This window comes from Phaseolus vulgaris, chromosome 3 (genome assembly GCF_000499845.2).
Source record: "Phaseolus vulgaris cultivar G19833 chromosome 3, P. vulgaris v2.0, whole genome shotgun sequence".
Taxonomy (NCBI): Eukaryota; Viridiplantae; Streptophyta; class Magnoliopsida; order Fabales; family Fabaceae; genus Phaseolus; species Phaseolus vulgaris.
Window position 1 is genome coordinate 40,420,795 of NC_023757.2, and position 72,089 is coordinate 40,492,883.

Genomic DNA, 72,089 nt, shown 5'->3' on the forward strand with positions numbered 1-72,089 from the left:
TCTGAAATCTCCTATTTGTATGAATCTCAGAGAGCTTGTACAAGAGAGTATAATAATAATAAACTTTTATTAACTATTATTGATAATTTTTGTGATATAACTATTATTATAGATTTATATTCCATACAGTAAGTATTATTTGTTTTGGTATGAATTATAAATATAGTAAATTAGTTGTAACTATACTAATGTGAAGTTTTTAAAATTTTATATAGTTGTTTGAAAAGAAAATTTGGAATAAGAAAAGATTAGGAATGTGGAAATGAAATGTATGTGCTAAGTTCGAAAACTTAGATTCTTTATGTAATATAAATTATTAATAAATATATATTATTTATGTATCATTTATATTTTTTTCCTTTTAATAATATTTTTACGTGATGTCAAATAATTATTGTTATTTGAAGTCTTGTTATTTGAGTAGGATGATAATAGTCTCGACTTGACTTGTATGTTAACAAAATGTGATGACTTGTATGTTAACAAAATGTGAAGCTGTTTGACTTATGTTAACAAAATGTGAAGGTGTTTTGACGTATGTAAACAAAATGTGAAGTTGTTTTGACGTACCTTATGTTAACAAAATGTGATGGGAAGTTAGATACTTTTGTTTTCAATTTTCAAATTGAAGGACATCAATTACCACATTATAAATGTGACTTCATCAATATAATTTAAAAATTATTCTATTTTATTAAAAAAACTATTTCCTTTTATAATTGTTTAATAGTTGTAATTTAATGTAGACATATCAGCACTTTTTATCTGATTTAATTTTGTATAATTGTAAATTGCTTCAGTAGTCCGAGATTTAATTTTTTTTATAACTAATAAAATAATAATAATCAAATAACCTGTTCGGTTTTATATAATTGTAAATTGGTGGACTGGTCCGAGATTTAAATTTTTTATATAACTAATAAAAGAATAATAATCAAATCACAGTATCTAATAAAAAAACAAGTAACGATATTTGGTAGAAGAAATTTTGATAGCCTTTTAGGATTATGTTAAAGAATTAAAATTTCAGTAAAAATCAGCATTTTAAAAAGAGTTCTGAAATGAATCCAAGATTTGTGTAGATGTGTGTGAAGGGCATAGGTGTCCTTTACTTATTGTATCAGAAGCCTCATAAACAGAGAAATGCTTGGAGTAAATAGAATGCTACTTTGACATGATGAATGGTAGCATTATGTTATGGTATGCAGAACATGATGACATGTGACTTAAGTGGTGCTAGGTAGGAGCTACCTACTGGGTTCCACCATTAATATTTGCGACTGTGTCATTCTAAAGAAGAAGGTTAACCCAAATCATGCACATGCTTTCAAGACAAAGTCGCTTTCCATTTGGATATGAAAAAAACATATCCCCAAAGTAAAATTGCATTTATAAGAGCGTTAGGAACTTTGTTTACACTTTCCAATGTTAAAAAATGAAATTACTAAAACTTTTACTTATTATGTAATACCAAAATATTTTTAAATAAAAATTAATAAATATTTTTTAATTATATTAATTGAAATTATTTTAGAATTCCTTTTTAATGAATTAAACTATAATAAAATAAAATAAAATAAAATAAAATAAAATAATGATTTTCTTTAGCATTACTTTCCCAGACAAACAGGCAAATTTGCTGGCTTCTTTTTTCCCTCACTTTTTGCCGCAGTGAAGCGGCAAAGTGTCACGGAAATGTCACGCGGTCGCATTGCCGTCCACCGCTTGCGCTATGCCTACGCCGCATCATCGTCAATCACCGCATCCTCATCTGCTGTTACACGCTTTCAGTTCCAATGTCCTCAACAATATCTCACGCGCGCATCCCTCCCCTTCCACTTCCACTCTCGTTATTCTTCGTCTGTCCCCAAACAAGCCTTACACGGTGGCGTCGAGAATTATCCGAGTGGAGACTTTGATTTCAAGCCCCTCGCTGGCTGGAAAAAATTCATCGTCAAGCTCAAGATGCTAACGGCCTTACCCTGGCACCGGCTCCGATACGGCACCGTTTTGACAATCAAGTTGCGCGGCCAGGTTTCACTCTCTCACCCTCGCTTTTCGCTTTTCGCTTATTACTTCTCACTCACGCTATTGTTATGTAATAACTACCTTTTCTGTTCGCGTGGTTCTTCACTTTAGATATCGGATCAGCTCAAGAGTAGGTTCTCTCGGGGATTATCTCTGCCTCAAATCTGTGATAATTTCTTGAAGGCAGCCTATGATCCTCGAATTTCCGGTATCTATCTCCACATTGATATTTTAAATTGCGGCTGGGCCAAGGTTGAAGAAATTCGAAGGCACATCTTCAATTTCAGAAAATCAGGTGTGTAAAATTACTGTTCTGGTGGGAAAAAAATGTAGGAACACGTATGATTTACGTATAACTATTTTTTTAGTGCTACTTACTGTTTTACAATCTTATTTTATACGCCAGGGTCAAGTGAATAGGTTATGATGATATACTGATTGCCAGTTTATGTGGCTTTTAATAAACTATTTTATTTGCTTAAGTGTGATTTTTTTTTTCAGTAAGTTGTTAAAGTGGCAACTAGTTACCGTTTTTCTGTTGCCTGGCTCAGTATGTTTTCTCTACTACAATAGAACACTGATGTGTTTGATTTTCTGAAGCTATGCAACTGAAGTTTATGCACCTCGAGTTAGGATGTATTTGAGTAATAAGTATACCTAAGTGCTTATTCAGTAAACTTTTATCATGCGAGGGCTTAATTGTGTTTGTTAAACTAGCTGAAGCTTATAAACTGTGACTTAGGAGCTGAAAAGCTGAAAGTTAGGGCTTAATTGAATTGAAAGTGTTTGGTAAAAAATGACATAAAAGAATATATTTAGTTATTTGAGGTAAAAAGAGATTTCAAATAAATTATTGTGAATAAATTTTTTAAAAAAAGGTTAGTAGCTTATAAGCTAGCTAAATTTCGCGAGCTGCTTGAAGTAGCTTGTGTAATCTAGAAATTACTAAAATAAACTCGTGTACAAGCAAACTTTGGATTGAAGTAGCTTATAATCTAGTCAAAGCAGCTTATAAGTTAGTCAAAGCATTTATAAGTTATTAGAGTGCGTTACCAAACACATCTATTATAAATTTTGACCATGAGACTCATTGGAATAAGCTGAGAAGAGCTTATCTGATAAACTACACATGAAGCTCACTGAACTATTTTCTTAGGCACAAATGTACTCCCTATAAAATCTCTTCCAAATGCTTTGTAAATATGGTTATTGGTGATACTAAATATGTACAGTGTTATGAATCATGTAATATTTTGGTCTATAAGCTCTGATCTTTGCTAGTTACGGGCAGCTTTGATAGTTCATGTTGCTTGTAGGAAAATTTATTGTGGCTTATGTCCCTTCATGTCGAGAAAAAGAATATTATATTGCAAGTGCGTGTGAAGAAATATATGCCCCTCCAAGTGCTTATTTTTCTTTGTTTGGATTGACTGTTCAAGCTCCATTCTTCAGAGGTAAGCTGATTCTGCTTTTCCCTGCATTATTTTTTTGAGCTAATGTTCTCCTTTTAGCTCTTGGTGCACTCTAATAAATTAATTAATGAAAGTTTTAAAACTTTTGGCACGTTAATTATTCAGATGTATGTTTTTCTGACTTCAGCTCATGCTAAATATTCAGATGTATGCACATTTCTCAAATCAAATAGACCCTTAAGTTCTTTGATGACTATAGTTAGCCTAAAACTAATTATTTATGTTAATTATTAATTCTCTTAGGTGTTTTGGAGAATCTTGGAATTGAACCAGAAGTGGAAAGGATTGGCAAGTACAAAAGTGTAGGAGATCAACTTACCCGTAGGACCATGTCTGAAGATCATCATGAGATGCTTACTGCATTGCTTGACAATATCTATACACATTGGCTGGACAATGTCTCTGCTGCTAGAGGTGCAAGTGTATTTAAAGACCTAATTGAAACGTGAATCAATAAATTAACTTTTGAGTTTCTGCATATTCTATACAGGAAAGAAAAGAGAAGATATTGAGAACTTCATAAATAAAGGTGTTTATCAAGTAGAGACACTTAAAGAAGAGGGCTTCATATCAGACATAATCTATGATGACGAGGTATGATGAACTTTGGTGTTGTATGACCGATTACTTGCATCTGTCATGATTAATATAATCATATTGAGAGAGTATGACGGAATCTCATTTAATGGAAACCTTAGAAAAGGGGTTTTGTCCAGCTCCTTTAGAGTCTGTTGGTTTTATTTGCTTCTTCATTCAATTAAGTTGTGAAGCCTACTTCAGTCAATTAAGTTGTGAACCTACTTCAGTCGATTAACTTGTGAAGCCTACGTCATTCATATGTATTGTATTGATAATGAACATTGGTTAACAAAATGTTTTGAAGTATACTATCAAAGTGGACTAAAACTTAAAAGGATAATAAACAATAATTTTTTTGCAGGTTATCACTAGGTTGAAGGAGAGACTTCAAGGAAAAACAAAGAAAAATCTGCCTATGGTTGATTACAGGTATTTTTTCTTCTTCTAGGACCTCAAAAGTCTAATATGGTTTACATTGAAGTATTATATTTATTCAGAATAAAGTTTTCTACAAATCCTTAGTATGATAAAATTCTTTGTCTGACAGTTAAAATTTTTGTTCCTGGTTTCATTTTATTTTCGTTTTCAGGAATTTATATTGTTTGATGGCTGTAATAACTTCCACAATAAAATAATGTTGCCTTAATTTTTGAAAACATAGTTGTTTCTTTATTGTTTCCCTCTTATTGGGGATTAACTTAGAACCGTGCATTCCCCTCTTCCTCTACATCACGGGAAAGGTTTTATTTGATCTTAAGGTTTTGACTATGAGTAGTCAGAATCTGATTCCATTGATTTGAGTAAATAGCTAGGATCCATTGAAACTATTTGTGATGTAGGGGTTTGGCCTTGGGCTCTTCAACTAAGATAGCTAGCTTTTATGATGTGGTTCTCTTAAAGGTTCTTATCAATCGGTATTAGAGTCTTCCACCATGTACTGGTTGCAAATGAGCAGCCCAAGTGGTGATACTTACATTGCAATATAAGACTTACTATATTGCTTCTTGTTTCCCAACAGATTAATAATCTGAATAGATTTTTTTATAAATTAAAATATACCTTAAGACTCACATTAACCATATGTTGATATTTTCTTTCCTCAAATGCAGAAAATACTCTGGAGTTAGGAAATCAACTCTTGGACTATCAGATGGTAAAGACTTAATAGCCGTCATCCGAGCTTCGGGGAGTATTCGTCGTATTGAGAGTCCACTAGGTGCCCGTAGCTCAGGTATCATTGGAGAGAAGTTAATTGAGAAGATACGCAGTATACGAGGTACACTTAATCTTATAAAGTTACCTTCATTAATTTGATAATTTGTGGAATTTTACAAGGCTATTTTCATGGAGTATGGTATTTTTCGTTAGTGCTACATCATAGCTATTTTGGTCTGATTAGTCACATTATTAACAGTTGTCATGTCACTTTAACAAACTGCAACAACTATAGCCTCAAATGTTGTCATTCAGCTTGATTAAAAACCAAATTCTCAGTGATATTATTCTCTTTGATCTAATGATTTCAACGTCTTCCTTTTCCCTTATCCCTTGTCCATACTGCTAAAATCCATGTGATCTATTCTTATCATTGAATCATCTTAACTGGTTTCCTGTCATTTTTCTTTAATAAGTGGCATACTATTTTTTTTTATGTACAATCATTTTTGTATCTTGTGCTTTCTTATATGCATCTTAAGATTTTCATTTTTTGGTACTTCCAATGTATCTTTTTGCTGTGTCCCTTTAAATTTCAATTTACTAAAGTATAATTTATCGGATCATGTAACAATGAAAATTTCCCTTGAGCTTGGTAGACACATTGTGGTCACAAATAATCACTGGTATCTTTCATCAGTGTAATCTCCCAGCTTGTATATTGTGTGGCATTATTTTCTCCATTCATTTTGTAATATTGATATCTGATTCTTAAACATAGAAACTGGTGGTACAACTTCTCGAAATTTTATCTCCCAATAATTTATCTCTCTTTTACTTAGACTGGAATGCATATATTCTCTATCTTGCTCCTAATCAAACGAAAACCTTTCATTTTTATTCTTTTTTCTACAAATCTAAGTTTAGAGTTAACCTCTTTCCTTAATTCTTTAATTCCTTAACCCAAACTATATCATCCAAAAATATCTTATAGTTAGGGATACTATTTTGAATGTTCCTAACAAGCCCATCCAAGACTTTATGAATCGAGTAAAGTCTTGATGTAAATCAATCTTTACAGAATGGCCTTAGTCTTGCTTCTAGGAGCTCTCATACTAGTAGTTACTTAATTATGTGTATCGTGTAGCTTGGATGTTAGCCACACAAACACTTTTCTTTTCTAAACCCTCCACAACACTCATTTGACTCCTGATCATATGCATTTTACTAGTCAATCAAAGCTATATATGTAAGCATCTTTTTTTGTTTTTGTACTTTTCTATTAACACGGTTGAAGATGAATAACTTTTGTTGTAGATCTTCTTGGCATGAATCTAAATTGGTTCCTTGCAATCTTAATCTCTTCTTAGTCTATGTTCACTCACATTTTCTCATAATTTCATAGTGTGACTCTTAAGTTTGATCTCTTTTGTGATTTACAAATTCTGAACAACTTTCTTGTTCCTACTTATAAGAACCTAAGTGCTCTTCTTTTACTTATTTCACATTTTCATAGATCTTAAAATCTCATTAATTAACTTAGTAAGTCAAATGATACCCTATTTTCCTACGCATTTGCAAACTTAATAGGAACACCATTAGGATCAACAACCTCCCTATTTATCCATCCTCTTTAAAGACTTCTTTTACCTCTCCAACTTGAATTTATCAGTAGTAAACCAAAATTTGTTCTTTGTTTTGGATTAGTTATTCTTGCATATTACAAGTCAATCCTTATTTATTATTGAAAAACTGATAAAAGTAGTTTTTCAATCTTGATATTACATATATATATATATTATATTTTTCATTCTTTAACCCTAAATCTCGTAAAACTCTTAAAAAGCGAGTTTGCCTCAGTCACAGTTTTTCTGGTCTCATTTCTGTCTTTCTAATATCTCACCTAATTTCAGCATTATTGCATACATATATGGCCTTAAAACACTCATTTTTGTTTCTTACCTTTTTCTTGAATACTTACATTCCATCACCAAGATTGCTTGTCTTGGTTCAAGACCTGGCCTATTATTCCTTCCTGACTTTTGATTCATCCCAATTGAGGTTAGCACTACCTTATGATTCCCAATTACCTTCCTCCAATAATCCATTCTTAAAAGTAAATGTGGTCCTTTAGAAATATGGTTGTCCCCAAACATTAACAAATGATTGTACAAAAGAAACTGCAAGAACAAGCTCCGGGACTACTGCATTTTTAAGTTTTTCAACTAAATGGGTGTAAGCAATAGGGTTTCTGTCTCTAGACTTTGAAAAATGGTTGTTTAAAAGAATCTGTGAGAACAATCTTAGGGAATACACTTCTTTTAAGTTTTCACAACCAAATATGAGGCTTTAGAAGTATGGTTTCCTTCCTAAGTCTGATGTATTAATTTGACAGAATCCTTTTTGCTGGAGAAATAGTAGATAACAAATAAGATCTTCATCCTTAAGTTACATATGCAATGGGGGTTAATTATATTCATTTAGGTAACTTGAGTATTAAGCGGCAAGGTGCAACTGCCCTATTTGCTTGTAGGACCAAAATACAGGAATAACATTGGCTTTCATTTTTCATATATGATGCTGTTTGCCAAACATGAAACATGTGGATGATGATATTGATCTTTATTCTTTTTTGGTTATATATCTTTCATAGTTTGAGGTCACACTGTGCATTTTTTTTTTTGCTCAGAGTCAAATAAATACAAGGCTGCAATTATCCGAATTGACAGTCCAGGAGGGGATGCCCTTGCTTCTGATTTGTAAGTGCTGGTAGATTCCCCACTGTTCAAAATTCACTCTCTGTTAAACTGACATACAATAAGGTTGGTTGGATACATTTAAGAAAGATTTATACAACATCAGTAATACTTTTTAAAGAACCTGTACTATAATTTTTTCCTGAAGAATTTCTTTCAAATGATACTTTTAGTTTTTAGAGTAATTAAGAGAGCTTTAATGATATAGTGAAAATGGAAATACGTGTGATCTTTGTGATGAAATTATGATGCTAAAGGCAAGTATTTCGGTTTGATTGCTTGTTTACTAATAAATCTTTGGTGTCGTGATCTGCAGGATGTGGAGAGAAATCAGGCTTCTGGCTGCCTCAAAACCAGTCATTGCTTCAATGTCTGATGTTGCAGCAAGTGGAGGGTACTACATGGCAATGGGAGCAGGAGTTATTGTTGCAGAAAATCTTACCTTAACTGGTTCAATTGGAGTGGTCACAGGTGAACCTGGGTGTTTCAGTACGAGAAACAGGGGATGATAAATTTAACTGAAACTATTAATATAAATTTTAAGAATTATTACGAACCAACATATGCATGCTGGTATGTTTGACACTGCTGATCTCTTTGTTAAAAACTTAATTGGTATTCCTTAAATTTAGGAAACTAGTAATCTAGACACATAATCTATCGCTAGATGACTATACTGATTATTCCTATTTTTCCCTTTTAGTCAAATCTACTCAACTCTTGAAAATCAACTTCAAAGAGTATATATGCATCAATTTCTGTTAACTCCATACACAGTTGTCTATATGGCACATATGATAGCATTTTATGGAGAAAAATATAGCAGTTTGTAGTATTATTTGAATGGTAACTAATTTCAACCAAAGGAAATTTGAGCTGAAGCAAAAGTATTTGTTTGAGCTCTGAAGGGAAACATTGTAATTTTATGAACAATCAGCTCTCGAAACATTGTAATCTAGCAATTTGATTGTCAGAACAAATATTTTTGTAGGAAAGCTTAACCTTGGGAAACTCTATGAGAAGATTGGCTTCAACAAAGAAATTATATCAAGGGGTAGATATGCTGAGCTGCGAGCAGCTGAACAGCGTTCGTTTAGGTAATGGTATTTGTTCGTGTTCTGTTATTAAGATTCGAGAGCTGTGGAGAGTATTAACCAGTGCACTGTGCCATCTGATATTTAACTATAAGGCATTGTCTGTTTGAGAATGGAAGACATAATGTATCTGTTTTGAATAGTCTCCAGTGTAGTTCTAATAAGCCGATAATGAAATTCCATATTTGTGGCAGTATTTGAATCCAGCAAAAATCCTTTCATTCAGCCCAGTTTTGGGTTCAATGTACTCATTCTTTTAATTCAGTGATTAGGAAAGTTCCTTAATCAGTTATAGAGTGTGATGAACTATGTATAAAATCTGTCTTAGGATTCCACATGTATCAGTTGATACTGGTATCAATGACTTTAGGGGCGCAAATAGTTTAAATGTATGATGGAAACATGTAGAATTCTTTTTCAAGGACATGTAGTTGCCCTCGTTGTCATCAATGCAGTTGTGCCCCCAGTGTAAGGTTTTTTAATTAGAGCAAGCGGATTATGGCAAAAGAAGATAAATACACAGAACATTCATGCTGCTTCTATCCTCTAGGCACTACAGGTGGTGCTGGAATATAATTTTACTAATAATGATTTTAACATAGGTTTTCGTTTTATATAGCCTGTTTGTCGTCATTATTGCCTTGCTTTTTAGCTGCCACTTATGTTGCTTAATCACTTACTTTTGGTTGATTCGAGGGTTGTACTCATGATCATCCTCTCTCTCTTTCTCTGCTACATACAGACCAGATGAAGCAGAGCTATTTTCCAGGTCTGCTCAGCATGCTTATAAACAATTTCGAGATAAAGCAGCCTTTTCTCGATCTATGACTGTATGCTTTAAATTAAATAATCTACTTTGCTGGCTTTCTGTTCATCTTTGTAAATCCAAGTTACCATAACTACTCTGTTACTAGGTAGACAAGATGGAAGAGGTTGCGCAGGGGAGGGTTTGGACTGGCAAGGATGCAGCTTCTCATGGTTTGATTGATGCTATTGGTGGACTTTCTCGAGCTGTTGCCATAGCAAAATTGAAGGCCGGTATACCTCAAGATAGACAGGTTGGTTTTGATAATGTCTTCGTTTTTAGATGGGGTATGCTTTACACTTCATTTCAAGACAATTTTATTTTTATGCTTGATCTATGTTAGGTTACTGTTGTGGAGCTCTCAAGACCCAGCCCTTCTCTACCCGAGATTTTGAGTGGTCTAGGTAATTCTCTCGTTGGAGTTGACAGAACTTTAAACGAATTACTAGAGGACTTGACATTTTCTCATGGAGTCCAAGCACGGATGGACGGAATCATGTTTGAGAAATTGGAAGGATATCCATACGCCAATCCTATTTTGGCATTGATAAAAGATTATCTCAGTTCCCTTTAGTTGTTACGTATAAGTAATACTCCTGTTTGTGTTTTTCATTGTATAGTGAGGTATTCATGGACTTCTCCTGTTATTTACAAGAGAGATAGAAAGAAATGTAGGTATGATACGTAGTACCATGTAATAAAAAGAAATAGAGAGAATAAGTGTGAAATAAGCGTTTGACATGTGTTTTATATATAATCACTTTGAGAAGAATACCTCATTCCGATGATTCATGTACCATGAAAATTTGATTCCAAAAACAAATTACAAATGATTCCAATTTACTCGAGTTAAACTTCAGACGCTGAATTTTATTGAGACATTAGGGCTTGATAAGGAAAAGAAAAGATGATAAAGAAAATAAGATAATTCCTTAACCCAAGAAGTTATTTTTAATTACGATATAGAGTAGGGCAAATGTAGATTCAACTTTTAGTGTCACAGAGCTATCAGATCTAAAAGGTTATTTCCTTTATTGAAACATTATAAGGATAGGTCTAGCGTAGGCAAATCTTTTATATATTATATATATTATATATATATATATATATTTATATTTGTGTGTGTTTTAAAAATATTTTAAATTGTAAATTGATATTTTTTTACATTAGTAGTAAATTGCTCGAGATTTAAACTTTGTTTGGATCTAGTTCTAGCTTGATTGGGTGGATCTTAAATGAATTGAGTTTAGTTCAATCAGTCCTTTTTTTAAGGGATCTGGTACAATTTGTCGTAACCTCTGAGTCAACTCTTTTGAGTCAACTTAATTTGATATTGATTAACTTAAGTTGATTTTAACCTGATTCAATTAAGTTTGATTTGAGCTTGATTCAGTTAGCTTGATTTGAGCTTGATTCAGTTTGTCTTATCTTGACTTAAATAAGTTTAACTTAGCACAACATGGTTCGTTTGGACTCCACTTGACTAAATCCCATCTTGAGTCAAACGTAGTCCATTTCAACTTGACTTGGCCTCAACAAACCCATTCTAATTTATGCCAAACCAAACTAGTTTGGACTTAACTTGAGTTAGGCTAAAATAGGGATGACTTAGGTCAAACCGGACCTTACCTTTCTTGAATGAGCCTTGATCTAACTTGGGCTTTACAATTTGACTTGACTTCGAGCCAACTTGGCTTAACTTTAGTTCAACTTGACATAGGCCGAGTTTATCTCGGTCCAACCTAATATGGGTTGATCCAAATCCAGGTCGACATAGGTTTAACTCAACTTAACATAACATGGATCGGTGACAACTTAGCTTGACGTGCACCTGACCTAGATCCTAGATTGATCAACTTGACATGGTCTTGACTTAACCTACGCTTTCTGTCCACACTAATCTGGGTCTGAATCAACCTAAACTAGGCTTGATCCGACTCAACTTGACTTGGGCCTAACCTATGTTAGGTTAGTCTTAACTTGACCTAACTTAGCTCAAACTGGACTTAGGTTGACCTTGGTCTTACCTAACTTAATTTAACTTAGGTTTGACTCGGGTAACTTAGGCCCATCTCAACTAAACCTAACTTAGATATGACCCGATTAAGCTTGATAGACTAATCTTGACCAATTTAACATGGTCTCAACTCTGTTTATCTGACCCAAACTCATTTTGAATCAACTTTTTGTTTGACCTAACTTGACTGAACTCGACTTGATCTCGAATGTGTTTGAATTTGGATTGAGTAAATGATTTTTATGTGTAAATTTTTTTAATAAATTTCTTTCATTTTATTTTTAAATAAGTTTTTTTACTTAATATCCTTGACCTATGAATTTTTTTGTAGGATTTTTTTTTTTATAAACTTATTTTTGTTAATTTTTTTGATTCTGTAAACTTTTTTGTGTTCACTTTTTTATTCTGTAAACTTTTTTTTCCAACACCAAGCAATTGACATGGACAAGTACATTTATATCTTATACATAGATACATTCTTTATTTTTATAATCATTAATGCAACATCGTTTATGCAATTAATTTATTCTGAGTAGATATGAGAGTAGAATTTTATAAGCATAGAATGATATTAGTTTTATGTTAAGAGTATTTGATTGAGTAATATTATAATACCGTTAAGAATTACATTTGTAGCGTTCAACAACAGCATATGGTCTGTGAACCTAATGGTATGCTTTTCAATATGAAGAGTTATATATTTAATGTTATTAAACAATACACCAAGTTAGTTATTGCATATTCTAAATTATACAGAGAGATGTGAGTGATTAGATGCATGAAAGTTATATCTTTATGTTCCTTGGTCAAGTGATTTTAGTATATGAAGATATTCTACTACTGCCTCTAATATGGTCATGTTTATGAATTTAATTCCCATTTATATTTTGAAATGAAATTTGTCTCAGTACAGTAATATTTAGACATGTGCAAAAATGCAGTTTTTTTTTGGAAAATTAAATCGAACCAAACCAGAACCGTTTTTTTTAAATAGTTGGGTTTAGTTTTTTCAAAGTAGTTTGATTTTTTTTTTGGTTCGGTTTCAATCGATTACTCTTTATCATACTCGAATATAGTTTTAAATTTTGAAAGAAGTTTACTGAATTGTTTTAAAAATCTCATTCAAGTCGAAAGTTTCTCCTTCTCTTAATATGATAACAAATAAAATTGAAAAATAGAATGACTTCATATAGTGTTGGGAGGTGATTAAAAGTCAAATGAAACAAAACAAAAACAGAAGAAGTACGTGTGTAACGAAGCCACACAAGTTGAATGACGAAAACATTTGAAAATCACTACAACTAATTAAACCGAGAAAAATTATAATAAGAGCGACTATAGGTTGAACCAAATTTAGAAGATGATGAGTCTGATTCCTTCTACAATTTATAGGAAAAGAAATTGAAAGAATAAAAGCTCGAATTCAATTTCTAAATCTTATAAAATAAATAATCGTCCTTGAACTTAATAATCTATTATTTAAATGAGTCTATCATTAGGAGCATCTTTGAATAAATTTCCCCCACAAAAACATAGGAAAAAAACTGAGTTATTCATAAATTAAAATTATTCAATGCATAAGTTAATAGAAATATGACATAATAGTTTAATTTTTTTGTCTTTTTAACTTAATACTAACTTTTACTTTTTAAATTTTTCTTTTACAGAAATTCTTAGAGAGAAATTTTCCAAATATAACTTATGTTTTCTATTCTAATTTTAATATTGTAGTTTGACATATGAAATATTCACGTGATTTGTGTATACGGGTAGGAATATGTTCACACCCATTAAATAAAAATAATCATTTTTCACAACTTAAAATAATAATATTTTAACTAAATTTATTTTATATTTTAAATTGAAATTCTAATTTATTAGTATATTGTTAAAATAATTATAAGATGGTTGTAATTTTTTAGGATGTAAAAGCATTATTTTTCTTGTACATATTCACATGATGTACACGAATTATTTTAAAGAGTTTATTTATATTAGATGTGAAAATTTAAAATCATTTAGTGAGGCTCTTATTAAATATTGTTATATTAATCCAAAAATATTACATAAGTCTAAATATTGTTATATTAATTCTAAAATATTATATAAGTCTATAAATTTTGTTAAAGATCTTACATCTATCTTATAATATAAATAGATACAAATCTTATTTTATAAATTAAATTAGATTTAATGTTTATTTCCTAATTTTGATATATTTTCTTTAAATTATCCTTAAATAGCATGTCAAAGTCTGATTTGTTTCCTCATCAAGCAAGCATGTATGAGGTGGCTGCTCCTCATTCTATTATCAAATATGGACATCATTTTTTGTTGCTTCAATCAAACATAAATAACATTTTCCCTTTTCTCACGTTGTCATCTCTCAACAATTTATGCAAATTGTTTGACACTACAAACATGATTTTCATTGTAGTTATATTTTTTATGAGCTTTTGCACATGTAAAAATTGAATGCAGATTTTTTTTTATGATTTATCTTGCAATATATCATCCGGATGTTTAACCACTACATCAATCTATTGCATTCATAGTCATTGTAGATTATATTTAATGTGAATTTGATGAGATCCTTATTATTATAAACAAATCCAGACACAATAATAGGCTTTAACTTTGTAAAAAAATCATAATGATAAATTGTTTTTTACTTTTATTTTTATAAATAATTTTATACTGAATTATTTTAATAAAAAAAGTTTGACAACCCCTTCTGAAATTGCATGCATATTCAACAATTTGTAAGAGTAATCCAATGATTTCTTAAGCAATCATTTCAATTCAATCGGAATTTGACAAATTGTTCATAAAAATAAAAATAAAGAATCTAAATGCTAAAAGAAAAGTAGTTATAGAAAAATCGAAAAACTGAAAGAGAAAAAGAAAGAAAAAAAGGACTTTCTAGACATTTATCTAATGGACAAGTACATGAATACTCCTAATTTTAGGACAGGAAAATTGTGACTTTTCAGTTATTTCCCACTCTTTTTTCAGTAAAAGCTCTCGTGTAATGCATTAAATACCAAACGCTAGTACCAAATTAGAGTATCTTCAATCAATCTGTATTCCCTTGATTTGATGTTTAGAAATAATAAAGAAAACTTCAAATAACATGACATTCACATTCATCAAAACCACATAAAGTTTAGTGAAAACATTTATAATAAAAATAAAAGTATAGTAAAACAACTATCAGATACATCAAGGCATAGGTTTATTATTTTCTTTAGATTTTTACATACAATTGAAAAGTTTTAGTGATTCAGATTGTGTCTCATGTCCTACAACCAGACGGTCTACCCCAGGTTTTTGTATCTTTCTTTTTCTCTCATCTCAGGGAGGTTAAAGAAACAAATCAATGTATCTCATTCTTCTTATGAAACCAAATATCACGCTCTAGCCTCCACCATTCGTGAAATAGTGTGGATAAGCAACTTACTCCATGATTTGCACATCAATTTCAATAATATTGTTGTTCTTTCAATAACATTGTTGTTCTTTCATGTGACAATCAAGTCGTTCGTCATATTGCTTCTAGTCCTACTTTTCATAAGCACATCAAGCATATTAACATATATGTCATGTGATTCAAGAAAAAAATACAATCTAATATGATTCGTCTTATTCCTATTCGCTCAGATGAACAACTTGTCAATGTTTGTACTAAATCCTTAAGACCACCATTATCTAAACTTGGGATAATGAACAAACATTATCTAGTTTGAGGAGGGAATATCGAGTTATATAGCGGTTCTGACCAGACCGTGGTTCTAATGAGACTAGACAATCAAATTTTGTTGAGACTAGATGATCCTATAAGACCGTTTAGTGGTTCTTATGAGACTAGAGGGTCACCGTCTAATGATTCTGTTGAGACTAGTCGGTCCTATAACAAGACTGTCTAGTGGTCTTGTAACTAGACGGTGTAGTGGGTTAGGCTTTGTCGTTTTGTTCTCTTTATAAGTGTTGCAACCTTGAAAACGTGTGTGCATCACACTCTGTTTTTCAGAAATAAATGTTCCTTCATTTGTTTTCTGCTTTTATGAGTTGCACTTTGGTTTTCTTCTTTCTTCTTTGTTTCGTCTTCCTTTCGTCTTTTCATGAAATACTATTTCCTAATGTTTGATCCTCATTCCCAGTGGGTACTATAATTTCATCTATTTCTTTCTTTTGGTTAAAGAGAAGCAAAGTGAATCGGGATCATTAATTAAACAGATATTCAGTATATTATATATGTTACCCATGGTAGAGTATCAAATCAACATTTTATTCAAGGACACACATAGCATTGAATCACAAATATTTTAAAATTTAAACAATATTTACCACTTTTCAACTCCACAAGTCAAACTTCGGATGCTGCATTAGCCAGCTGGGAAGGAGTAACAAACTATTTACCTGTGAGTTAGATTTCTAGATGACTGTATCACTGAAACCAACCAGAACATCAGGCCAAAAAATCTGCATCAGATTCACACTCAAATGCTTATAATTGTTCTTACAGCGCATATGGCTATACTATGGAACTTGCAATTGCTCTAGTTGAAGGCTCAACTAGGAAGCCATTAGGGATGTGGTGTGGTTGCTCGGCACCTCCTTCAGGAACCAACAAGTCAGAGAGTGCTACCTGAAGAGAGGAAACTTTCTCTTTTAGCTGAGCATTCTGTTGGTGGATTTGTTGGTTACATTCCAGCAAGTAAATGATCTTTTCGGAGAGTTGATGGTTTAGTGTCTGCAGATGATCCACATGATACTGCAGGAGTTCAATCTGTTGCTTCTTTCGCATGCGAGACCTGCGAGCAGATTCTCTGTTGGAGAACATCCTCTTCTTCTTTCTGTCATCAAGGAGAGCCTTTGCTTCATCAGAATTGTTATTGTTGTTACTATTTGATGATGTGTTGGGAGAGGATTTATGGAGTGGGACTTGAATTGGGTTGTGGCTGGTGCTTGGAAGGTGCAATTGGGAGTAGAAAAATGGAATATGGTGTAAACTATGAGGTTGATCCAGATGGGTCAAAGTATGGCCTTCATCAGTTTCCATTGTTGAGGTCAGGATAGGTTTCTGGGTTGGAGAAAGATAGCGAAAGCACTGTGTTAAGGAAGCATAAGGGGCTACATGGAGCTCATCATCTTCATTGCATTCCATGTCTCAATTTTTCATTTGAGTATGAGAGACGGAACTAACTGATATACAACTTTTATAGATTGGAATTGGATAGTTAATGCAAATAGAATACAAGTAGCTATGGGAATTTCTTCACATTTAAGTTGGCAGGTGTATTTATAGATGGGTTAAGTTCCGTAGATAATATTGATTCTACATATTAGGAAAGTTAAGATTACATATTTGATAAAGATTAATAACAAATAATGGAGATAAGTTTTGTTCAACAAAATGGTGGGATATAATTGACCTAGACACAAGGAGATTTGAGAAGTAAAGTGGTTTAATGGCTGGGAAGGCAATGCCATTGACTTTTTGATTATAAGTATGCCTAAAAAATTATACAAAAGCAACAAATTCAGTTCTCCATCCTAGATGAGAGCCAGAGGATTAAATTATGCCATATAAGCTCATAACTTTATACCCCATTCAGTAAAATGCTGGCTAAGGACTCTATTTGCAGTTCTTTTTCCTATTTTTAGTCTTGGTTATATACCCTATCCAAGAAAAAATGGCAATGCGCGTTAAATTTTAACCTAAAATTAGGACACAATAAATTAAATTAGTAGAAAAATTCACTCGACCCAATAAATATATTATAACTTTTTATATCGAAGGAGACCTCAAAAATTGAAGGCTGTTAACAGTAGCATTTTAAGCTTTGGATTGAATAAAATGCCACATGTTTTATGAAAAAGCAAACGAAATAATTGGCGAATTTGGCGTCTCCATGGAATCTTCCATCATAAACTATCACTTTTACCTAGTGGACAATGGCAATGAAACATTGCTTACACGGATGACATTTATATGTCAAGGTTAACACGTATAAAAAGTATTATTCTTGCACTTGCAAAGGTATTCTCTATTCATTGCTTATATAGTGCAGATGCTAATTAAAAGTCTAATATATTGCCTATAATAGGTATTCTCATGCATAGTAAAACACCAGCTTTTGATCCCATTGTCACGTCGAGTTTCAAATCACTAACTTCCAAGCATCATATGTGGATCTTTAACCTGCAACCCTGTTTCTTATTGACATCCATTTTACAAGTTTTTGTCTGAGTGAAATTAATTTGAGAGACATTTTAATAAACTATATAAATTCACTCTTTGATCTAGAGGCAAAAGTGTTTATGGTAACCAACAACACCTGACAGAAAAGAATAGGTTTGTTTTTGTTCAATTTAATGGAATAAAACATATTACTAATATTTTACAGATGCAGAAAAAAGGATAATTTACAGATCAATAATAGCAGGAGCCATTGAATGTGAATTGTCACTCTTCATTGTCTATTGCTATTACTGATATCGAGTTTTCACGTGACAAATTATCTTAAAATTTAATTTACGTAGGCGTGCCGTGCGTGGCAATAATCAACCACACTAAAGTGAGAATGACTAACAAATGAATCTTCAGCAAGCAACTCAACTAGAACATCCCCCAAAAACAGGAATGAATACTACGTTTCTAAAACCAAAATAATATTTTCCATAACAAATATCATATTTCAAGCCACACACAAGAATGCAACTTCGTATTCCTCATTATTCCATTTTCAGGCAGTACTGATACGAATCCCAGAAAACACACTCCAATAAAAAAAAAAATCCAGGTAAGAAATTTCGTCCTCAGACAAAGAAAGCTAGCAAGACTTTAGCTACATGAAGAAGGGATGACACACCGGATCAGGAAGCCAACGGTCAAAATTGGTCATTGCCTCTATTAATATATGAAACTAATTGCTAACAGTCAAGGGAAGCTTTTCAACCCTCTGGCGTTTAAGTTTCATGAAATGACGACGTAGCAGAAAAAAAAATTATATGAATATGACTTAAAATTTAATTTGTATAAAAAAATTAGATTATAACAAATTTAAAACATTATAAAAATATAAATTTATAATTATTAAAAATATAATGTATACTTATTTTGAAATTTTACAACTTCAACGAGAAACTAGTTTACTAAGCATTTGAATCTAACTTTTTCAGAATCCAAAATTAAACACATGAACTCCCTAACTTCCCGTGCCAAATAATCTTACTTTTGCATATGCAAAGAAGTTTTTCCCAATTTGAACATCACCAACCAATCAACAAGTTATGATACCACTCGCAGTTAAAGATATGATATTTGAATGTGAATGCAAACAGCAGTAAGAATATGAGAGGATAAAATCCGTCAAAAGGGTCTGCTTACACTTCCAGGGTTCCTCCACCAATCTGCCGGAAACTTCCTCCAATATGCTGGTGACTCAGAACGGCACTGGATCATCAAGAATAAGAACATAAACAAATCACAACAACCACAAATTCCAGGCAAAAATGATTCGTTTATGTGATGTATGCAAAGTACAATTCGAAGAGAAAATCCCTAAACTCAAATCTTCAAAATCAACAAGAACATCACAAGCATTTTTATCAGGAGCAAAAAATCTATACTTGATCAAATACCCTAAAAGTGAAAATTCATCAAGTAAACATATAATATGATCACATAACAGATCTATGAGCCTTCCTCCGCTCATAATCAGCATCATCAGTGGGAAACTCAAAGCGACAAACAGGACACGTGTTCCTTATCCCCAACCATGGCACAATGCAGTCCGCATGGTAACGATGCGAACACGGTAACTGCTTCACCCCTTCCCCAACGCCAAACTCCTCCTTACAGACCGCGCAAACCACGTTTTCGTTCGCCACGTCAGCAGCGCTCACGACCGCCGCCGGAAGGCTCCTCACGGCGGAGATGGAAGCCGGAGGCTTCCCAACGAAGGATTCCTCGTTGAATTGGCCGAACATTTCGTACTCCGCGGCGTATACGAAATCCTCGTTGTCCCCGAAATAAGGCTCGGAATTCGTTCCCTCCACATTGGCGTTCAACAGAACCTGCCATCCCAAATTGTTGGCCTCCAATTCAAATTCTACTTCCTCCTCCCTTTCCTCTTCGATTCCCACAGAGACGGAAACGGAGGTGTCGTCGAGCATGCTCAGAACTTCTCTCTCGTCGACCACTTCCTCCCACTCGAAATCCTCGTAACTGTCTCTGTTGTCTTCTAATTGAAGCGCGTCCAAGCAGAGAGGGATGCTCGAAACGTCGTCGTTCACGTTGTACTCTTCCTCCGAGTGCGTGCACATCCCAAACACGCTGCCGACGTTTCCGGACTGGAAGAGCGATTCGTCGGAGTCAGATCCGACGGAGAGCCGGCGTCCGACGAATAAGTCGTCGGCGGTGGGGAAGCCAAGGTCGTCGAGGGCGTCGATGACACCGAAAAAGGCGTCATTAGAGAGGGGATCGGTGAGTTGCGACTGTTCGACGCGCTGGTGAAAGAGATCCATTACGAAATTGACCTGATTCTCGCGGTCAGTGAGGGAGAAAGGGTTAGGATGGAATTCGGGGTCAAAATCGAAGTCTAAGTCCCAATAAGGGAAAGGAATCAGGGTTTGGTCATCGTCTGGGTGGCGGTGGTGGCGGGGGTAGGTGGTTACATCTGCCATTGTTGTTTGTGGGAGGAAGAAAGTGTGGTGTGAATGGAAAGTGTGGGGGAGTTTTTGGGCCTATAATGGGTTGGAGTGTGAAATGACGAAAAGCCCCTGGCTATTGCATTTCATTGTCCGTGTCTTCTCGCCTCCTGAATATGGGGAAGCATACCGTGTTCCGCTCTCTTTGCGCACACGTTCTGAATGTGTCTCCCTTCCTTTTCCTATGGCACACAATAAATTTATTTTCCACTTTTTCTTCGGTTTATTTATTTATTTATTAGACAATATTTAAATGCTCGATCTACTCCAACATGTTTTAAATTATATAGTAATTGATATTTTTTTTCGGTAAGAATTGTAATTTTTTTAAAGTAAATAGACTTTTTCTGTTTTTAATTTAACCTTAGTTTTGTATTTCCTTCATAAAGAGACTGAACAATTACCGACAGTACTTAGTATATGATATAATTTATACAAAAACAAAACATAATATGCATTAGCACAAAATATTAAACAAAAGTAGTAGCAATAACACTCTTTAATACATATTATTGTTCTTGAACATGATTTGAATCAAGATAAAGATTCGAACTACTATTCGGTTGGTCAGTCTGCACTTCTTCTTTTTCTTTTAGTACGAACTCCTCCTTCTACTATCGTTATTGATAAATTTTTACGTGATCGTGTTGTTATAAGTAATAATTTATTTTTAAGAACGGATATTGATCCCACAAGTAACCGTTGAATTATCAAGTACAATACTCTTTAAATATAAAACAAAACAATAAAAAGTGTGTTGAAAGTGGTTATGTTGGCGATGATCAATAAGAAAAAAGGCAAAGAATTGGTTGCTTCAAGTTGAAAAAATGAGGATTAGATTTTATCTTTCTCACTCTTATGTATTTTGATTAGCATATTAACATTATGTTTTTTTATGCTCGTATAAAATTCATTTATATTGATTACTCGCATATTTATAAAAACAACTTATAAATATAATATTAACATTTCAAGTCTATTCATAACGCTCAAATATGTTAATTATTGTTGTTTAGGTCAGAACCCTAAAAATAGTTTCTAGTCAAATTTAAGATCAAGAATTAGAAACAAAACAACAATATCAATAATCAATCAAGAACATAATATTTTATCATATTTAAATATCACATAAATACATAAGAGTTCGAACATATTACTCCCAATCTCAAAGGGTAAAATTAGCCACACATCTTCTAGCACCTCATATTCTCCCAATTGGGTTACAAGTTACTCAATGGTGTTTTTCTCTCAATCTGACACACTAGGGTTGAGTCTTTAGCCCCCTATTTAACCTAATTTGTTAGGGTTAGATGGCGTCACTCTGATGGGCTTATTGATGAAAACATAAAAATGGTCCAATTTGTCTGACGCATTCTCGCTCAAGCGAGATGAAGCTCGCTCAAGCAAGAAAGGTGTCGATTTTCGAAAACGTCTTTAGAGCATTCTCGCTCAAGCGAGAGTCCTAGTTGCAAAGTTGGCTTTTTGGCGCTTTTATGTGTTCTGGGACCTTTCAGTTTTCACTTTTTAGCTTATATCATTCATCTTTAGCTTAGTCATCTTCATTCTTTCCTAAAAACCTGAAATTAACACCAAATTTGGGAATGAAATGCTCTTATTCAAATTAATATCATAAAATATGTAAGAATGTATAAATTCATAAATTAAGGATCATTTTATATGTATTTTAGCAATTAATATTCATAAGTGTCTGTATTTTAATATGAAATATTACTAAAATTAGACACTTATCAGTCACTCTGCCTCTTGGTCTTCGCAAAGTTCGGGCTTGAATGGTACCGGCAAAAGGCACTTAGACACTCAAATAAAAATATTCGACACTCGGTGTTCTAAGTACTGTGTAATGACGTACCTGATTCTTAGAATCTATGCCTATTTATATTATTATCATGCGCCCTTTGTTATTTGGTCGGATTAGGGAGTTGAGTCATGTTTAGGGATGCATTACCTAGTGTTTGAATGTTGATTAGCCTCATTAATCCTGCTTAAGCGTAAATGGTCTTTGTGGTGTCAATCGGCTTGGATCGGGTGCCGAGTCATAGTCTCGATCGTGCGAACCCTACCCGTACACTTGCCCCCATACAGGATGTTTAATCCAAAGAGTCTTTATCCGAAACCATTATGACAATTGGATTTCCCGAGATTGGACATAATGTTGGTGACGCCAAACGCATGATGTGACACGCATTAATGAAAGAGTTTTTGGGTGTGATCCAATGAGAACTGTTGAATCGAGGAAGATCCAAAACGCTTCATCTCCTAAGCCCCTCAAAAACTATAAAGTCAAAATGATTACCATTTTACATATATAACAATTTAAGAATAATGATAGTCTAACATAATTGGTCTTACTATCAATAGACATTATCCAAATACCACACGACAAACAATAAAGAAGTCATCAAAGACTGGTTAATAAAAAAATATGTATGATTCAATAAAAATTAAATATAACACTAAACGATCATTGGAAAAAAGATTCAACTACTATATCTAGAACAAACATGATATAACATTAACCTCTTGGTTTAGAAAATAGTATTTAGTAAATATAATTATCTTTCTCAATTTAATTTTTAAAAATATTTTAAATTTATACACTTTATTCCAAATTCCCCCTCAAATTATTTCTTTTTAAAACCATTAATATTTTAATTTTCCTACTTTTTCCCATTCTATTATTTTTTTTCAAACAAAGAGAAAAAAAAATGCAAAAACTAGTTCGAAATTCGATTTATCGGAAACCGAATTTCGGTTCCAGCAATCATCCACTCTATCAAATGTCAGAATTCGATACCTTCCAGACCGAATTTTGACCTAAAAAAACATGCTATCTTTGTAAATATTTGCTCCAGTGTGTTATTTGGGAAAAAAAAAAAAAAACCAAGCTATTTGGGTGAAAAGTTCGTGTAGTGGAAGATATAACATGATGTCAGATGGAACATTATTAATGAAAATTTTGTAGGCATGGAATGAAACATCAAAGGATTTAGGTCAGTATCCTCCATTGGGAGTTTAATTTGTCCAAATCTAACAATTCCAACCATTGTTAGAAATTTGGATGATTGGTCTCTGATTACATTAAATTTTAATAAAAAAATATTTACATATTGAAATGTTGGATTTATACGAGGAGAATGAAGAGTGTTATCATTTATATAAAACATATATATATATATATATATATAATCTTAATGACTTTTAAATATCCATAAGTTATAGGTTGAATAAATTGGAAAAAAGTTTTTTCATTATATATATATATATTATATTAAGTATTAATTAAATAATATTGGAAATTCATTTTAAATCCGAATGGATGTCATATAATATTATGAATCATTCCCTATTTAGATTAACTTGATAATTCATTCATAAATGGGTCCACCAGGTTCTTTTCAATCCTATAAGTACATGATAAAAACAACACACACAAAAATGCATTGCATTTATTAGTATTTACCAAGAATTAACTTAGATGTCATGAAGACTTTTTGTAGATATTCCTCTCTTGTTAATGGAAGACAACCAAGTATTTTTAGGAGTCAACAACACCTAGAAAACCAAGAAGTGTACTCCACAACAAAAAGTGAATCATTCCCGACCTGAATGTGACATTTCTGGGCACAATAAAAAATTAAAAAGTTAATGATAAATTTTCATTAATTTTGATGATTTTTGGCCATCTCTCCATCACCAATCAAAGAAGTTCTTACCATGTCCAATTTTTTCAGGATTTCACTTTATTGTCTGGAGTATTGAGTAGGATAAACTTTAAGTAGTCATGCAGTCTCATTATTTTGCAGATTAACAACAGATGAGATCTCTTTCATGTCGCGTGAGATAACATATGGTGAATAGTCTGATAACGGTCCGATAGCGGTAGCCTGATAAGGCTAATAAATATTTACTAGGATAAATTTAAAATGGTTCTGATACCATATTAGAAAGTGAACTTTAAATCTAATTCAATTCCATAGGTGAAGTTTGCACTCACTTATATATCACTTATATATTATGAAAGACTATAATCTATATGCTAATTAAATAAAATTAGCTTTAGAAATTCAGAAAGAAGAAAAAACAACATTTTTTCGTTCTTCCTTGTCATAAGCGGAACTGCCAATATTAAAGGTCAAGAAAAACATTTTCTGTTTTATTGAAAAAAATGTTTTATAAATCAAAATGAGTAGAAGAGCTTCAACTCTCATACACAATTAATAATAGTATATTTTAGTCAGATTTTTCCTATCTAGACTCATCCGATCCCATTTTAGTGATAATTAATATTCATTTCAGCAAGCCTCATTATTTTAATTAGTAATGACATTTTCATGGATGAATTAAATATTCTTAATTATAACATTGTTCCTCGCCAGTCGTAATGGTCAAATGAGAACACTTCTTTCAAAGCACCCTACAATCTTGGTCAAAATGAGAACAGGCTTAAAGCTATATATATGTATTGGTTGCTTCCTACTTAAAACCCCAAGAAGGAGATACAACTTTAAGTCTACACACCAACTACCTTTTATTTTATTTTATTTTATTTAATAATGCACATTCTACACAGTTTACCACAAAGCGTGCCCTAATTTATTTCTCCCATCCCCACTCACTTTTAGGTAATTGTATCAAGCTCAAGCTATGAACATCACTGTTTAATAATAGTATTTTGATATGAACAAACAAACCTCACATATTGGACTCAAGGGTTTGTCTCTAAAAACGGAATCTGAGACCAATCTTTTATAAACATAGGTTCTAGTTAAGAAACAACTCTAGTTCCACATAGTCTGAAATGGAACACTTATTATATATATAGCCACTAATATCTTGTCTCATTTGTATAGAGTTTGTGAGGAGAATCGAAAAAGGTGTATGAAGTTTCATAGGAAATGGAGCGTGGAGTTATGGAAAATGGACCGAACAAGTTCTCCTCGTTGCATGCATGACGGCCGACAAGAGCTGAACAACTCGTATCTTCCATTTCACGCGATCATACACCTTTTTCTTCATTTTGACTTCAACCCTAGTTTCACTCCCACAGACAAAACAAAGCCCTTTTTCAACATTGTTCTCGCTAGACGCTAATTCCTTTTCCAAAGTAACCAGTATAGTAATTAGTATACTACTCTTTAACATTGATATTAATAATAAATAAATCATTGTTTCTTGAAATGAAGCTGGCTAACTTTGACATGCATGGGACCCTATAAGGAAAGACACCCTTCTCTTACGCAGATTCCTCTCCTCTTTTTGTTCAACGACATACCCCTCACCACTCTGTTATTCCATTCGCAATAATGGTGCCTGCAAACTTAAGGTCCACTACCTTTCTCCTAGTTTTCGTTTTGCTTCCTCTAAGATTCTCCAGCGCACACACCCAACACCAAGGTTCATTAACTTTTCACTTTCCCCATATTCTCTTTTTCTGTTGTTGTCATAATGTTGTGTTCATTTCAATCAGTTTTTGCCTTATCTTTATTGTTCAGGTAAGAAGACCCTGGTGGTTTTTACCAACATTGAAACAAGAAGAAGTCTAGTAAACTTAGAGGTAAGAACATTACTTATGTTTGATACTCTATGCTATGAAGTGATTCAAAGCGTGACTGAATTAATGTGGCAACATTTTTTCCACAACAGATTTATCATGGTGTTGCAGCAGTTGCTGAGACAGATCAAGGTACGAGTTTTCCCTCTGGGAGAAAGATGATGTCAAGAGGAGTACTCTCGAAGTTGAAGGTGGAAGAGGCTGAGAATGGAGCTAATGCGGCAACGCTTTGTGTGGTTGGAAACTGCAACCATGGAGAAGTTTTGAATGTGAAACAGCATAAAGTTGGTAAAAGGAGGCATTCTACGAAAGTCAATATGTCTGGTTTGGTGCCTCTGAATGCTGATTATTATGTTCCAAGACCTCACCCGCCCAAGAACAACTGAATCACAAAGTTTGAAACATATATACACGGAATTTTGGCATATATATGTGATGTGTTTTTAGTTTGGTTAGTTTTTACTTACTTCTAACCACATTTGATTTGCTTTGCTCTCAGTTTTGTAATGTTACTGTTTAGGGGAGTCATAACTAAACTATAGGTGATTATTATATTCTTGTATGTAAATTGAGGCTTTAAAAATGTGAACTCAGCTAGTGTTCCCAAAAGGAGTTTTTCACTAATTATATTAAGATTTCGTTTAAATATAATAATATTCTTTGTTTAAATCCGATATTTAATTAGCAAATCCATTACTGAACTCATTTAAAAGAACAAAATTCTCCCAACACTCATTAACTTGTATCCAAGACTTTATATAAGGAAAACTAAGCTTCTTACCACTTGGAACATTTGCTTCATTAATTTTGATTAATTCTTTAACACTTTTAGATCCGAGGGCACAGATATATTAATTCTAACGTTATTAAATAATTTTTAAATGAATTATTAGAATAAAAGTTTAATATTGATTCAAAATAATTTAACAACATTAAGTAAACATACTTAGTTTTTCAAAATTGTCTGATAATTACAAGTTGTTGGACATACTAATCTACTATAATTTTACCCCTTTTTTTAATCAAATAATTTAAGTATATTTTTATTTTTCAAAGTATTTTTTCTAAGAAGTTTTGGGAAAGACATTTGGACTAAGCAACTCTACTAGTTTTTGTTTTGATTATACAAATAAAAAAATAATGATAAAAAAAAACTATTGAGATAAAACACTATGATAGTAACATTAAAAATGTTACTAAATATAAATAAAAAAATGTATTAATATAATTTAATAATATTTTATCAAATGTTAGGTATGTTTTATATTAGTAAAAAAAAAAAAATTAACAAAGAATAACTTAATAGAAAGCACAAATGAGTGTTTTAACTCATTTTAAAACAAAATTCAGACCATTGTACCGACGACAATCTACTTTAAAAAAAAAAGGTATAATTCAATGTACCATATATGCAACCTTCATACCTTCATAAAAGTGAAGCCTGATTGCATTACATTGACTACTCACACACTAGTGGTAGAGTACTAAACTCTATACATATCAGACAATACAATTAAATTAAACTTATCAGACAATACAATTAAGAATAAAGTTTTTTCACCCTATAAATAGTAAAATAACACTGACTTAATTATAATAATATTTTAAATTAAAAAATAAAGTAAATATAATTAAAACATTATTTTATTGAGTTGTTAAGTTGATATTTTTACTGTATGTGAACGTATCACCACCCTATAATTAAATCGATCTGCATTATAAACAATAGAATCCATAATGTATAATGTTGGTTACTGCATAGAACCTTAGGCAATTGTTGATGAATGTTTTTCAAAATCATTGTTTCCATCATAACACAAAGTGATTAAAATGATCAGAAGATTGGACACTACAATTAGGTGCTCATGATTTGTAGGAAAATGCACAACAACCAAGAACTAGAGTTGTCTCGGTGAGAGAGTGACATTGTTTGTTGTGGAAAGATAATATTAATAGTTCCATAAGAATGTAGTGTAAATTATAAAATTATATAAAGCAACCATTTCAACTTAGGATTATTATATATGTTGTTTGTTGTGAGGTTTCTCTTCTTTCAATTTACTCAAGTTAGTCCCATCAAAATCAAATTTGGGTTTACATTCTATTTTTTCTATTTGTTCCCTTGAACAAAATTGATTGTTCTACTTGTGTTAGATAGAATTCATTAATAAATAATTAACATAATAAAACAAAGTAAAGTAAACAAATTAACTATCTAGAATAAACAAATAAATGATGACATATTATAATTTTTATGAATGGAAACTATGATGTAATAACAAATTACACTAATAACCTTTATTTTAATAACTGAAATGTAGTTTTTCTTTGAATTTTATTGTTGTATTAAATAGGGTTTTTCCTCTTTATTTATATCTCATAAATAAAAAGCTAAATTAGTATTAAAAAATTACTTAACAATTAAAAAAACTTAGACTTACTTAATAACTTAATAAGTGAAAGACTTTCATGTTTTAACAACATTTTATGAACTTATTTTTTAAAAGAAATATTAATTAATAAATGAGTTTAAGTAACTAAGCTTTATCAATTTATAGAATTTCAAAAATTTATCTGAATTAATTAACATTTGTTTGTTTATAATTGTTCTAAATTTTTTATTTGTAATATAATGATCATTATTGTCAATAAAATTAAAAAACATACTTTAGAGAACAAAGATTTACAAGAAAATTTTCATAGTAAAAGAACTATCTTTCAATTAGATGGTAATGTACTAGCTAGTAATCCTAAACCACAATAAGTATGCATAGATGCACCATTATGACAAAAGAAATGGAGGAAAAATGATGTCTATATAGAACATATATAATTTTTTAACAAAAAACTTATTTTTTTTATAAACAAAGAAAGAAAGAACTTCATTAAAACTCTTCAACTTCCATCATGAATTAGAGCTAACTAACTATTCACTTTCATAAATTTAAAATTAGAGTATAATGCGTTTAATCAATAAAATATTTTTTTATTTGTAATTTAGGAGGTGAGTGAAATTTGTATAAGGTTGAAACATTTCTAAAATATTTTTAATTTTTATTTATTTTTTAATTTTTTATTTGCATAAGCTATTTTATGTTCTGCAATCATATACATATAGTGTTTATGATAGTGGTAACCCAACCAATTAGACCATACATAATAATGTTTTTCAATTCAGAAAAAGTGTGCTCAGTTGTACAATGAATAATGATAGGAAGTATCAACATGTGTTGATAAGGACCTTACAATAATTTTATATCAACCATTTATAATTTTTTCTACCACAACATGTATGTTTTCCATAATTCTCATATTATCTTTTTGACTCACTTGAGATACACCTGCTTGATTTCCATACTCTAATAAAATTGAAAAATAAGAATTTTATAAATTTGTAAATTACAAAGCAAGCAACATAAGTTTTTTAAATAATATTTTAGTGTGAATCTAAAACTAGGACTCGCAAAATATAAACACATTATGTTAAAAAAAATGTATAGACACGGTTAACAAGCAAAAGAAGAATGTGACGCTGACCAAATAAAATGAATCAAAGTAGAATTAGATACCAAATCATAATCAAAAATTTTACAAACTATTTAACAATGTAAAAAACAAAACAAAACCCTAACTAGTAGTTTATAGTGGAGGATTAACGAGTGTGCAATTGAATCACGAACAAAGACATTGAAAGATTAATGACAATAACTGAGTTGATGCAAAATCCAAATACCTAATGGTTGATGTGCTTGGAACGATTGTTACTATTCTTGCACAACAGTGACTAAAATTGATAAAAATTGTTTAGTAAAAAATATAATTTTAAAATTTACTTCTAAAATTCAATAAAAGAATTTTGTAGATACTTCAGAGATATAAAAATGAAGATTGTATAGATTTAAATAGTGTGTTTTAAAATTTAATTATATAATTTAATAAGAAAATTTTAAATTATGTATTTTTCATTCATATAAATATTTATAGATATTTTGTAGAGAAAAAATTCGTGAAAATAACAGAAAATTAATATTTTTCTAGTAATTTATTTATTTAGTTATTTTATTTTGACTGATTTTAAGAAATAGATTTGATCAAATAATTCTTTTAAGAAAACATTAAAATGTGATTAATAGAAAATTGATATAATTTAAAAAAAAAAATCTTTCAGTGACATCTAAAAAAATGATATATTAAATTAATTTTATTTATAGTATTATTTATCTAAAAAAATGTTATAATGTTATGTTTATATTATTTATAGTGTAAAAAAGTAGACGTGAAATTTATGTATTATAACAGTTTAAATATATAAATATAACTACGATAATGTTATTAAAGATAGTAAATGGTAGTGCAACTAGGTATATTTTTTAAATATATAAAAAATGATTTAACTAAAAATTTATTAATACTGTATAATAAATATTTATAATCGAAGAATTAACAAAAATAATTTTGATCTTTGTTTTTTTCCCGGAAAAGTTCAAACCGGCCACGTCTCATGCATACGGGAAATTGGGCCTTTGGCCCAATCATAAGAGTGTAGACGAGACAAAGATGAGTTGGGCCAGAGCAACAAAGTTTTGTGGCTGTGGAGCTTTCTTCATCGTATGGTTCTGAACAGTGTGTGATTCGGAATCGGAAGGGGAAGAGAGATCCGGCGAGGATGGGATCGTCGTCGGCGTCGTTGAGTTCTCCAAAGAAGAGAGTGAGATCCCAAGTAGAGGAGGATGAGGACGAGGAAGAGAGCGTTTGTTGCGGGATTTGCTACGCGGGGCGAGGGGTTTCCATCGCAGGGGAAATCGATTGCTGCAGCCACTACTTTTGCTTTGTCTGCATCATGGAATGGTCCAAGCACGAGTCTCGATGCCCAATTTGTCGCCAGAGATTTTCCAACGTTCGCAGGCTCTCTATGCCTGGCGTCTTTTCTTTCTCTAGGGACGTGAAGGTCCCTCATCGTGACCAGGTTCTTTTCATCTACCTTTCTTATGTATGATTATTATTTAATTGATCATACCAAGCTTTCGCATTTACTTATTTATCGTCTTCTTAAAAGTGCATATCTTTTAGGGATTATGGAAATTTAAGGCTGATATAACAAGCTTGTAGAGATTGATTAATTAATTCTAAAACACATATATGGACACATAATCCCATAAGAAAGGTGGTGTGGTGAATCCGGGTTAATCAGATGAGCCGATCTCTTCAATGAAGGATTGTCGAGCTTTGATGATGATAGTCCGAGTGGAAGTCCACCTGCAAGATGCTCAAGTCAGTAAGAAAGAATTATAAGATGTTTAAATAGAAGTGAGTAAAAGATATTAAGTTGGTCAAGAACACTCTGTGAGATGATATTTATAGGCTTATGAGTATGAAGTAACCGATTGGTGCCGATTTTCAAGGACACGTAGAGGTAGTTAGTTTCCAGTATTAGCGATTTATATGGTAAATGCAGGTGGTTGGGTGTCAGTAGTGAATGGATATAAACTGCTCCGTGATTCTAAATGTCGGGCAGTATATTGTCAATATGTTATAACACATCATGGCACATGTTTTCTTACTTCTGGTTTTGGCTGTGAATTGCCTTTGATGCAATCAACACAAGTACTGAAGTCAGATAACTAAAGATGATGAAGAATATCTTCCCTAATCGGTGTCTTAATTTAGGGAATAGGGATATGCCTTTAACCCATATTCAGTGGCATAGAGTATGTCTCATCAATCTTGTTGCTCTTACTCCCAACAGCAGAACTACCTAAGAGTAAAATATTTATAGTAAAGAAAGTCACGGCAGTTAGTATAGCATGCATCGATGCTATTGATTTGATACGATTCAGAAGCCTGATGATGCAATATGCGATCTCCAAGTGAATCCCACGACTTTGGAACCACAGCGCTATCATGCAATTGCCTTGCGGGTTTCAACATAAAAATGCAAGTGCAATGTGATGATGTTGTGAAGTCCACAACAAAGGCAATTGCAGTTGCCTTATGCATCACAGGTTTCAACTGTGTCCTAGGCGATGCATCCATGTCAAGGGCATTCTGATGAGATGCAGAGGTTGTATCCAGCGAGTGTATCGAGGATAGAAGGTATTGTTTAGGAAGAAAGGAAAGAAAACTAGTTCAAGTGTGGGCATTGGGTATGGGCCTTGCTGCCTTTAAAATTTATGATTTTTTAAAGAACTTAAGGTAGAAAGTTAAATGCGTCAAATGAGTTTTTAAAATTTCTGTTTTGTTATATTTTATTTTGTTTATTTTAAATAGCTAATTGAGGGACAATTTAAACTTAAAAGCCCATCAGATAGCTTAGACTTGTTTTATTTACTGATGACCTTTTGAATTATGTTAATATATAATTGTTTTTATATCTCATGTTTATTTTTATTAAAATGATCCTAGAGATATGTTTTTAGTTATTTTCTTATATATGCCATGTTTTATTATTGGTAACGAATCTTACAATTCATTCTGGGATTTGATTTTGCAGTCCAAAAAATAGGGTTTCTGATTCATACTTTCTATGCAATTCATCTACCTTGAAAAAAGTATCATCCAGTGTATAAAAATCTAGAAAACCCACCAAAATAACAAGGTTATTAAGTAAATATTTTTCAAAATTGGATAACTTGAACTCTTCAGAATTGGATCTACATGGATTGATCTTCAGAGTTAAATCCAAGAATCAAAATAAATAGTATATTGATCAGATAGAATCTAGCTTTAATCATGAAATGAAAATACCAATATCAAGTAGAAACAAAATATCATATGTAAATATCGCCAAAAAATACATAAGAGTTTGAAAAGATTACATTCAATCCCAAAGAAAGGAGGTTAGCTACTCAAGGTAACCATTACAAACACCAAAAGTTTATGGAAAACAAGAAAAGAGAGTTGAGAGTTTTGCTTCTTCACTTCTAGCTTCAAGGGTTTTTCCAAGACCTTTTTTCCCTCTCTTATTCGTTTATAACCCTTTTCGTTCTTTGGGTTAGTGACATGTCCCTCAAGCTAGCCAATGTCGCTAAGTGAGACCATTGATTTAGAACACCCCTTCTTTGGAACATTCTTGTCTTGGCGCTTCTCGCTTGAGCGAGACATGGCGCTTGGGCGAGCCTTTGTTGGAACAAAGGTAGCCTCTAGATTATTCTCGCTTGGGCGAGCAAAATCTTGCTTGAGCTTGTCGTGGGCGAAGCTCAGGCGAGCCCATCACTGTAGCAAGGCTTGCCTCTAGACAGCTCACCTGAGCGAGGTTTCTTGAATGTTCAAGGCCTTGTTTTCTATCTTCTAAAGCCTGTCTATTCATCCTCTAGTCATTTGCTCCATCTTTTTCTTAATTTCCTGAAAATGTCACAGATTTGGGATTAAATGGTTTCATTAGTCTCATGACTCAAAAATATATTGTTGAATTCAATACTTCTCAAATTAGGGTTGGGTATTAACTTAATCAACAATTAAAACCATAAGTGCTTAGCTTTTTGCATGAAATTTCACTAAATAATGACACTTATCAATATGCCGCAGAATCAGTAGGAAGCTATTTTTGAAGTTAGCAATCAGCTCGCTGTTAAAATTTAAACCCTCGTATTAAACCTAATAAGAAACAATCCTATTCTTGAAATTGATATAATCATAGCTTTATAAAGTGACTTGAATAGGGAAACACAAGCTTAAAAGACACTAAAAAAATATTCATGCAACTCATGCCATATTGCATTGCATAACTGCAATCAAACATTCACACTTTGTTTGCTTCCAGTAATGTTTTTTGAGGAAGTGAAGGAGTGAATTTGCATGGAAAATTGGTGGTTTGAATTGGATGATTTGAGGAGAAATGAAAAGAAAATATGTGGGACAGCCTTGGTTGTATGTCCCATGCTCAAACGATAAAAAATGCAAGGAAAGTCAACGTGGAACTTTCTTTTGGTATAATCACGTGTCATTACACTCTCAGTTACTACACTGGCAACACTCCACACACTGCCATTATTCTAAACATAGCTACCACATATTGGCATTATCCTATGAACTTAGCATCCTGCGAGTGTTGTGGTTTGTGATTTGTGAACTTTGAAGCTCATTTGAGTAGGATGAAGACGCTGTGAAGGCACAAGTGGTTTAGTCCTGTGTCATTATTCAAAGGACAACCAATAACCATATCTTCACTTACCATGATCACAAAATCGATTTTCTTCCATGCACAATCAATTATGTCCCAATCATAATCGATTATGCATGTCCTGGATCACTGCATAGTTGCACCAAAAACCTACATAGTTGATTATGTTTGCGCCATAATCGATTATGTAAGGTAAAACATATTAGAATGCCTATGTTTTCAAGGACATAATCGATTATGCCTAATCATAATTGATTATGTCTATGTTTGTGCCAAAGTAACAATGTTTGGACCACGCCAATGTGCTCTCATGCTTAACCCTTTTTCATTGTCATAGCTAGGGCACTCTGATATTTGTTTAAATTAAGAAATTACCAAATATTTTTATATCTTTCAAATCAATCATACTCACTTACAAACTTTCCACTCTCATTTTCCATTACTTAATCCAAACAAAGTGTAAATTTGGAATTGCTATTGCCTCACCGTCTTATACATCATTCGGCCCCGTTGTACGGGTTTGATTGTAGCTATTCATTGTCCCACCAAAAGTTGGGTGTTTATATACATCATTAGCTAATGTGCTGTCATATCATTTAGTAAGTTTGACATATCAAACTCATTAAACGACAGTCACAAGTGAATGGCAAAATTAGATGTTAGTGTAAAACTTATTTAAACCACTCAAGGTATCACAAAGTTCAAAGAAATCATAATTCTCTTTTCTTCTTTTTTTTCTGAACCAGAAGAAATCATAATCTCCTAATTTATAAATTAATTCTAGCTGGTGATTCAATAGTAGATGCACTAATGTTAATATGCAAATGATCTCTTATGTTTTGTAGGCCTATCATCCTAATGGAAATGTGGCAATTGGCCCTGTAGATTCTTATGCTGAAACCAAATGTGGTGTTTGTCATGCTGGGACAGATGAAAATCTTCTACTACTTTGTGATCTTTGTGATACTGCTTCACACACATACTGTGTTGGCCTGGGATATACTGTTCCTGAAGGTGATTGGTTTTGTCACGATTGTGCTATTTCCCGGGAGACCAATGCCAATGAAGAATCAGAACAACAAAATGTTGTGCCAGAGGGTGAACCCAGTGAAACCGTTGATATCTTTGATATTGTGAGGGAAACAGGCAGTCGGGTGGTTAAAAGACCAAGAACATCTCCGTTACAACAGAACGTGTTATCTCCTTCTGCTATTCCTTTATCAGATAGGTTAAGCAGATTCAAAGGAAAAATTCCTGCCACAGGTTTCCATAGTATGCAGCGTAATGTACAGGCATTTCGTGAAAACTGGAATGCTTTGAGGAGTGGTTCATTAGAGTTCCATTGTAATGCGGATCAACCTAGCAGTAAAGTTAGTCAAAAGCAAGATTCTAGATCCTTATCACATGGCACATTATATGATTCACATTCTAGGGCTTCCACAAGCATGCAACAATCCACTGTCCAAGGTGGTCCTACTAACAAAACGTTGAATGAGAGAGTCTATAAAGATGACGCTGACAAGGCTTGGAAAATGGTGGACAGGGCAAAGATGATGCTACTGACTCGTCAAAGAACTAGCAGCAATCGGCAGGGAGTAGATAGACCCTCATGCAGTGGAGGAGCTTGTAAAACATCAGTTGAACATTGTAATTTCCCAGAACTGAAGGATCAACATTCGAAAGCATTAGACTTGAGGAACACTAAGAAAGAAAAACAGTGTGACTATTCTAGACGTGTCCAGAATTTCAAAAATTGCTCGACCCTAAAGTTGGAAGAGAAAAAGAAAAATAGGGTTAGATGTGAGGAGATGATACACAGTGTGAGGGACCATACTACTCATCCAGAAGGATATTGTGAAAGTTCATTGTCCAGAAAGGTCCCTACTAATATCCAGGGTGGTGTTCCCTGTGGTGAAGAAGAGAGAAATGCTTGCCAGGTAACTTCGGCAGATTTAGCTTCCTCGAGTGGCAAGTTTGTTAGTCTGCTCTCCTCTTGTAGGGACGTGGATCTTGTCAATGGAGAAAAGATATTAGCTAGAAGTTGCGAGGATGGAAGCACAAGAAAAACTGACGATGCAAAAACTGAGATCCAGTCTCTTGTTAAATTGAATCTGAAGCTCTTAACCAGAGATAAAAAATTAGGTAATTGGTTATCGAAATTCAGATTTTTGCCCTAGATTTTCATTATCGTTATTGGCTGGAATATTTATAGGTGCTTAGCGTACACTTTTTACCATCCATATCTGATTTTTAATTAGGTAGCATGTGTGCGTAGTTCAGCTTGTTTTGGATAAATGATCACTTATGTGGCCGAATGCACTTCTATGCCAAACATAAATTCCATTCCTCTTCTTGGTTTCTCAAATTTTCTCAAGCAAAACAAAAATTGTTTAAGAGAAACTTGTTATTTTGCTGTGGTTTTTCTCGAATGCATGTTGTAGAACTGTTAATTAGGTTTTTATGCAAATGATAATTGTTACTTGAATGCATGTTGTAAAACTGTTAAATAGGTTTTTATGCAAATGATAATTGTTACTTGAAATGAAAGTATATCACTTGAAGTTGAAGCTATTGGTGATGCAGGTTTTGATACCTTCAAGGTAGTTGCAAGGCAGGCCACCCATACCATCTTGGCTGCTTGCAGTTCTGAGCAGCAAAAGTGCAGCACATCCTCCTCTTGCTCAGTTTGCTGTCATTCCGACAATACCCCCCAGTTTCAGAAATCTACTTTAATGCCTAACTGTTGCAGGCAATGCTTTTACGCCTTTGTAAACAATGTTGTCAGTTCCACCATGACGGAGAAAGGTTGCGCTTGATCTGCATTATTTTTTTCTTCTCTTTGGGGAATGCATGATGTGCTTCTATCTATTTGGTGTGATTATTGTTCTCCATTGTAAAATTCAAGTCGGAGTTAGGGGATAGCAGTGTAATCTAGTTACTTTCCACCTGGATGGAATAGGAGTTGATTTTTAAATTGAAAACTGGAGTATTCATGTACCGATTCTTCAAGTATGCACAATAAACATGAAAGCAGCATAATTTTTTGCACTATGTAAGTGTATCACTTATTTGGGTACAGTCGTACAGAGAAAAAGCAAAATGTACAGTTGCCTCCAATGAGTGTGTGAACTCCAGTCACATTACGTCACGAATCAAGAAAGCACCATCAGGAGGGTGTAGTATTACAATTGACACAAACTTTCCCTCCACCAAAGCAGCTACTGTTTGCAGCCTCTTCAATGGCATTTTTATGGCTAATTACTGGATCAGTAAATTTTAATGAAGACTTTTAAAAATAAGCAGACACTATTTCGTCACTAATTTTAAATTCTCTAGTACGGTAAAGAGGTACAAAGTTACTCGTTTTATATATTTAAACTCTTTAACGTGTTTAGAACAATATTCAATACACATAAACCTATGTTCAACGAATGACAAAAATTCATTCTCATGGTGATGCATGGAATGTGTGAATGTTCTCGAATCAGATTTTCAAACTTGCTTTTGGTGGATCTGGAGTGTTGGATTATTTTCGAGCTTTAGAGTGTATCTCAACAGGACTGTTTCTTCCTGCACCTCCATATCTTCTTCTGCCACCTCCATATACAATATGAAAATACATTTTTCTCCTTCTTGTGTCACCCATAGAGTAGTTTCCGGATTATGTAATCCGGAAACTCATTTGAATAAAGACTTCCGGATTACATAATTCGGAAGCTAAATAAGACTTCTGGATTATGTAATCCGGAAAGTAATAATGTTTCTGAAAAAAAACTACCGGATTATGTAATCTGGAAGGTAATTACAAATTTAAAAAATGACTTCCGGATTATGTAATCCGGAATATTATAGAGGGGCATTTTCAGAAATTTGAAAATTTATGGAGGTGAGAGAAGAAGGCATGGAGGTGCAGGAAGAAACAGTCTCTCAACAGTAGCATTGATTCATAAATCATGGCCCAGTCCATACAAATTTGAGCATCAGAATTGGCAAAGACGCTGGAAGAGAAAATAAAGCTGATGCAGGTGCGGGTTTACTTTCTATAGTAAAGTATTCTAACTATTTATGAGATTGGATGAAATTACATAAATCATCTCTATTATTTCTATTCTCACATTAATTTCTCTTAATGGTAAGAAATATATTACGTTGCAATCATATATATATATATATATATATATATTAACAAGTTTAAAAATGCTGTAACAAAATTTTCCATATAAAAAATATTGCTCTTAATGTAAAAAAATTATGTAATCTCAACACTTCTAAAGATTTCTGATGTAAAGTTTTTATATTATTTTCCAATAATCTGTTGGTTCATTTTTAAACGCTTTCAAATAGCAATCAAGATGAATATGACGTAAATGGTATTATTATATTCATTTGTAATTATATATTCTGTGTTAATAATATAGATATAAAAAAAGTTAGTCACAGTATAATTGCACAATTCTAGGCGTACAGTTTTCCCGTGACAGCACTGTTTATTTAATGAAAAATGAAATGGGTGGTGTTACATTGTTATTGGTTGTAGTGTAAGTAAATATATTTGTAAATAATGTATTTATTTGATTAGTTTAAGAAAAAATATAATAAAAATATTTGGATAGATATATTGATAGTTTTGGTAGAGGAGAAATGAGAATAGAAAGAATTGTTGTATTAAAAGATGAAAAGTGGAGGGAATAGGAATAGGAATAGGAATAGGAGAGTAATGGAATGTGGGACAGAGTGGGGTGGATGGAGACACTTGTCCTACCGGAAGTGGGTCCTTGGATGGCATGCATGAGGCGTAGGTAAACGACAAAGAAAGAGAAGCACGTGAGGGAGGCACGTGAGTGAGGCACGTCATGTGAAAGAAGTGTCTCTCTTATTGGATCGCTTTCAGATTTGAATCAGCCATAAACGACAGGTCAGTTGAGAAAGGAAAGCACATGCCCCCACTCTCCCCCTTTTCCTACTTTTCCATCCCTCCCTCTGTGGGTCCTCTCCCACCCCCACGTGACACCCACACCCACTCCCACCATCCATACATCTACCATTCATACATGCACCATCCATCCATCCATCATGCATGAGCCTGACATCATAAAAGATAATTGGTCCCCACCGCACGCGGGGTAGACCAACGGCAGGGGATGATCGCACGTGACTTAGTGCTTCTTCACGTGCTCTGTCAACCGTGCTCCCCTATTTCTAACAACAAACTACCTTCCTTCACTTATCTTTCTTCACTCTCTTTTCTTCATTTCACTCTCTCTTTCTTCAACAAACCTACTCCGCTTCCATCACAAAAGCTAAAGTAGAAAGTAGTTCAAGAGTCACTTTATATACATACTTTGCAACATCATGCCACTACCACTCAACTCCACATTTCAACTCCTTTCTCATGCTTCACCAACACAATTACACAATATAATTACCATTTCTACTCCCTTTCAATTCCATTTCTTCATCGTTTTTCAAGAAGTTCAAACACACAATTATGCAATTTTATTATTGGAAAAACATACAAAATTACAAATCAACGGTAGAAAATCAGCAACACATGATTTAACATGGTTAAGTTGTCAATCTGCAACTTATTTACGCGGATAACAATTAAATTTTCATTTTTGTATTGCTACACACCAATAATATTTTTAAATAGAAATTATAAAATGGACACAATGATTAAGCTCACTCACTAAACATTAAACACGGTGTCTAGTTAGTTCAACCCAATTAGTCATGACTTCATCATCTCGAACTTTTATTTCTCTAATTTTAACTATTTTTATTTAACTATTTTTAATTATTGAGAGAAATTACCGTGTACAGCTCTTTTAGGTTTTTTATTATTGAGACTGAAAGGGTCACTTGTGATGTAATTTAGCCTTTAGACAGAGAAAAGTTGTAGGCATTATATGTGTACAACCGAAAAATAAAATTACCCAAAACGTTCTAATGTTAGGAGAGTGAAAATAGGGATGACAATGTATCTTCACTAAAAGAGTAGTTGGTCCGACATGTATAGAGGTGACCCGTGAATTTGCGACTCAATTTACATAAACATTTTTTTTTCACTTCATAAGTTTATCTTTAGATAAAATTTAAATGAGCTAAATAAATGTAAAATTAATATCTTATCAAATAAATAATATGTCAAAATTATAATAAAAAATATAAAAATAAGATATTGTATAAGTTAATACAAAATTACAGTAATTAATCATCATTTTAGGTAGGTTTATCTACTCTGTCTCATAACTAGTTATGTTTATTATAACTTAATAAACCAACGAGTTAATCTAGTTAACTCACTCACTATCTTTTTCCTATGCGGACTTCCTACACAACTGAGACTAATGAAAATAACAAATTATCTATTTAACTTTCATATTGTATGTTGTTATCATACTAACGAACTTTTAAAAACTTAAATAACTTTTTAAATGTTTTTAGAGTTTTATAATATATGTTATTATTTTAATTTAAATCCCATTTAATTTTAGAAATTTAAAAGCAAACTATAAAAAAGTAAAAAAATGTTTATTTTTTTGTTAATTATAGTTTTTGTAACTAAATTGACCTTTCATTATCACAGGAAAACAAAATATTTTGATTGGAGAAGCTTTTGAAGTAGAAATGTGACTAGTATCTAATTAGAATAGACACAAACCATAGCCACTTTTAAATATTTAAAACTTCATGTGACCCGTATGCTCTTTTTCATTTAAATTTAACAGATGAACCATACATACATATATACATATGCATAAGCGATTAAGTTTATAAATTAATAATTAATTAACGTAAATATGGTGGAGCCAGCAACGATGATGGATGAGTTGGCCACGTGAAGAGAGAAAGTATCTATACATTTTAATCACGTGATGGGGTGCGGGTCTTCCGGAGAATTCGACACGTGTCCATTCAATTAAGACGTGCAGGAACCCGATATGGTATTCTATTCCCTATCGGTTGGCTTAACTTAAGGCATAACTCATAGTCACAGCTAATTACAACTTTTTTATTAATTAAATATTCATTTCACTTCTCCTTCAAAACACACACAACATAAATTAAAACAAAAAAGCCTTTAGAACTGTGCTTCGACTCTGTAATTAGATTATTAACAAGAATGTCTCTATTAGGATCATGACTTGTCTCAAGAGTGGGAGGGGTGAGTTCATATTAATTAAATCACCTAAATTAAAATGGATTTGTTAACTGATCCCTAAACTGATTCCTTAACAGAGGAATGTCACCACCTTCTCAGCCACCACATGGCATAATTATAAAATTATTTTTTCACCTTTATATTTGCTTCAAACATTGATAATTCTTATTTACCTTCCCTTCTCATATACTTTTTATATGTTTCAATTTCAAACTGTTAAAAGGTAATATAATTTGTTTCAATAATCAAACCAATCTATTATCTTTTTTTTTTTTCTGGTATACGTTTTGCAGTGTTCATCTATCTTCTGTGTTGTGTGCTTCCGACTCCACTTAAATCTGAAAAACATAACTAATGATTGAGATGGAAATATTATAGAAAAAGTAAATGAATTAGTACTTGAAAAAGTGCACTGCACTACAGAATTAGAGTGTCACGTTCTTGGTTCTATATTTTATTTCTGCTTTCTGTTTTTTTAAGTACGATTGTGCAATTCATTCTCTAAAAAATCTATTATATTGGTAAAGCATAGTGAGATGGTGGTACCTGCATGAAAAAGTTGTGGTTAATTATTGAATAGGCCTCAATCGATTTTTTTTACATTTTGTTTTAATTTGTTAATGAGTTTATTAGAATAACACTGAAACAATTATTGTAACCAAACAGAGTCGATGCCGATAAGGAGCTTTAAGCAATATTTTATGTTGAGGAAGCACAGGGTTGCGACTCCGTGCATGAACCTTGTACGCTGTCTTTACGCATCAGAATCTTTTTATTTTTAACACTCCGTTTCCTTATACGTAATAAATAAATAAAAGTAATAAAAGAAATATGATACATGAGAATGCGTATTCTTAACTCAGAAATTTTTGAAATAGAAAATTGAAATTAAGATAATATTAATATCTGGTGTTATTTTGGTAACCGTAGAGAAGTGATAAAGTGGGGGACCCCATTGCAGAGAGTACAGTTCTGCTGTGTGTGATCTTCTGCAATAGGATTTATGGGAGGTAATACAAGTTGAGTTAGGTTGTGTAAGCTTCTGCTGTGTTTTGCATACTCCTTTTTGTTTTTATGCACGTGAGTTTGGATCAACTCACGTGGCCTCCATCTCTAACCCCACCCACCAAACCATGCCTTACCCACCGCTCATCACTTTTGCAACCTATATTCTTCCATTTTTTTTATATATCATTTTCACATTTTTTAAATATATTAATAAATTTAATTTAGTGTACAGTATTAAATTTCCTCTGTAAATTTTACTATATAAGATTATATAACTAATTTTTGACAATAAAATAATAAATATACTCTTATTACATGGATATGATATGATGTTTAAGTTGATAAGAGTGCATGGTAGTAAACCATGTAAGTAAAAATATATAATATTTTTTTTTTGGAGAATTTATATTTATAAACTCTTCCGATAGACTGTTAGATTGGTTTTAAAATAATTATTACAGTTCATAAGTAACTGTTTAACTATTATGATTATTAAATTGACCATTTGTTTTTCTAATAAGTTATTATTAATTAATTATGATATTAAGAATTTAGTTATCATGTAGATACATATTCTACTGACACTCTCGAATTCTTTTTCAAAATTATATATTTTGATCATGTATAAAAGATCAGAACAACAATAGCCATTTAAATATATCCTAATAATTTATAATTATTATTTTTATTTCTCATGAGATCGAGTTCTCACTGCTGCCTAATATATCCAAAACATATTATAGGAAGAGAGAGTAAAGATGGAATAAAAATTTCAGCAAAATGTACATCTTTTATGAGATTATACAAAAGTCGTTGTTCTATATGTTTTGTTATGTTTTTGTTAGATAAATATGATTTACTATCACGCAAATTTCACTAATATTTATGAGTGAACGACTAAGAAAATAGGTTAAATTTCACAATTTCAGTTGAGTAGATTAAACTTATGAGTTAATATTTTTAAATCATGTTTCACACTTATTTTAAAAAGAGATTATGCGTTGTTAGTCAATTTTTTACAGTAGCATGATAAAATACAGTCATTAAATCACGTTAGCTTTTTAAAACAAAAACAAAAAAAATTATATTTCAACTAAATTTCACAAATGATTTAGAAAAATCATGCATAATCTTATTATACATACAAAGCGGTGTAAGGGAAGAGTTTAAAATAAATTTTAGAAACAAATCAAAGTATACATTTTGCATCGAATATTTAATGACCAAGAATCATTAAAATGTTGATGTAATTTTTGAGAGTAATCTATTAGAGTGGAAAATGTTTTAAAGCTAAGCATGCATCATCAAGAATACCTAGACTTAATGTGTATTTTCTTTGACAAATATTAACAATCAATAGTAGCACAACAACTTCAAATTTAAGAAAGAATGAGGTTGTCAAGATCATTGATCATATAGGTAACATCTTTATTTTAATAAGATGATTTTTAAAGAGTACCATGTCATTACCATTGGACAAATGAATCTGGTAAGTAAAAAAAGCATAATTTGAAAGAGATTGGTGAATACCATTGTCTATCGTCTTATTTGAAACCATAGAATTTTTTTTGCAACCAATACAACTAGTTTGGTTTAGTAGCTTAGTATATATTTCTATTACACATCTTATTCTTGAAAGTCATACAATATCAACTTGTAATATGATATTTGAATCTCTTATATACTATAATTTGAACATATATATAATCGATCAGATCTCTAACATCAATTAAAATATTTATAGAAAAATTATTTAAGTAAAAGGAGTTTAATTAGAAAAATAAAAAAATTCTTTTTCCTTCCAACTTACTTAAACTAAAAAGTTGATTTTAAATTTAAAGAAAAATAATTAACTACACATTTAAAACACCACTAAAACATATGTTTTTTTTTTAAAAAAACACCATATAACCTGTTAATAAATATAAATTTGTATTAGAAATTTAGGGTAAAAAATTCATAAATATACTATTTGAATTAAATATTGTGTTTTAATATTTTGTATAAAATTATTTATGTATTGGTCGTACCAGACGAGTCATGTCACTTAGTTTCAGTGATGGACGATTGAAGACACATTTAAAGCGGTTACAATAATTAGCAGTTAAAGCAATTGCAAAAACTCTCTAAAAATATGGAACACTTCCCACCAAATTTGGATAACGCCCCGAAAAATTAGGGAACTTCCCTAAAAATAAGCTAATACTGATATATGATAGATTCGATCCATTACAACATATGACCCGTGACCAAGGTACGCTTTTAACTAGTTCTTACTATACACTTCGTATACCGAGTACTTATTTGATTGTCGGAGTACCATTTTAAGGTAAACACCGACCGAACACCAGCAATTAAAGAAAAGGATTTAGAGTGAAGAGAAAGAGAAAGAAAATTATCGACAATCAACAATTATACAACCAGTTTCAAGTACTGTATAGGTCTACTTTATCCATTACAATTTATAAATCATTTTCAAGTACTATATAGGTCTACTTTATCCATTACAATTTATAAATCACTGTTTTCGAGTTGAGTGTTCTGATTTTTATAAAAATTTCTCCATAACTCACTATATTCAAATTTTAGTGGTATTTATCTCCCTAACAAAGAATCTAAGAATTTGCGGATGCATGTTCAATAGGTTGTTTGCCAACTAGAAGTTTGAAGTCTTAATAAACCATGACCACTATTTATGATGAATAAAAGGCGTGCAGTTTTATATTTGATGGCAGAAAGCAACGCCATGTGTCCGAAAATTGAGTGTGTGTAGTTTGTTGGAATGGATTAATTAGTGTACTCCGAAGCAAAGATAAGTTGTGTGTGTATTTATATATCCCAAAAGAGAAAGAAGAAAGGTAAAGATGCATGGAAATCGTAACTCCAAGCTGTACCATTGTATCTTTGCATCACAGTGTAAATGCTCGCCATGATTGTCGGAGGGCTAAAGAATCGTTTCATTAATCAATTCATCATATTCTTCTCTTTCTTTAATTAAAACTCATGTAAACAAACAATTATTGTAAAACACTATTAAACAAAACAAAACACAAACACAAAGAAGGTAGAGGGAAGCTGCACCCCGCGGAAAGAGAAAGCCCACGACAAACCTTCAAAACTCACATGTCTCTGCATAATCAACTCGCTAACGTCACAATTTTCTAAATTTTATCTTAATTACAACTAAATACATAAAACAGCATGTATGGAATTTAACTTATAAAATGCAGGAATCAACATAAAGCGTGGATAGGCAGATGATAAAGTTTCTAATTAATTGCCATGATTCGGTGTCAGTTTGCGCTTTTAATTATTTTACTTGCTAATGCGCATCACTGAATAATATTTGCAGTTTAGGGTTTGAATGGATAAACTGTTTATGATTCAAAATTGCTGAGATTGATATATCGATTTCTGTAGCTAGTAAGAAAGTGACATAATAAGTTTTAAAACATTAAAAATATTATGGTAAAAATAGGATATTAGTTTGTAAGTAAAATATAAATAAAAGTTATGTGGGGTGGGTAAGAGAGGGAGAATCTTGAAGGGCATGCACATGGAGGCATAGGTGATGGCATGATATATATGATGGAAAGGAGAGAAGGGTAGATTTAAAAGTAAAACAAAAAAATAAAAAATGGCGCGTTTGACGGCACAGCCAAAAAGATCCATCATAACATCAGGGGATATGAAGAGTGGAGGTGAGGTGGTGCGGCACGTGACTTTTCCTCCCTCACCACCAACATCTTCTGTTCCTTTTCTCTGTCTTCATTCTTTTTTTTTTTCATCTTTTTTGGATAAAAACCAAACAGGGGAAATGTAAATCCATTTCGAGTTACTTAAAAAAATGGAGGAGTTTAATTAGTAACAGGCACATAATATTGCTAGGGATCTGTGCGCTAATCATCACCTCAGGCCTCTATTTAAGCTTTCTTAATTTCATTTAAGCACGTCAACTACCTCCTGTTCCCGTGTCAACGCTCCCGTTACCCTTCTCTCTCTCTCTCTCACCTCAACTCTTTCACACAACTCAAAAAGGCTTCTCGTTTTGCTATTTAATCACGGGTCACATTTAAACTCTTTAATATTAATTTATAATAAATCACTTTTCATAATATCCTTTTGTTAGATTAATTTTCTCTACGGTACTGCTCTGCTTTCGCCCATACAGTTATATATCCAGCCAGCTATTGCAGAGAAGAAATGAGGTGTCCTTCAAAAGTTAGGCTTCCCTCTCCACCCAGATTAACCTATATGTTCGTGATGAAATTGACATTTTTTATTTGTAAAAAAGAAACTAATTCTGCATGTAAAAAGTTAATTTGAACATTTATATCCTGACAGAATAGATGTTGGTTGAAAGGCTTGATTCGGTATTTTAAAAGTAAATAGCGAAGTTGTTTTATAAAAAATGGTAAAGAATGAAGTTTAAAATTGAAGGAGAGTGAAAGAGTTTAATAAACCGAAACATTCCTGAGAGTGGTGGCAGGGGTTTTAACGATAGAGGAAGGATGAGAAGATTAATAAAGCATGTTTGTTGGTACAGGATGAAAAGTTGGAGGGAGTGAGTGGAGGCGGTGGCCGGGGTTATGAAACGAAGGTAGGTGTTTATTGTTGTGTTACACGTGTGAGTTTTGATGCGTTGTAATTAACGGAGTGGAGGTGTGTAATGCTTACGTATTGGGTAGATGTCTATGTAAGTATTTCTCTCCCTTCTTTCTTTCTCCAACCCAAACAACACTCACACTCCACGATACATACCCTTCCCACCCTCTCTCTCATCTCTTCTCTTTCTCTTCTCTTCCCCTTCCACCCACACTGCATGTGCCTGCTTCTCTTTCTCTTCTCCCTCCACCTTCCTCTACTCCTTCCCCTCACTTTCCCCTTTCCTTTCTCCTCTCACCTCCTCGCTTCTCCTCCACCAATTCAGATCCGCTCACGCCCAACCGCCACCGCCGTCGATCTAGATCTCCTTCCGCCGCACGCTGCCGATTTTTCCAGATTTCCTCCCCGCCACCACCGTCATGACTGCCAACGGAGGTTGCGCCATTAATTACTTCTATCTCTTTTTTTAATTACTTAATTCATTGGACCAACTGTTGTGCACTTTTTTTTTTTTTATATTTCTTTCCTTTCATTTTCCAGTTTTGATCTGTATAATCCCTAATTTCATCACAATTTTGTATCAGTTAAGTGAGACATTATAAAACTCAATTTTATCGTTAAGAAAGAACGGGAGTTCTGTTGCGTTGTGATCCTGTGTGAGAGCGGTTTATAATAAGTTTAGTGTGCTGAGAAGTTGCGAGGAACGAATGAATTAGGTTTGTGTTCCGTTGACTTGCATCGATCTTATTGGCGTTTTTGACCTGTGAACATACAGGGAGTTGTCTGAAGACTCATGATTTCCTGCAGCCACTGGAACGGCTAGAGACGAAGGGGAGTGCGAAGGAAGAAGCCACAGATGAAATATCATGGGTGGTTGAGAAGGCAGGACCCTCCGTTGAGCATCTCTTACCTGGAGGAATTGGGACTTACAGCATTAACCACATTTCGTATGTTAATAATAACAATAACAATAATAATCAAAGGCTTCCGAAAGCAGAGACGTCCCTTTTCGTGCGTCCAGCAACTAGTACGGACAGGAACGATGAGAACTCCAACTGCAGTTCATACACTACTTCCAGCGGTTTCACTTTGTGGGAAGACTCATCGGCGGGGAAGAGGGACAAAACAGGAAAGGAGAATAATTCGGGCGACAAACCCTCTATTGGAGGTAAACCATAAATTTTCTCTATCTCTCTCTCTAGAAAAACTTCACCCAATTTGTTTTAATTTATAAAATAATAATAATTAACATTTATAATTCTTTTTTAAGTTATTATTATTGATTATTACTAATTTTTTTCTTTGATAAAATAAAATAATTTTCATCTTATCTCCATAAATTTCATATCATCATAATTTATTGAATAAATGCTTATTGGATATTTTATCCCACTAGATTTCTGGGGGATTTTCCTTAACCTTTATAAACCTAAATTAAAACAAGGTCAAGCAATCACACTTCCTTCCCTATTTCCGCCCAACGAAATAGAATTTACATACATTTTATAAGACTTAAATATTTTTTTTTCATGAGTAACTACTGAATTTTATTTTTTGTCCTTAAATTTTTTTAAATTTTATTTTCGTGTCGAAAACCTTATCTGAATTATTTCATTTCATTAATTAAAACATTATCCAAACATATTTAGAGGAAAATAAAGTAAAATACTAGACACAATAAAGTTACGAAATATTGTCAAAAACAAAAAAAAAATCATAATTTTTCATAAATAAATAATCATATTAAACTACTTTCAAATTGACAAACTTGTTGTGTATTCTTTTTTGCAAAAATAATACAGTATTCTTAAAGTTTGTTGAAATACTATACTCTACCCACTTGCTTAAAATTAAGCATGGTTTACTTGTTAAAATCTATCATTCCACGTAGATCAGAACCCTCTTTTTATAAGTATTTTAAAAAGTGATTTTCATCATTGTTAAGTCACGTCACTTTTTTTTAAAAAAAATAATTACTCTTGCTTTTATATTTTTATTCGTTCCAAATGTCATTTCTTAATTTTAAGTTGATTTCTTTTTAAAAGTTGATACATTGTATCGAGTTAAGTATAATTTTTCTTTTTGGACAAATACATCTTAATGAATCTAAAATTGAAATGAATTTTAAAGTTTTAAAGCTGTAGATATTCTCTATAAATAAATTGACGAGTGTTGATTTTAGTAATTTCTGTTTTAATTAAGTAAATGACCTGGACCCAAAATGTGGAAGACACTATTAATTTTGTTATTGAGAAAAGGAAACATTTGTTTTAATAAATTTTATGAAACTATGTCCGATTGTTAAGTTTAATAGGACTATTTTACTATTAAAATATGTTTTTATTAAATAATTTAACAGTAAATCATATATTATTTCATCATTAAGCTATACTATTATTGATAAGTTTTATAGGATTAGAGATATATTTTGTTTTAAAGCTATAATGTTATATGAACCAGTTTGAATTTTTTACACACTTATAAATTAAATTATATTTTCATTTTTTAAGATCTATATAAACCATCCTTACATATTTATGGGGAAATTTGGTTATTTATCTTTTTTTTTTTTTAATTTTAAACATGTTATATACCTAATTTCATTCTAGTTTATATTATGGAATATTCAACTATAATTATCATAATAATATATATTAAATTATTTTTTTTTATTTTTTATTTTTAAAACATTTGTACGTGACCAATGCATTTTTTTTAAATATAATTAAAAAAATCGTGAAATACAAGGGACATTTTCTATTATTTTTGGAAATGATATATATCGTGTGTGTGTGTGTTTATATATTCTCTCACGCATTGTTGAGTCACCTACAGAAGAAATAATCTGATTATGTCTAGTTAATATTATTGTCAATTTTAGTTGTTCGTTCATATTATGAATTTTTTACTTTTGTGTTTACAACGGAGGCAATAAAAAAAAAATCTTAATATAGATGCTGAGAAATTTAACCAGTAGATGGAAAAAGTCATATATCTTCAATAGGAAAATTATGTTTGTATTATTTAAAAGATTATGAAAAATATATGTTCAAATATTTTTTCATAAGATTATCAAGGTGAAAAAAAAACAACTTCTACATAGTGTGTCTGTTGATTCATGAACTTAAGGTCTAGTAACATGAACTTACATGTGTTCCTTGATTCATTTAAGATTTACATGCAATGCCATAGATAGACCGAAGTAGCGAAATGAACTTGTTAGCCAGACCAAATTCAGTGCTTGTCTATCGGTATTAGGCCATAAAAAAACAGTAGAAATAATGACAGTATTAAATATGAATTGCATAGTATATGCATATATCTAGTCTGTCTATTACAAGCATGTCTAACGGTTTTATTCGGAGACAGAGTGTGCGGCGACAAAACTAGGACAGTGGACATCAACGGAGCGGACCTCGCAGTCGTTTTGCACCAATCATCACGATAGCTTCAGCTCTCGCTCTTCGTCTCAGTTAGTCTCTCTCTCTCTGCCTCCACTTCCATATTTATACGCCTTTTTTTGTCTTCTTAATTTTATTAATGTTTATGTTGTATTTGTGGAATTGAATCAACAGGACAACTGGGCAGAAGAGCCAGAGTTTTATTGAAATGATGAAGTCCGCAAGGGACAGTGCCCAGGATGAAGCCCTGGAGAACGAAGAAACATTTTTTCTCAAGAAAGAACCTTCCAATAACCAAAGAGGTAATTTTTAATATTCCATTCTTGAGAAAGGTGCACCATACCCATTGCCCGTACCTCTTTAATGCAATATGCTCAGCTGGCTCAATAATTTTCATGTTAAATTTCTCTTTTTAGCTGTACAGTTGTAACTAGATATTGGGTTTTATACACAGTATCGGGCATTTTCTGAAATTTCAGGAATTAATAAGTTTTAAATTTATTACTATGAATGAATCAGTAGCTAAACAAACAGTTTTTTTTATTCTCTAATTTTAAAAACATATTATTTATTCATCATTTTTATGATATTTTTTTAATATTTTATTTTATTTTGTCCCATTGTATATATACATATATATAATTTTATCTCACATTTTTTTTTCTTCTTTACCTCTCTCTATGTTGTATGAAAATATCAGAAAAACATTAATTTGTGTGATCTCGTTCTTTATTTAAAGAGTCTTCACTTATAATTTTTATAGTTTTTAATAAATTTTAACTAATAATAGAAAATGTGTTAGAAGAAGTTTATTATAAATAAAAATATTGTACAATTACATTTCTCTTTGTTCAAGTAATATTTGGGAGACTTTAGTGAGGAGTCTCAAGCCAAAACAAGTCGAATTTGTGATGCTTTCCGGTGATACATTTTTTTTTAATTTATTTATTCTTATTCTATTTTTTATTATTGCTTTCCGGTGATACTTAGCATCAACTATATCTTTTATTTAATAATTATTCTTCCTATGTCTTCGCTTTTGTGTTTTAATTTTAATATAAAGAGGGAGTAAGGAGAAAATTTTGAGTACAACAACCACTTTTTAATTTTTATTTTTGTAATTACATCGTTTTGGCCGGGCTGAGAAGGAAATTGACGCAGGTTTTTTATTATTTGTTCTAAAAGTCATTTGTTTAAAATTTTCTGACCAAGTTAATTTATGTGATTATTTTCGACAGATCTGACGGTGAAAGTGGATGGTAAGAGTACCGATCAAAAGCCAAACACACCAAGATCAAAACACTCTGCAACAGAACAGCGGAGAAGGAGCAAAATTAATGACAGGCATGTGTTACCTGCCAATGCTGGCTTAAAGGGACTTTCCTTTTTACTTTATTATTTATGAACTGAATATAAACTAACATAGTTAAAAAGCAAATTTCCTTACAGTGTTCATAGTCTTCTGACAGAACATTTGAATTAATCATGCAGATTCCAAATGCTAAGAGAGCTTATTCCACACAGTGACCAAAAGAGGGACAAAGCATCTTTTTTATTAGAGGTACATTCATGTCAGATGATATAGTTTTTATGTTATAAGATTGCAATATTTCTGATTAGTGCTCAATCTGAAATATTTCTAGGTCATTGAGTATATTCATTTTTTACAAGAGAAGGTGCACAAGTATGAAGGTTCATTTCAAGGGTGGAGTAACGAGCAAGAAAAATTGATGCCATGGGTAAATACCAAATATACCTATCATAAGCTGCGCAGGATTTAAAGGAAAAAAACATTACCTTCCTTGAGATATTTACTATTTCCTATCATTTAAATCGCATATCTCTGTTGGTTTCATTCATTAGTACGAATAGCCTGTTGCAACGAATTTGAATTTAGAAATATAATAACGATTTTCGAACCATCCAAAAACTTATTTTGCAATTTTTTATTTTATAGCAGAGAAATAATGACAAGCCAGCAGAAAGCTTTCAACATCGTGGCACTGATAATGGGTCAAGTCCATCTCCAACACTGCTTTTTGCTTCAAAGAATGAGGAGAAAAATATTAGCATCTCCCCAACAATTCCTGGGAGTACCCAGAATGTAGAATCTGGCTTGAGTACACCAACTACCTCCAAGACAATGGACCATCAGGCTGGAATAATGAACAAGGCTTTTCCAATTCCTATTTCTTCACAGCTAAATTTCTTCTCTCCAGCACAAATGAGCGGTCCAGGTGGCTTAGTGTCTCAGCTCGCGCATAGACCGGGTTCTGATGCCGAGAACAAATATCAACCTTCAGTGGAGTGTCAGACCATGGCGGCTACCAGTGAAAAGCTGAAAGAGAAAGAACTCGCTATTGAAGGTGGTGCAATTAGCATATCAAGTGTGTACTCAAAAGGGTGAGGATTTATATTATGTGTATTTGTTTTGTGTATAATAAGAAAACATTTTCGAAATCGCCATACCATTTTGAACTTATGTTGGTCAGTTGGGCATAAAAATGGATCTATTCTCTAGTAATCATTCATTTAAAGGGAACGGAGATGTGGCAGGTGTTATGGAGACATGCTCTTTAATAACTTATTATTGTTTCATCGTACTTATCTTGATCCTAGGATGATGCTGAAGAGTCACTGGATTATGCTATGCAACCTTAATTTAGACTAAATTCACTTCTTTCTGTGATTAGGATTTCCAATTCATCTCTTTGTATTAGATCAGTTGTCTCATGCAATGATGGTATAGAGTGCTGCTCTGTTCCATTCAAACAATTAATTATGCAGTATTAGAAACTAGTCCAAATAATTTTCTCAACATTTTTGTGGACCCGGTCGGTCTTAGCAATGAGGATAGCAAAGCAACGGTGATTTGTAGGAGCATTTTGATTATAACATACTAAGATAAATGTATTATACTTGGACAGGTTGCTGCATACGCTTACACATGCACTGCAAAGTTCAGGGGTGGATTTGTCACAGGCTAGCATCTCAGTGCAAATTGAACTTGGTAAGCAGGCAAACATCAGACCAACAATACCAGTGTCAGTGTGTAGTGCTAAGGTATATTGACACTCTAATTACCCATTTGCCGGGTCTTTGTTTCGAACATATGCTACATTGTACATTATCTAATTTGTGGACGATGTTCCCCTAGGATGGTGAAGTACCTTCTAACAACCAAAAGGTGATGCGCTCTAGAGTTGCTAGCTCTGGGAAGTCTGACCAAGCAATTAAGAAGCTAAAGATCTGCAGAAATTAATTGGACCGTTATATTCATTCTTTCCTTATTATAATTTTCATTAATTATTAATTATTTGGGGTAACTTTTTAAAATTAATTTTTGAAAGGGGTATTTATGTCTTCTGCTGGCCTGCTATCCTGCGAGGGTGAGATCGACTGTACATTCAGCGTCTTCTTAGTTTGTTGGGATCGTTAGGCTCACCCCAACAGAATAATATGAATCATATAAATATAAAAGGCTTCCATACTAATTGAGAAGCTATTTTTTAACCACAGCTTCTATTCATGTAAAGTTTGTAAACTGAGTCCTTTATTTGCTCAATATTGTTGGACATTTCGTTTTCCTGGTATTGTTTAACATTGGTTTTGGCGCTCTACTGAATTCTTATGAAATGGTGTAAACTACAACGAAACCTATTATATATTTAGAATGTTTGGATACTATAATAGCCAAGAAAAGTTGATAAGGGATCAAAGTTAGAAAACTATAAGAACGCAACTATTGAAACGATTTGAATCACGATTGTGTTTTGAACGCAACTATAAGTTTGAAGGTTCCCCCTTGCTTACGGTATTTTAAAATTTAAAAACCTTCATGACCGTGGAACCAAAACAGTCATTATGTCGATTACAAGCATATCAAAATATTACAGAAAAATAAAACTTCTGTCTGTCTGTCAATATCCTCAATTTATTCAAAGGTGTTATCTATATCATTAACAAAATAAGACGATGAAAATTTTAATGTTGGTTTTTTATACTGAAGTTTTACCCATAGACTTCCCTGAGTATCCACACATGTTCATTTCAATTTCAATTCAAATTTTATTTTTTCATATATTATTTAATGAATTAAATAGATTGTTCATATGTAAGTTGAATCTAAAAAAATCTGAATGTATATTTGTAAAGGTAATTTAAGCTTGAGTCTTGCATGACCGATGCGGTTTGTAAAAATAGAAGTGCGTTTAAAGTATATGTTATACAAACAACTTTATTTTTAGTTAAGCAATGCGACCCAAGTTTAACTAAAAAAAATAAAAATAAAAATAAATTATTAATAGTGTAAAATTTAAGAGAAAGAGTTAAGGTGAGTATATGTGGCTTGCATTACATTGTATATTAGGATTTGGGCCCATTCAAAAGTCAACAATTAGTCGCTTTTATGTTACAGCTTTTGAAATAGCAACTCACTTAATTAATTAGTCAATTAATTATTAGTCACTTAATTGATAATGGCTCATGTTAACGGTTGTGAATTGAGACAAACGTTGAAGATGAAAGCAACATGCATTAATATAAGCTGTGTTATGAAAGGTGAATAAATAATTTGCTACTTATGAAAATCCCTGGGTTAGTGTTACCATTAGCACCATTTGTGACATTATCTTTAGGTGTTTAGATAATTTATAGAATTGGAAAAACTTTCCCTGTTTCCATCTATTCAAACTCTGTTTGATTTGACAAAAACAATCCTTCAAAGCACTCAAAGAAGATACTCCATCATCTGTTGTCTGCATTTTAAAAAAAAATTTGAATGCAAATCCTAATTTGGGCGTGACGGAGGATTATGGTTTGAGAAAAAGGTGGTTTGAAATTGTGTGTTTGCCACTTTGATGCTGTGAACAAATTAGGAGTTGACTATGATGAATGGTGAAGTGTTTAACAGTTGAATATATACAACGCACTACTATTCTGCAATTTGCATAATGCCGACACCTTACACGAAGAAACTCACCTCAATTGGTGGCTTTCAATTCTTAATTTCATTATGTTTCGTGATTTTAATTATTATAAAAATCTACAAAACTATATAAATTGATCTAGTATATCTCCCTTTAAGTTCATGTCATCAAGCAAGTAAATAAATGCATATAGTGTTATATGTAAAGTGAATCACATTAAAATGGCTGAGTTTTCTAGAAATTTATGAAAATATTTTTTTAAAAATACTAAATAGATTATTGTGTTTTGAACTATGTAGTACAAATACTGATACGGACACTAAAATACGTATAATTTCTAAAATATAGGACACAGGGACACGAATGTATATATTATATCATTATGAATTTTATAAATTAACAATGAAGATTTATCTGTACAAGTATGTTTCAATCTTTTTTTTAGCAGAAAGATGTTTTTTCATTGTTGTTTCAAAATGATTTGTTTCTTATTTTTATAATTGTAATAAAAATTTATACAATAAATTTGAGTTTTTAGAAAATTAATGTATTTCTTTTCTTTAAAATTGTGTAAGAATCGTGTTAAAATTGTTAGAAATCTAACAAATATTTTTTGAATTAGACATTTCAATGATAAGTGTTCAATGAATGTCGTGTCCGATACGTATGTCCGACACGGACATGCTATCTAATAGAAGTGTCCGAGCTTCATACGTTTTGAAGCTCATTTCAAGACACATTTTTTTATTAGAAGAGACATATAAAAAGGAGTTTTAGGAAAATGTTGAATATATTTTTTTTATATTGAAAAAAGTTGATCTTGTGAATAACAATGACTGCATTGTACTATTTAGGTAATTCTTCGAAAAATCATTGTGAAGTACAGCAGTTGGTCGAAAATGTAAAATGTGAGCTTGAAGAGGACTTCCATTGAAGGCAAAATGTTAAATTTTAGGAGCAGGAATTGCATGTGCAGTGAGTGCATGGCTTGTCTTCTTCCTTGCATCACTTCAATCTTCAACTCAGAATCGTTTGTAGTTATTTGTTGCATTGAAACATTGTGTGTTGCTGTGGACACCTACCTTATCCTCTTCCTGTGCCCGGATATTGTGGTAAAAACAATGCACACTATCAATCACATGCACTTCATTCAATTTCTTTTTCTTTATCAAATTTCTTTCTTCAAATTCTTTATTTTAGTCTGCACCAATAAAAAACTTAATACAAATTTTCTCAAAAAAACTATTGAAGTCATCACAGATTAAACTTGTCATATTTTAAAATTAATAAAAACTGATTTAACTGAAAAAACAAAAACCGCTTTATAGTGATGTGTGATTGGGAGTGGTAACTGTTTCTGACTATAATTTGGTGCTTTTGATATGTATTATTTATTGGGAAATGTGCATATCATCGTCAACTGAGACTGTGCATTAGATTGTTTGTTGGGACAAAGATGTTGACTTTGTTGTATTTAGGTTGACTATTTGGGACCCAAAATCTTAATAAGATGTTGTGTTCTGGTGGTATGTGTTTGTCTTTTACATAAATTTTAGAATGTAAAAACTAAAAAAATGATTTTAGATAATTTAAGAAGTAGTTTTTTTTTTTCATTTGAAGGCTACGTAAAATGCTTACTAAATATACTGTTTCTTCTTCTTTTCACTTCCCCACTATTCATGCTTTTATATTTCAGAAATTCCTACTACTTTCTAATGCTTTTCATGTCATTTCTTTCTCTTTTTTCTTTGCATCAACAATATTTAGTTTTTTTACTCTATTGCTCACATATTTATCTTCCTTTTTTTTTCTTCACTACCTTTTGTTTCTCCTACGGTTTGGGTTGTTTATTAACTTAGCTAATATATATATATATATATATATATATATATATATATATATATATATATCAATTAATAAATGAAAAATAAAACTATAAGATTGAAAACTTAATAATTAAAATTTATCATGAACAGAAAGATTTTTTTTTAATTAAACTCGTTTTTATGATTTAAAATTTAAAATTTAAATTATAATTTCTAATTTTAATGATAGATTTCTCTTAATTCTCTTTTTGTTGAAGCGATTCAAACTATGAAAATTTTATCCAAGAGGACAAAAAATAATCTTAATATATAAAATGAAAAAAATAATGACGTAAACAATTTTCTCACGAAATTAAGGTCACCTCTATAAGTATATATTAAATAAATTTGTAAATATAAAAACACTAAAATATTTATAATTAATAGTTAAAAAACGTGATATTGAAAAGTTAATAATTGGATTTATCATTGACAACGAATAAAAAAAGTAAAAAATTAAATTTAACTTATTTTAAAATTGAAAAATCATGGACTTAGTTTTAATTGATAGATTTATTTAGTTTTTCTTTTATTTAACTCATTTAAAATATAAAATTTAGTATATAGTAACAAAAAATAAAAAATAATATATGAAGACTTTTACTAAAAAAAAACGAAACTTTATTTATAAAAGGAAGTGTGGAGTAAAAAATTTCCTTAAAAAATTATTACTTGTCTAAGTTTACATTAAAAATAATTAATAAATAAATAAATAAATAAAACTAAGCAATAATAAAATATTGAAAATTCAGTAATCAAAGTTTTGTTAAAATATTTTGTCTCTCAATCTTCCAACTAATATTGTTTAACTGAACAATTCATAATAAATTAATATTTTCTCGGAGAAAAGAATACGAAGAAGGAATACGTGCGTCGTGCGCCTCGCCGTGTCGCTGCAGCCACCTGCGAGTGGTTCGTCCTTTTGCGGCTGTCCCGTCGGGTGTCGCAGCTGGTCCACCCATATTGCGCCGCGCTGGTTCTCTCCACCGAGATTGTGAAAAAGTGGTGCCCTAATTCCTCAAATCGGAACCTCACCGCCCCAGCCTTAATTCCGATCAACACCTTCGCAGTCCAGCACAAAGGTGATTGGTTGAAACGAAACTTCAATTGACGGAGCTCCAAGCACCGCCAGCAAAACCCTAATTTGAAGATTTGGGGGTTTTAGGGTTTTGCGGAAGTTTTTGGCGGCAACTTGTTAGCCTTTTAAAATGGTGGAGGGCTCTGCGGGTTTCCTCCTTCCATGGACTTGTTTGATCGATCGAAAAGTTTGTCCTGATAATAAAGTATATTCCATGTCCGGTCAAAGGAAGACTTTTGCTCAGGCTTTGGGAAATACATGTGATATTTCTTTGTCCCAACTACCTACCCCTTGTATTAAGGGTGACATGATTGCTGTCCAGATTGATGGGGCAGATTACTTGGCTGGTCTTGAGGATTGCAAAACCCATCTCCATGGTTGGGTTATTCTATCTAAGGGGAATAAACTTCTCACACACCTGGATTTAACTAAAAAGTTGCAGCCGGTGTGGAAAGCTCTTGGACCATGGAAAGCAATTCCTCTTGGAAAGGGTTTCTATGAGTTTGAATTCGCTTCTATAGAAGACATGAGATGGGCCCTCGGAATGGGTTCCCTCAAGTTATCTCCTGGTTTATTGAGATTGTTTGCCTGGACAAAAGACTTTGTCCCAGCTACCATGAAGAATACCAAAACTCAGACATGGGTTAGAATCTACCATTTGCCTTTGGAGTATTGGAAACCAAATACAATATATTCCATCGTTAGAGGCCTTGGTACTCCTTTGTCTTTGGATGAGCATACTATGAGAAAGAATAGGGGTATGTTTGCTAGAGTGTTGGTGGATATTGATCTTCTGTCCCCTCTCTCCGATCAACTTTTGGTTGAACGTCCAGACTTTGCTTTTGTAGCTGGTGTGGAATATGAATGGCTCCCTCCTTTTTGCTCTCATTGTAAGATGATTGGGCACGAGCTTGCTCAGTGTGGGCGATCCATGACCAGGGTCGTGTTCTTGGGCCTCAACATAAACCTTCTCAGAAGACATCTTCTGATGAACGGGACCAAGGGAGGACCGTGATTCCTAAACAACGTAAAGAATATAGGAAAAAAGATCCGGAGACAAAACTCGTGGAAGGCCTCATTGATAAGTTGAAAGTTGATGAAACAGATGGAGGGGAGGATGTTTTTGCAGATATGCCTCCTCTTGAAGATGCTTCAGATCATGATAGGTCCTCACCCAAGCAGGGGTTGTCCACTCCCACTTTGGACTCACTTGCTGTTATGCAAGCTAAGGACTCAGTCAAATTCAACAACTTTTATTGATGATCATCATGTGGAGGTATCTGTTCCTGTGATTGTACCATCTCCGTTGCGTACTACCTCTCCTCAGAGGGTTAAATCACATGCGGATACTAATGCTCCAGTTCCTAATGTGGAGGTCTCTGCTATTGTGACTGTACCATCTCAGTCGCCTCATCCCTCCCCTCGAAAGGCTAAATATCTTGGGGATGTTAAAGCAATATCGTTGGTCCTTCAAAATCACTTTTCTTCTCTTGATGGTTTGGAAACTACAGATGTGGGAGTTGATTCTCATATTGGAGCGTCAACTATTCCGCCTACCATTGTTGGAATTAATTCTGATCATATTGAAAATCAGGTTGTTTCAAAATTTTGGACGGACTCTAATGACATGGAGGAGGATGACAGTGATAATGGGGAGGAAACAGTTCGCACTAAAAGAAAACCAAGGAGACCACCTAAGGGGACTGGTAAATCCAGGAAAACTGCTAAGGCAGTTCTCTCTACAACGTCGCAATGAAGGTCTCTTCATTTTTTTGGAATGTCAGAGGATTGGGGAACCACAAAACTGTGGAGATGTTGCTTAGTTTACTTAACCTACATAAACCTCTCCTGGTTTTTCTTGCTGAACCCATGATGTCGTACACTAATGCTTTCGACGTCCTTTTCAAATCTCTTAATATGCATTTGGTGGCTACGTCTCCTATTGTTAATAAAGTTGCTAAGCTTTGGTGTTTGTCGGTTCCTAATCTTGTCCAAAATTTCTTGGTTAATGATCAATTTATCTCTGTAACTTGTCGTCTGGAGGATAAGAGTTTTAGCTTTGCAGGTGTTTATGGTGCTACCACATACTTGTCTAGACGATTTTTATGGAGGGATCTTAGTTTCTTCACAGGGCCTTGGTGTATTCTGGGAGATTTTAATGCTGTGCTCTCGGCGGATGACTGTAAAGGGGGGGTGGCTCCTAATCAGGTTTCTTGTAATGAATTCCTGGACTGGATTAATACTAATGATCTTTCTTGTATGCTTTTTACTGAATCTTGTTATACTTGGTGTAACGGAAGGAGAGGGTTGCATAGAATTCACAGAAGACTGGATAGGGATTTATGTAATGGAGTGTGTCTGGATGAATGGGAATCTTGTTCTTATCAGGTTCTTATTAAAAATTGTTCTGATCATTCCCCTATTCTTGCTAGTCTTGCTAGTAATTCTTTGCGGAAGGTTAGCAATTTTCGTTTCTTTTCGATGTGGCTTCAGGACACTTCGTGTCTAAAGCTTATTCATGATTCTTGGGCTAATCAGGTTGTTGGTTGTCCTATGTTTATCTTGCAACATAAGTAAAAAAGGTTGAAACTTGAGCTCCGAGACTGGAATAAAAATTCTTTTGGTAATGTTCATAATGGAGTTCTTCTTAAGCAGGACATCCTTCTTGGTATTCAAAAAAGCTTAGAGACTGCTAGTTTGTCTGATAGTGGCGGACTTCTCTGTCAATAAAAGATTGCTAAGGAGGAGTTTGATCATGCTCTTCACTGTCAATATTTGTTTTGGAAAGAAAGGGCTAGGATGTTATGGTTCAAGGATGGAGATCGAAATACTGCTTTTTTCCATGCGGTGGTCAAAAGGAGATATAATTCTAGTGGGATTCATCATCTACGGATTGATAATGAGGTTACGGAGGATCCTAAAATCATTGAGGATCATATTTTGGACTTTTATAAAAATCTTTATGCTGAGTCTATTTCTAATGTTCTGGATACTGATAATATGGAAGATTTTATTGGTTCTTATATTCCTGCGATGGTTTCCTCTGAGGAGAATATGATGTTGATTAAGTGTCCAGATTTCTCTGAAATTAAAAATGCTGTTTTTAATCTTAACGGTAATAGTGCTCCTGGCCCTAATGGTTTTGGTGGTGTTTTCTATCATTCTTGCTGGGAAATTATTGGGACAGATGTTTGCAATGCTGTTCAACAGTTTTTTAAACAAAACTGGGTTCTTCCTGGAATGAATAGTAATGTGATATCTCTTATTCCAAAGGTTCAGGGTGCTGATTCCATTAAAGATTACAGGCCAATTGCTGTTGCTAATTTCAAGTTTAAGATTATTTCCAAGATACTGGCGGATAGGCTTGCACTTGTGGCTTCTAGAATCATTTCTCCTAATCAATATGGATTTGTACAGGGTAGACAGATTCAGGATTGCATTGGTATTGCTTCTGAAGCTATTAACCTGCTTTCTAAAAAGGTTAGAGGAGGTAATGTGGCTTACAAAGTTGATATTCATAAAGCTTTTAACACTCTAAGTTGGAAGTTCTTATTATTAGTTTTAAAACGCTTTGGTTTTCACCCCTCATTTGTCGGTTGGATTAGTACAATTCTCCGTTCAGCTATGCTTTCTATAAGAATAAGTGGTAGTTTGGTGGGGTTTTTTCCTTGCAGTCGAGGGGTAAGACAAGGTGATCCATTGTCTCCTTTACTTTTCTGTCTTGCAGAGGAAGTTCTTAGTAGAGGTCTCTCTAAGCTTGTGAATGATAAGAAGATTTTAAATATGGTCAGTCCGCACGGTTATCTCACTCCCTCTCATATTTTGTATGCTGATGACATATTTATTTTTTGTAGGGGGGATATTAAGTCTCTTAGAAATTTGAGTTCTTTTCTTAAAACATATGGTGATTTTTCTGGTCAATATATTAATAACTCTAAAAGTAGTTTCTTCACCATGGATAATTCTCCAAGATTTGTCACCAAAATTCAAAATATTCTTTCCTGTAGTCATGGTTGTTTGCCTTTCAATTATTTAGGAGTGCCTATCTTTGTTGGTGCTCCAAAGTGTCGGTTTCTTCAACCTTTGGCTGATAAAGTTAAATTGAAGCTAGCATCTTGGAAAGGTAAATCTCTTAGCATGATGGGTCGAATTCAGCTGGTCAATACAGTGATTACTGGATCTCTAGCTTATAGTTTTAATATGTATAAGTGGCCTGTTTCACTTATTAAGCAAGTTGAGCAGTGGTGTCAGAATTTTATTTGGACTGGTGATATTCTGAAAAAAGGTATTGCTACCGTTAATTGGGGGAAAATTTGTTCACCTCTTGAGGATGGAGGCTTGAATATCATTAATCTTCATCATGAAAATAATGCATATCTTCTTAAGCTTGCTTGGAACTTTGCTTATAGCGACAAACCTTGGTCTTTACTCTTGAAAGCCAGGGTTCTTAAATCAAAATATGAATTTCGAACGGTTTATAGATCTTCCTTTCTCTGGCCTGGAATTAAGCAATTTTATTCTACCATACTTGACTATACTTATTGGACTGTTGGTACATGTTCTTTTATTAATTTCTGGAATGATAAATGGTGCTCTACTACTTCTTTAGCAAATATTGCAGGGTTATCTGATGGTGTTAGCATTCCGGATACAGTCTCTCAATTTTGGACTGGTTGTGATTGGAATATTCCCTTCTCTTTACAGCAGATGCCTCTTTTTTTTATCATATCATGATTAGAGAGGAACAGGATATTCCTAATTGGATTCTAAATGAGTCTGGTCGTTTCACTCTTAAATCGGCTAGGACTTTTTTCTTGGAACCAGGAGTTCCAGGTGATTGGGGTAAATTCATTTGGTCTTCATCTATTCCGCCTTCCAAAACTCTAGTACTCTGGAAAATTTTTCATGGGCGACTTCCTACAGATCAACATATTTAGAATAAGGGTTTGCATATATGTTCTATGTGTTCGCTTTGTGAAAAGCAAGAGGAATCTATTCAACATCTATTTTTTTAATGTTCTAACACATTGCATATTTGGAGTTGGGTACGACAAATTTTTCTTACTTCTCATTTCTCTAATAAGGATGATCTACTTTCTTTTATTAAGAGTGATGGTAGTCCTTTGGTTAAATTGATTAAGCTTGCGGTGATAACCTTTTCTATATGGATGATATGGCGTATGAGGAATTATGCTAGATTTCAGGATAAGATTGGGGTTTCTAAGGCTATTTCGATAATTAAAGATTTAACTTGTCTAGTGGGAAATTCGTCTAAAGCTTCAATGAAGAATGATATGTTGGACTTCAACGTGATTAAGTTTTTCGGTATTAAGACTCGTAGTGGTAAAGTTCTTCGTCCTCTTCCTATTAGATGGGAATTTCCTTTACCAGGCTGGGTCAAAATTAATACTGATGGGGCTGCTAAGGGGTATCCTGGTCTTGCTACTTGTGGAGGTATTTTTCGTGGGAGTATGGGAGAATTTATTGGTGCTTTTTCAGCGTTTCTTGAAGTTCAAACTGCTTTAGTTGCTGAGTTTTATGGTGTTATACATGCTATGGAGGAAGCTCAAAAAATGGGACTTACTAATGTCTGGCTTGAATGTGATTTTGCCTTGGTTTGTGCTGCGTTTACTGCTAGGACTAATGTTCCGTGGATGCTTCAGAATCGATGAAATACTTGTCTTAATTTTTGTGGGACAATCAGGTTTAGGGTAACTCATATTTTTCGTGAAGGGAATGCGTGTGCTGATAAGTTGGCTAATTTAGGATTTATTCATAGAAAATCTTTTCATTGGTATAATAGACTCCCAGCTAGTCTGTTCTTAGAATTCTTTATGAATAGGTATAATCTACCTATGTATCGTTTGTGTTAACATATGGGTTTTGGTCTAATCTCCCCATATTTTTGTATTTTCTTTCTTTTTTCTTTTTTTAATAATATTTTTTTCATGTGATGGCAGATAATTGTTGTTACTTGAGGTGTCAGCTTAACTGAGATGTCAAGTTGCATAGTGATACCTAACACGAAAACTTTATAAAAAAAAATATTGAAAATTAATCAATAATTCAAAAATCGAAACATAACATCTTATCTTAACTTATTTTAAATTTAAACAGATATACAATTGTTTCAAATATTTATATCAATTAACTCCTTATTTGAATGCTGTCATACTGAATTTGAAGTGGGTCTCCTCTATATAAACTTTTGCTTTTTATTACGATTGACTGCATAATAGAAGTTATCAAACTATGTAAGAACGGTGTTTCAATGTTTAATTTACCTTTCTTTTGGAAACCTGTCGTTGTTTTAATATCGTTTCTTAAACTCTGAATATTCCAATTATAAACTAAAAGTTAATCTCTATTGAAATTACTTAACTTTTTAAAGAATAATATATTTTTTGTTAACCACTTCTAATGTTGTGTTTTATTCATGGGACTCTAATTTTATATTGTGACGACAACTTGAATAGGAAAGTAGAAATGTTTCTAAAATAGAGAAATTCCTTGTACATGTTTGAGGAGTATTCTTTTATGTTTTAGAAGTGGTTAAATGTATAGATTCATACAACTATATAAGTGGTCATGCAAATTTATGTATCTAATTATTTCATTATGAGGATATTGCAATTTTTTTCTCATGACTGTTAGATAAATTAGGTTATTATCGTTATTCTTCTTTGATTATATTTAATTTCCTTCTTTAGTAATTATTTAGAAACTTCTTAAACACTTTCCTCATCTTACAAATAAAGGATCTTTCATTTTTACCAATCACATTTGAAATAGATAAAATTTAGAGTTTTTGTTAAATTTGTAAAGAGAGTTTGATACTCTTGACTTATGTTCTTTATCTGAGAGTTTCTTCAAATGACGAGTTAACTTTATATTTATGTTTCATGAGTAGCATGTTCTTCCATTTTTCTTATCCAATACTCTAATAGTTAAACAAAAAAATTAGTCGTTGTATTTTTCAAAGTCATTACAATAGTTTACCATTATTGACCCAAACAACCTCTTGACTTTCCATACAATAATAAGTATGACTTTTTCCTTTTCCTTTCAGCAGCACATTTAATGTGTACTTTTACATGCAAAGAGAGAAAAGCATTTAAAGAATAACAAAGGTGTACAACAGATAATTGTAGATTTTATGATCACAGACCCTCTGCATCTCCCTCAACATGGGGAAACTACTAACACTTAAATAAAGGGGCAGGAGAGGGTTGAAACATCACAGAACTGATCAGCCACCATGTGTCGCCATGTCAGTCAATAATTTCAACCAACATCTATGATTTTCCTTTCTCGTCATCCTGAACATTCAAGTAAGTTCTAAAATAAATGAATATCCAGAGTGCCGCCAACTTCAATGAAGGATTTAATAAAATTTCAGACCAAACTGAAGTTCCAATTGGGCCAAATAAATCTTCTACTATGGGGAAAAGAGTATGTGATATGGTTCAACAGTCTTTTACTGACCAAAAAACATTCCTCTTTTACTGCCAAATTCTAACACAAGTTAATACTAATATTTTATAATGAAATCTTCTTGTGAACAATAAGTTTTTTTTTTTAAATAAAAATAATCTATAGAAACTATAACCTTTTTATATTGCTGTTTTTAACTTACAACTAATTCAATGGCATTAGGATTACGACTATATATATATAAAAGAAAACGGTTTCTTATTTCAAAACGGAAAGGCTAACCTTTCTTTGATCCAATTAAAAAAAGGCTTATAAACAAAAACTGGAACACAGGGAAGTTTACCCAATAACTAGATTTAACTGTAACCTAACATTCATATATTGAATAGGTGATAAAAAAAAGTACAATTAAAACAACAGAAAATGTGTCAAGAGCAAGGATCGAATGGTAGATTTTTCTCTATTTCTTGCAGAGTTCAAAACAAAGTGTACATTTGTTTCATATAGGGACAAAATAGAAAAATGTTGGCAAGTACTAAATCTGACAACGTTAATATTTTATCATGTCAGCAAATTACGAGGGACCAATTTGTAAGCCTAGACAAGCATTTTCTAGGATAATATAGAAAATGTTTTTTTTTTAAGTTTATGTTATAGATATTATTTTTACTCGAGGATATACACAGAAGTTTTAATGAGCAACCATTTTCAGAAACTTCTTAACAAATATAACATTATAGTTTGCTAAGTAATCCTAAATGGCGAGTGTGTGTGTATGCACTTGCACATCCATACTATAACCAGTACAGATTATATCATGCTTACCGAATTATCCATCAGTTTGTCCAAATCATCATCGTATCTTCTATCGCCATCATCTGAAAGACCAGAGAGATTGTTGGCAAATATAAAGTCACGAAAGTTTAAATTCACCCAGAGCACATATTATTCTATACTCTAACTTAAATACCCAAAATAATAATCTAATACTATCATTGGATATAACTCCAACTCCGGAGAACATAGTGGTATAGGCTAACAAATAGGAAAACATGACGAAAGTTCGAGTGACTTTAGTTCTGTCTGCACTGATTAAGGGATTACTTGCTTGATGAGGAGTGGAAAGAGAAGACATGGAAAGGAAATAATGCCCTCAAGCTCTCACTTTTGTCCCCCTTCAAACTAGGCTATAATGAGGGGTGAGAAGCTTTCTTTTTATCTTAAAAACTTGCGATTTACTATTTGACCTACAAATTTAGTTGTTTGTATTAAAAATGTGTTGTTATATTGAAAAAATTTTAAGCTAATATTTAGAACCTTTTCTACCTTGCCCTTTCTTCTCTCATTAATCATCCAAACACGAGGAATGCAAAACTACACGATTTTGTCCTTTCCCTTCCCGTCCATCCCATTCTCTCTAAAACTTCCAAGCATAGTCCAACGAACTCAATAATCCAAAAACTATATTGTTTGGCTTGACATAACTATATCCATTTTCCTATATGGTTAATATCCTTTAAATTACTCTGGGACATTAAATGTGTTTATATCATTTATAAATGGAGATGTATGTACCAAACTCATATACACAATTTTTAATAGATTAAATAAAAAAGGTGTACCGGGCTCGTCATCACTGTTTCCTTCTCCCAGAAGAAATTCATCCAAGTCTTGCCCAGTTGATGAATTGGATAATTTGGTATCTTTTTGCACTTCCTGCGCCTCTTGATTACAGATCAATTCAGGATTTAATGGCCGCATCGTGACTATGTGATCTTTTACTTGTTCACAAGATTTTAGTTTTTCATCTTCCATGTACTGATTCTCATAGCTGCCAGAAATCACAAGGCAGAAGTTTACTAAATGTCACAAAACAGCATAACTATAACAATATAACCCATTTTATGATCATCTGAGTGAATTAATTGCTAGATGCACATATAACACATGGGCTAGTATAACTAGCATGAAAATTTTCCACAATATTGATTTTTTAGGGGTACAATAATCTGCTAAATTATTGCTATTAATAATTTAAGCACATCCCACTAAATTTTGTTATTATACTGTACCAATACTTGTTATTTTAAAAATATTCAACCACAACTGCTGCCTGTATGAACTCTCCTTTAAACATCTAAATTACATTTCTGAAAACTTCACATGTTCATTTTGTCATAGCAGAAGTTCCTTCAATTTCTTTTTGTGCGTATTTTATTTTTATACCTCCAGGGTGAGAGTTTTCGGAGCCATGGGAACATTTATACATTACTATGTTCTAATTTAGAAACATTCATTGCTTAAGGCCTAGAATATGATATTTAGTTATTTATAATTAAAAACAGCATATTATATATATCTCTTCAATTCTCACTTGGTGAGTATAAAAAAAACCTGCATAGAATACAAGATCCTTTAGTATTTTAAGACTACAAACATCAAACAATCCTATGTTAAATTGAGCCGTGTCAGATGAAACTCAAACAATATTTAATGTGAAACCAAAATAATCAAGCAACAAAAAAATACATACGGTGCAGTATGATTATTCACAAGTATAAAATATATTCTCCAAAACTTCCTCTCTTTCATGACTCGTGGACACAGTTCATACCTCAATCGAGAAATCTCCTGTAACAAAGAATAAACTGAATAGTGGGAGTGCATTATGTTTCAAATGTGTGATTGCAAGAAAAATGTAATTGACAGAATATAATAGAACCTGTGTACACAAGCCAGCCCACACACCAAGGTGAAAGATTTTACTTTATTCATGCGAGATTAACATAAAAACATGCAATGTCTTTGACACAATGATTTGCTTCAACAAACTTGGAAATAAAAATACCAAGCATCTTATGATTTACCATGAAGCATATCACCAACCATCGTGAGTGGATCTGCCAAGGTCACAGTTGCAGGTGCATGAAAAAGGACAACCATAACTCACCATGCTGCAATTCAGGGTTTTTAACTCTTACACCATTGCTCTATCCCCGCCACTCCTCTCTTTCTCACATACACAAACAAAAACTCCCAGAACACAATGGTCAACTCTAATTCAGACACACAAATTACTCACAGTATTTGAATCTCACACACACTCTATAAGTTATTGTATTTATGTATTTCAGATTCAGTCATTACTCCATGATACTATTTTACCGAAAACATCAATTTAATTTACAAAGTATCCTGGTTGAGTAATTTTCTGGGCACGTTGATAAATATTTCCGATTCACTTGAAAAATAAAGAATCATTTTATTGATATCCATCACACAAATTACATTCTTATCATCTCTATTTTTAATAACCAAAACATTTTAAAAAAAGGAAATAAAAATATGCTAAAATAAATAACAAGATTCTAAAAATTATTTTTCCTAATTACTATGAAGATACTGAAAATTGTTTTTATCCAAATAATCTGTTATTTACAACACATTCCAATGGCTAAGGATACATAATTTTTCATCTGTCACCAATAACTAATGGTAGCTAAGCAAAAAAATTTAAAAGCAGAAAAGAAGAACATTATATAGCAATTCCTGTGAAGGATTTAGATGTAAATTATTACTTATCCAATATCTATCGGGACCATCAAACTCTCAAATTTTCTAATTTCTCTTCTGAGATGTGGTGTAGAATACAATATGGTATCGGACCCACTTATATACTATAATACTATATCTCAAGTTGATGTGGAGTCTCCAAAAACTTCCTCATGCTAAGAATTACACATATTAAGCGTGAGAATAAATACTTATGAGTGGTCCAATAACAAGACATAATAGGTTAAACTCAACCCTACAAAACTGACTTGCAAAATGAGATTTACACCAACTTATATACTATAATTTAATCATTCTTTAGTCAATGTCGGGTGTCCAACACAATCCCTAGCATTGAGGATTGGACATTTGCTAACTTCTTAAAAGTGGATCTAGATCTAACTCAACCCTACAAATCGGCTTGTAAAGGGAAATTCGCATCCACTTATACATTATAATTTTATCATATTTCTAATCGATGAAGGATCTCTAATAATTTTCTAATCGACCAAAGAGTGATATATCAACTTAATGGCTCTAATTCAACAACAAACTATTTCTCAGACTCATGCTTCAAACCCTTGCGACCACTTGGTACCAGACACACGAGCTACAGTCATACATGTTAGCGAGATTTGATAGGCCTATCGTGTCACCCGCTATCAAATCACCCACGAATATCTAGACCCACACAAGAGATAAACATGCCTCGACGTGAGGAGGTGAGTTAGAGATCCCACATTGATTAGAGAGTCAATTTACAGAATATAAGTGAGGGCAATTCTCACCTTACAAGTCGCTTTTGTGAGGATGAGTTAGACTTAAACTCACTTCTTAATATGACTAATATAGGAATATTACATAAGACTAAAACGCCTTAGGAGGAATTAAAGATATTGAATCATTACCTCGAGTTACATGATAAGATTCTTGTGTGGTCTCAATGAACAATGTAGACAAGAGTGATCTCAAATTATGTTGATGGATCAAATTCCATCAATCACACAAGTATCAATGGTTTTTCAACAAGAACGAGAGTTTCGACCAACCCTTCTTACTAATAAGAGTGATAACAACAATATGTTAATGAATGTTATGAATAATAAACACAATGAATGTAGCACCTCTTCAAATGATCAATGAAGCTTCAAAGGAAGGAAAGGAACATGAAAAGACCATGGTTACGGAGGAAGAACTAGAAGAGGTAATGGTTCATGAATCTACACATTTTGTGGCAAAGATAACCATATAGTGGATACATGTTATAAAAAATATAGTTTTCCAAGCAGGGAACAATAAAGTCTACTAATATGGCTGAAATTGTGAATACTCAAGAGGATGTTGTTCCTTATGAGGTTAATTCATTAGATTATTATAATTTTCAAATTACCAAAGAGTAATATATCAACTTAATGGCTCTAATTCACCAACAAACTATTTCTCATACTCATGCTTCAAACCCTGTTAGTACTTCTCATATCAATTAAGCCAATTCAAGTATGACTTGCGCCACTTAGTACCAGACACACGAGCTACAGTCATACATGTTATAATAAAAATCTTCTTCACTCAACTATTTATCAAAGGATTTTCTTATTCGAATTGGGGTACTTGAATTAACTCCAGGAGGTCAATCACCAATTATTGTGTATTCATGGGAAAAATTTTATTTCCTGAAAATCTAAAAGGTCAACTACAATGTCTAGGTCTTCTTTAGAGACAAAGTATATAGCTCTTTTGTGAGCTCTTGGTCTAAAAATGTTTATGCTCAAGGGGGAGTGTCCAATGTAAAGGGACTCATGTTAGAGGGGGAGATCGTTAAGAAACCAAGTTAAGTCTAAGTCACACATTGAGTAGAAATAAGAAAGTTGAGTAACATATAAGAAAGAAGACTCACGCATTCATTTTCTTAAGGTTTTTGGTTGAAGGTGGTATAAATCTCTTATACGGGTTTGACTCATGTCTTATTGTTATTGAATCCTCCCAAAAGACCCAATAAATATTTGTGTAATGATTTTTACACAAGGATTAATACTCCTTTTTTTTGGAACAAAACATATAGGAACTGAATTCTATTCATTTATTCAGAAAAAACTTCAAGAAGGTCTTATTTTCCAACTCATTCCTTCCGCTGCTCAAGTGGAAGATATGTTGACAAAACCACTATATTTATGTTTCTTTCATGAGAACTTGTCCAAGTCAAACTTTTCTCATATACATGCTCCAGCTTTTGGGGCCTTATTAGACAATAAGGATGAAACTCTCACTGATCCCACATGATTATATAACTAATTCGTTAGTGGACTTCAAGATTAGCTTGTTAAGCTGTAACTACTTTTTCTTTCTTTGTGATGTATTTTAATAGCATAGCATGTACATATTCTAATCAACTGAGATGATTCCATTCTGTTAATGAGATTCATTTTTCTCTCCAGTCTCTTTTCCCATCTTGTATTCTCTTCCTCCTCTTCTTCTGTGAGGTGGTGCAGAATACTAAAAATATCCAAGACATGTCAAGTTTTCAAGTTAATATGATTGTTGGAAGAAAAAAAGATGTCTAAGAGTCTACAACTAAACTCCTGAATAAAAAGCAATCAGTACTTCTAAGCCAAACATCATTTGCATGCTAGTAAAAAATTGATAATCGGTGCCTCTTAAATTTAATGAAAGCACTGAGAAAACACGCGGTGCATTAACATTGATAAAAGTAGCCATGCCCTGCACAACTTTGATAACATTCT

At 32.6% G+C, this 72,089-nt stretch overlaps 8 protein-coding genes across 9 annotated transcripts in view; 5 read left to right on the plus strand and 3 right to left on the minus strand.

The window, feature by feature from the left end:
• Nucleotides 1-1,596: 1,596 nt before the first annotated feature.
• Nucleotides 1,597-10,677, plus strand: LOC137807687 (serine protease SPPA, chloroplastic-like). The gene is made up of 13 exons (XM_068608446.1): nt 1,597-2,034; nt 2,140-2,323; nt 3,345-3,482; nt 3,744-3,914; nt 3,991-4,094; nt 4,441-4,508; nt 5,189-5,355; nt 7,924-7,993; nt 8,307-8,461; nt 8,982-9,087; nt 9,827-9,914; nt 9,999-10,142; nt 10,233-10,677. The coding sequence occupies exons 1-13, from the start codon at nt 1,696-1,698 to the stop codon at nt 10,461-10,463; spliced, it is 1,965 nt and encodes a 654-aa protein (XP_068464547.1). The 5' UTR covers nt 1,597-1,695; the 3' UTR covers nt 10,464-10,677.
• A 5,763-nt stretch (nt 10,678-16,440) lies between these two features.
• Nucleotides 16,441-17,073, minus strand: LOC137805633 (basic leucine zipper 43-like). The gene has a single exon (XM_068605574.1). It carries the CDS (start codon nt 17,071-17,073, stop codon nt 16,441-16,443), a length of 633 nt encoding a protein of 210 aa, XP_068461675.1.
• A 2,339-nt stretch (nt 17,074-19,412) lies between these two features.
• Nucleotides 19,413-20,793, minus strand: LOC137807683 (E3 ubiquitin-protein ligase CIP8-like). Its single transcript, XM_068608441.1, has one exon. The coding sequence runs from the start codon at nt 20,595-20,597 to the stop codon at nt 19,593-19,595; it is 1,005 nt and encodes a 334-aa protein (XP_068464542.1). The 5' UTR covers nt 20,598-20,793; the 3' UTR covers nt 19,413-19,592.
• A 5,069-nt stretch (nt 20,794-25,862) lies between these two features.
• Nucleotides 25,863-26,782, plus strand: LOC137805927 (uncharacterized). The gene is made up of 3 exons (XM_068605802.1): nt 25,863-26,036; nt 26,135-26,196; nt 26,286-26,782. Exons 1-3 carry the CDS (start codon nt 25,946-25,948, stop codon nt 26,577-26,579), a joined length of 447 nt encoding a protein of 148 aa, XP_068461903.1. The 5' UTR covers nt 25,863-25,945; the 3' UTR covers nt 26,580-26,782.
• Nucleotides 26,783-30,710: 3,928 nt separating this feature from the next.
• LOC137807684 (uncharacterized) lies at nt 30,711-37,363 on the plus strand. Its single transcript, XM_068608442.1, has 3 exons — nt 30,711-31,159; nt 35,158-36,454; nt 36,896-37,363. The coding sequence occupies exons 1-3, from the start codon at nt 30,860-30,862 to the stop codon at nt 37,126-37,128; spliced, it is 1,830 nt and encodes a 609-aa protein (XP_068464543.1). The 5' UTR covers nt 30,711-30,859; the 3' UTR covers nt 37,129-37,363.
• A 9,073-nt stretch (nt 37,364-46,436) lies between these two features.
• LOC137807685 (transcription factor BIM1) lies at nt 46,437-54,111 on the plus strand. 2 transcript variants are annotated; one of them, XM_068608444.1, is made up of 10 exons: nt 46,437-47,525; nt 47,866-48,258; nt 50,460-50,562; nt 50,666-50,793; nt 51,730-51,835; nt 51,983-52,052; nt 52,135-52,230; nt 52,452-52,894; nt 53,419-53,554; nt 53,649-54,111. In XM_068608444.1, the coding sequence occupies exons 1-10, from the start codon at nt 47,510-47,512 to the stop codon at nt 53,751-53,753; spliced, it is 1,596 nt and encodes a 531-aa protein (XP_068464545.1). In that variant the 5' UTR covers nt 46,437-47,509; the 3' UTR covers nt 53,754-54,111. The 2 variants fall into 2 exon arrangements, with proteins under 2 accessions (XP_068464545.1, XP_068464544.1); XM_068608443.1 differs by having other exon boundaries at nt 46,691-47,525; nt 52,449-52,894.
• Nucleotides 54,112-58,492: 4,381 nt separating this feature from the next.
• LOC137805634 (uncharacterized) lies at nt 58,493-59,377 on the plus strand. The gene has a single exon (XM_068605575.1). It carries the CDS (start codon nt 58,493-58,495, stop codon nt 59,375-59,377), a length of 885 nt encoding a protein of 294 aa, XP_068461676.1.
• A 5,932-nt stretch (nt 59,378-65,309) lies between these two features.
• Nucleotides 65,310-72,089, minus strand: part of LOC137807686 (uncharacterized) — an 8,079-nt gene continuing 1,299 nt past the window's right edge. Inside the window, exons 3-6 of the mRNA XM_068608445.1 lie at nt 68,330-68,427; nt 67,419-67,627; nt 66,622-66,674; nt 65,310-65,681 (exon numbers count right to left, since the gene is read on the minus strand). Of these exons, the coding sequence (XP_068464546.1) occupies nt 65,658-65,681; nt 66,622-66,674; nt 67,419-67,627; nt 68,330-68,427 (384 nt within the window). The 3' untranslated portion in view covers nt 65,310-65,657. The remainder of the gene's footprint in view (nt 65,682-66,621; nt 66,675-67,418; nt 67,628-68,329; nt 68,428-72,089) is intronic.

Bases quoted from the DNA above. Each gene is read 5' to 3' on its own strand.
- LOC137805634 (XM_068605575.1), top strand. From the start codon at position 58,493: ATGGTGGAGGGCTCTGCGGGTTTCCTCCTTCCATGGACTTGTTTGATC.
- LOC137807685 (XM_068608443.1), top strand. The intron at 48,259-50,459 runs GTAAACCATAAA...ATTCGGAGACAG, and splicing joins CGACAAACCCTCTATTGGAG to AGTGTGCGGCGACAAAACTA. The intron at 50,563-50,665 runs GTTAGTCTCTCT...TTGAATCAACAG, and splicing joins AGCTCTCGCTCTTCGTCTCA to GACAACTGGGCAGAAGAGCC.
- LOC137807683 (XM_068608441.1), bottom strand. From the start codon at position 20,597: ATGGCAGATGTAACCACCTACCCCCGCCACCACCGCCACCCAGACGAT.
- LOC137805633 (XM_068605574.1), bottom strand. From the start codon at position 17,073: ATGGAATGCAATGAAGATGATGAGCTCCATGTAGCCCCTTATGCTTCC.
- LOC137807684 (XM_068608442.1), top strand. From the start codon at position 30,860: ATGGGATCGTCGTCGGCGTCGTTGAGTTCTCCAAAGAAGAGAGTGAGA. The intron at 31,160-35,157 runs GTTCTTTTCATC...TATGTTTTGTAG, and splicing joins AGGTCCCTCATCGTGACCAG to GCCTATCATCCTAATGGAAA. The intron at 36,455-36,895 runs GTAATTGGTTAT...TTGGTGATGCAG, and splicing joins AACCAGAGATAAAAAATTAG to GTTTTGATACCTTCAAGGTA.
- LOC137805927 (XM_068605802.1), top strand. From the start codon at position 25,946: ATGGTGCCTGCAAACTTAAGGTCCACTACCTTTCTCCTAGTTTTCGTT. The intron at 26,037-26,134 runs GTTCATTAACTT...TTTATTGTTCAG, and splicing joins CGCACACACCCAACACCAAG to GTAAGAAGACCCTGGTGGTT. The intron at 26,197-26,285 runs GTAAGAACATTA...TTTCCACAACAG, and splicing joins GAAGTCTAGTAAACTTAGAG to ATTTATCATGGTGTTGCAGC.
- LOC137807687 (XM_068608446.1), top strand. From the start codon at position 1,696: ATGTCACGCGGTCGCATTGCCGTCCACCGCTTGCGCTATGCCTACGCC. The intron at 3,483-3,743 runs GTAAGCTGATTC...TAATTCTCTTAG, and splicing joins TCAAGCTCCATTCTTCAGAG to GTGTTTTGGAGAATCTTGGA. The intron at 10,143-10,232 runs GTTGGTTTTGAT...GATCTATGTTAG, and splicing joins GTATACCTCAAGATAGACAG to GTTACTGTTGTGGAGCTCTC.